The following is a 60,948-nucleotide window of genomic DNA, read 5'->3' as shown; positions in this document are numbered from 1 at the left end:
ATCATACAGCTATTGAACCGCATCGTACAGCTATCGAACCGTTATCAAACTGCATCATACATCTGTGGCAGCCCTTGCGATTTATTCCCCATTTTTAGTTATTTTCTAGTTTCTTTATTTATTTGTTATCAAACTAATTTCAAGCAATTTATGTTTCTTAGATACTTAAAAAAAGGAATGTTGTTTATTAAAAAAAGAAATTAATTATTCTTTTGTAAGCTTGATATTAGTAAACACGTATAACTTTACAAAGTCTATTTATTTCTTAAGTATAAGATAGAATAGGGAATCATTCCCATAACTGGTGACCCCGACGTGATTGAAAAGACAAGCCTGTCAAAGAATCGTGTTTACGTTTTGGCTCTCCTGACGATTATCGTGCACAAAATTTGAAATCTTTCTTCGTGATGCCTGTTGAACGTTCTCCTGTGTCTTCCCCCGGGACTTCGGCTGCTCAACCTCAAGAACATCTACTTCTGGAAACGAAGGATCAACATGATGTTAACCGGACTCTCTTTTCTGATCAACATTCATCAGTTATACGAGGTGATACCCAAGAAATTCACTCGAATGAATTCCGTCTTTTGAAATTGCCATCTTTTTGGCATAAACAACCGAAACTTTGGTTTGCTCAATTAGAGAGTGAATTTTTAATATATAGAATTCGTTCGGATGATATTAAATATAATTCAGTTATACGTCACCTTGATGAACAAGCTTTAGTAGCAGTTGCTGAGATTGTTGAAAATCCTCCAGAGCGGGATAAATATATTTATTTAAAAAATGTACTTATAAATCGGTTTTCTGATTCTGAGGAGAAAAGGCTACGTCAATTATTAGCTGGAATTGAATTAAATGATAAAAAGCCGACGGAATTGCTTCGAGAACTTAAACAATTAGCTGGAAATGCTATTTCTGAGAATATTCTCCATTCGATCTGGCTTCAAAGATTACCTCTTAGAGTTCAAGCTACTTTAGCTGTTGTTGATGAAGCTCCTTTAATCAAGCTTGCTGAATTAGCTGATAAAATTTTGGAGAGAGATTCGGGCTTACAAATTGCCGCTGTAACTTCTACACCTGAATCTGGTTCCTCTAGTTTAGCTGATTTGGAGCGTAGAATTTCCGCTTTGGAAGTTAAACGCTATAGAAGCAGATCGAGATCTAGATTTAATAATAACAAGAGATTTAGATCAAATTCTCGGAATAAGTATTTCAAGAATGATAAATCTGATAAATCTGAAAAAACTGACAAAGTGCCTACTTGCTTTTATCATAAAAAATTTGGTGATAAAGCTCAAAAATGTACTATACCTTGTGCTATGTCAAAAGCTTTTACTGCAAATCCGGAAAACTGATTTTGCCGTTGAGTCATGAGGCAGATTGTGACGGTTTACCTTGTAGTCGCCTCATTGTCACTGATAAAACTTCTTTACTCAATTTTCTTGTTGATACCGGAGCTGACATTTCATTGATTCCTAGAAGATTAGCTCAATTTTCTCAATCTTCTTCATCTTTTAAACTTTTTGCTGCAAATGGATCCAGGATTAATACCTATGGAGTTAAAACCTTAGTTTTAAATCTTGGACTGCGTAGAAATTTTAAATGGAAATTTTGTGTCGCGGATATTCAACGTCCTATTTTAGGAGCTGACTTTTTGAGTCATTACGGGATTTTAATTGACATCAAGAATAAAAAACTTTTAGACAGTGTTACCGGATTGTCATTTAAAGGGAAACTGTCTAATGTTAATCACTTGTCGATTTGCACTACTTCTCCTGACTCTCCTTACCATAAAATCCTTGCAAGATTTCCTGAATTAACGCATTTTGCACCCTTGACTTCCAACAAGTTACATCAAGTTGAACATCACATTGTTACAAGAGGACCTCCTATTTCTGTTACTCCACGAAGACTTTCTCCTGAGAAGCTTAAATTTGCTTGTGAAGAATTTAACCTTATGATTGAGCAAGGTATTTGTAGGCCTTCTAGTAGCTGTTGGTCTTCTCCTCTGCACATGGTTCCTAAAAATGATAATTCCTGGAGACTTTGTGGAGATTACCGTGCTCTTAATGCTATCACTGTTCCTGACCGTTACCCTCTCCCACATATTCAAGATTTAACTATGGGATTACATGGTAAGAATATATTTTCTAAAATTGACTTGGTCAAGGCTTATTATCAAGTTCCTGTTGCTGCTGAAGATATACCTAAGACTGCTGTAACCACTCCTTTCGGTCTTTTTGAATTTCTTGTCATGCCTTTCGGACTATGTAATGCTGCTCAGACCTTTCAACGTCTTATGAATATTATTCTTGCTGGCTTAGACTTCTGTTTTTGCTATTTAGATGACATTTTAATAGCCTATAATAATGTTGAAGAACACTTTGAACATCTTAAAATTCTTTTCTCTCGTCTTAAACAGTTTGGTATGACTATTAATTTATCAAAAAGTCTTTTTGGCCAGTCTGAAATTTCTTTTCTTGGCTTTTTAATTTCTAATCAAGGAATCAAGCCTACAACAGAGAAAATTAAAGCTATTATTGATTTTAAAAGGCCTAAAACATTTCTAGACTTACGAAGATTTTTAGGAGTCATCAATTTCTATCGCCGATGTTTAAAAGATGCTGCTAAACATCAAGCTATTTTGACAGATTATTTAAAGGACAGTAAGAAGCGTGATAGAAGACTAATTATTTGGACACCTGAAGCGGAAGAAGCTTTTCGTTTTTGTAAAGAAGAACTTACCAAGATTACTTCTTTGGCTCATCCTGTTCCTGCAGTTCCTCTTATTCTTTCTTGTGACGCTTCTGATTTTGCTATTGGAGCGGCCTTGGAACAAATTATTGATGGGATTTTCAAACCGATTGCCTTTTTCTCTAAAAAATTAAATGACACTCAACGTAATTATAGCACTTATGATAGAGAGCTTCTTAGTATTTATTCTTCCATTAAACATTTCAGATATCTTCTTGAAGGACGTGAATTTATTATTCAAACAGATCATAAACCTTTAATATTTGCCTTTCATCAGAAGATGGATAAAGCTTCTCCTCGGCAAATTCGTCAACTGGATTTTATTGCACAATTTTCCACTGACATCAGACATATTTCTGGAAGAGATAATATTGTTGCTGATTTATTTTCAAGAATTAATGCTATTTCTTTGCCTGTCATTGTTTCTCTTGAAGATCTTGCTAACTTTCAAAAGGAAGATGAAGAACTTAAATCTCTTTTTAACAACTCTTCTCTTAAGTTACAAAAATTAATACTTACTGGTTCAATTTCACCTATATTTTGTGATTGTTCCACTGAGAATATTCGTCCTTATGTTCCTTTATGTTTACGGAGAAGAATTTTTGATATTGTTCATGGTTTGGCTCATCCTAGTGGTAGAGCGACTTTAAAACAAATTCAACAAAAATTTGTTTGGCCTTCAATTAAAAAGGACATTAAAGAATGGTCAAGATCTTGTCTTTCTTGTCAGCGTTCCAAGATTTCAAGACATAACAAAAATTTACCTGTCAAGATTTCTGTTCCAGATCAACGCTTTCAACATATACATCTTGATTTAATTGGACCTCTTTCTGTCTGTCAAGGTTTTCGGTATTGTCTTACTATGATTGATCGGTTCTCCAGATGGCCTGAAGCTGTTCCTTTATCTGAAGTCACTGCTGATATTGTTTCTACGGCCTTTTATTCACACTGGGTTGCAAGATACGGTGCTCCATTTACAGTCACTACGGACCAAGGTCCTCAATTTGAGGCTGCTTTATTTAAAGCTCTTACTAATCTTATTGGCTGTGAGCGTGTCAGAACTTCTGCTTATCATCCTGCTTCTAATGGAATTCTTGAAAGATGGCATCGTACCTTGAAGAGTGCTATCATGTGTCATGCTAAGAATAATTGGATTGAAGTTTTACCCTCCGTTTTACTTGGACTTCGGACTTGTTTTAAAGAAGATTTACAAGCTTCTCCTGCCGAAATGCTTTATGGATCTACTCTTTGTTTACCTGGAGAATTTTTCATTGATGAAGATTTGCCTGCGGATCCTGAAATTTTTATTGAAAAACATAGAGAACATATGAGATTGATTAAATCCAGACCTACTGCTCATCATTGTAAAACTACTCCTTTTCATCATCCTGCTTTGTCTGATGTTCTCATGTTTGGCTCAGAGAAGATTGTTTGAAGAAATCACTTCAACCACCTTATTCTGGCCCTTTTCGTGTTGTTAAACGTGTTAATGAATACCTTTTTACTATTGATATTGCAGGTAAAATTGTTAACGTCTCCACGGAACGTCTCAAACCAGCCTTTTTACCCAAGGAAATTCCTCTGGATCATCCTGCTGTTTCTTCTCCTGCCACTTTATCCATTCCTTCAGTTTTGCCTTCTCGACCTTTAAGAACATACTGTGGTCCCAAGAAGAAAGTTCGTTTCGCAACGTAGAACGTCGCTGGGGAGGGAGTACTGTGGCAGCCCTTGCGATTTATTCCCCATTTTTAGTTATTTTCTAGTTTCTTTATTTATTTGTTATCAAACTAATTTCAAGCAATTTATGTTTCTTAGATACTTAAAAAAAGGAATGTTGTTTATTAAAAAAAGAAATTAATTATTCTTTTGTAAGCTTGATATTAGTAAACACGTATAACTTTACAAAGTCTATTTATTTCTTAAGTATAAGATAGAATAGGGAATCATTCCCATACATCTATATATCTTATATGTACAGGAAAAGATAGAAATAAACATTTTATTGCGTTTTATTTTTCTTTATTTTAAAAAAATTTCGCAATTATTTTGGTGTTGCGACCACCAGTTATATATTTTAAATACATTTTGTAAAGCACAATTCTTAACATGTTTTTTACATCGTATAGTATTACTAACATCTAGATTATTTAAAGATTCAATGCCTTCGTAATCCACATCCAATGTTTTGATATATATCCCATCATCGGTATCGAGTATGTTTATCAACCATTCTCGTTTCTGAAGTCCCTTAACGTATACGATAGTTTTTCTGTCATCATCTTCCGTATTACACACAGCAGATGTAATCAGACGTTTCGCCATGCTGTACGGTATCATCCCGTCTTTCCATTGCAATCCATGATGATATGCAATCAACCAAGAAGCGCAAGACTTGTCGGATTTTGTAAGAACACGCCATGGCATGGAGCTAGCAAAAATGTAATGCGTGAGAACGAATCCTTTTCTCAGTACTGCCACTTCCTTTACGATAAATTTTTTATCGACAATGAATCCTTGCAGATCCACAAATGTCGGTACGATCATTATGAGTAACTCTTCAAGACTGTACTTTAATACCAAATATCTCAGTTTTTATCAGTTTGATGTTACATGATTTTGCGCACTACGTTGGACAACGGACAATATTCAATTACATGATCATGTAAAATGAGACAATAAGCGGTAGTATTCGCGGGAACATTTTCTTTGCAATCAAATTCTATGCGCACATCTACGGTAGCACTCTTGACGGATTCGTTTTGTCGCGAACAGTCAATGACCGCAAAAGGCCCTTTTTCTAGGAATGTGATTACGTTGAGCAGCGTTTCACACTTATATCCATAATAAAATTTACCAAAACGTCGATACATGTCATACAGAATTGCATATCTAGATTTACGAAAGTCTAAATTCATATCGTCATACGGATAAAATTCGGAGTTTAGATAAAGTTTTACGTTGGTCAAATTACAGTCGTCAAAGATTGTAACATCTTGTGACATGATATTTTTTCGACCAGTCTGCAATGCAAAGATAACGAAGCGCGGTTTCTCGAGCTGAATTGCAGTTTTAACAGCCCATGAATGTTTTGTCGTACTCTGCAGCAAAGGGTACTCATACAGATCCCAGGAGCGAAAACTCATACTTAGACATTGTCCACTCTCCAAAGCTCGCAGCAATGATAATTTGTTGACTTCGTTTAACGTAACATGCGGCATTCGCCACTGCACTTTAAATAATTCAATTTCCGGTTGAGCCGTAGAATTTCCGACGATAAAATTGTTATCGTTGCGCGCTCGTATCAAGATCAATTCGTGACGAGCGTTAACAATCACGCGTTTGTAATCTTCGCAAAAACCCAATAATACACTAAGCGGTACACAAAAGTTGAAGTATCCTTCTGGTAGGTTATATGAAAATTCCCATCCTGCATTCTGCATAATTACTGCTTTGTCATATGTTAACGATACATAGTTCTTGAGAGTGCTGGTTATTCCAACGTTTCTGTTGCGATCAATTTCCACGCCGTTGAGTTCATATCGAATTTCATCAAACATGAACGCCACACAATTATTTCCGAGATTTATCTCATCTTTATCCTTATCGTCTTTCTTCTTCACCACCAATCTTCCTTCGACGTAGAGAAAACTTTCACATGGTAACGTGTATAAATCTTGCTGTTGTATGGGTATCCTTATTTCATCTAAAAGTGGTGTTGGCGTACGGATTGTACGTATGAGTCTCAATCTTGACGATGCTATCGTCAAAGATCGGCTCGCCTCCAATGTTCAAGATGTTAGACATCTTAGATATTTCGTACGACGAATCCCAATGATTTTAAAAATTCAACGTTTGACGCTGAGAGTTTCTTTTTATCAGACGATCGAATATTTTTAACTGCCGTACAGTTTATGTCACACGGCCGAATATTCTTGATTGGTGTAAAAATTGTGTCCCTCACCTGCTCATTCAACACGAGCATCTCACGTTATCGTCTTCGTACGTGTAATCTAACGGTAATCTCCTCTCCGCGAAAATCGAGTAATTGACCGTTTTGATCCACAATGCGAATCGTCAAATCAGTAATGCTCCGTGCGACGATTGGAAGGTAAATGATCTGTGCAGGCGTTTCCGATATCTTATATCCTGGTGGCACCCTCGGTGAAAATTCATGTATCGTGTGTACGCACTTGTCGTTGCTGTACGCACCTGCAGTCACGTTACATTCTATGCGAATAATATTTACGTTTATGATATTTATAGGTGCATCCGATTCATGCCACAATCGCGATTCAAGAATATGACGCGATGAAAATCCCAACAGCGATCCGATGTTGTTAGGTTTTAATGAAATTTATCCGATAAGCACACATAATCTCGCTCTTCATTGTATTATTGTTAGCACGAATCACCAGCGGATATTCGCTTTCGTCTTCATTTTCTTTGCGAAACGTCCTTTTTCCCGCAACATCGGGATGAGATTGTAAAATTGCGCGTTTCAAATATCTATCTATATCACGCAATTCATATGATCCTTCTGGAATCATAATTTCCTTGTCGTCTTTGTCATAGTAAAATTTGTTATTCGATGAATTTACATTAGGTATGGTATAATATGTTTCGAAATCTGTGAGGCCGAGCTCGTAATTGCCATCGCTCAAATCTACGGCTGGAAAATAGCTTACTGCGAGGATGCTACTCTTGCCGGTTAGCGTAAACGTCAGTGACATGTTGAAACGAATACTGAGTTAAATTGCACAATGTTAGCCTTTAAATTGATTACTAACTGATTGAAGAAAACGCAGACATAGTTGGCCGCAGTTGCTTTGATCATAACGTTGATAAGGCGTGTGATTGTACTCGATCCGCGTTACATCTAAATATTGCACCAGTTCTTTCGGTGGTCTAAGATTGCCGAAACTATCAAAGTATGTAGCGCGATTTCCTCTCTTTGCGTATGCCACTCAGTGTGTACCTGATCCTTCAGCGTTATCTAAATTTACAATACCGCTCTCGTTTCGATATGCTCCAGCCGTTGGTAATGCTGTACGCATAAAAATTCCTCTAAAGTATGGAATGCGCATACGTTTCGCTAACTGCAATAATTGTGTTGGTAGTTGCACCTTTTGGCATTTTTAACGTCTTTTTGACTTTTTTTTTTGTCGACACTCCTTGTCCACGCTTATATGAAGCAAGATAAACTCAATGACCTTCCATGACATGATTATGACGTTTCAATTCGTTCAGCTGACGCTGCGCTGCCTTGTTATCATTCACAACCTTCGCAACTCCCGCCGCTCCACCGACCAACGACCCGAGAACGCCCAACAGCGGTAGAATGGATAAAACACCGCCGCGTTTCGCTACCGGAAGTATTCGTTTACTTGCTCTCTTCTTTTTATCACTTTTTTTCTTTTTCAAACCCATGTTTTGGTTTGATGGAGTACGTTTTGAGAATGTGTATGTGTACTCGAAATTATTACAACAACCGAAATATCAATATTTGGAAAATTTATTGACACCAATTGAAGAAGTTAGTTATTTTGCATTCTCCAATAACTGTGATGTCATTCAGCCGAGTGAAGCGCTTCCGAATTCCATTTTTATCTTTGATGACGTGGCGTGTGATAAGCAAGATACGATAAGAGACTACTTTGCAATGGGGCGACACGTGGATGTCGACTGCTTCTATCTCTGTCAGACGTATGCAAAGATACCGAAAAATCTTATACGCAACAATGCGAATTTGCTAATTTTATTCAAGCAGGATGGTACCAATCTAAAACATGCGTACAACGATCATGTAAATACCGACATGTCTTATGAGGATTTTAGCAATTTATGTCATACTTGTTGGCAACAAAAGCGGTATGGATTTTTAGTGATAGATAAGGATAGCGCACTCGTCGATGGACGATATCGAAAAGGATTTAATGACTTCGCAATATCATAAAGCAGTTAGTTGTTTTCGATACGTTGACCAAGTAGCGTTTCTCAACATGGATAACACAGATAACAGTATGAATCGTGAGAAGATTGTGAAAGAGATTGCGAAAACGAGTGATTCAATTCGCAAAAAATATCGCGCTTTGAAAGCGGGTAAAGTGCAAGAAGAGATGGCGTTGTAGAGACACTTTGAACCCATTGTCGAACCATTAAAACAGATTGTTGAAAACACCGTTGGTGATGTATCAGATCCGATTAAGAATGAATCGTTCTTTTCGGAAGACGAATACTCAGAACCAAAACCGAAACGAAAGCGATTAAACGCTTCGCTTAACAATTCTATAATGACCTCTACTCCTGTTAAAAAAATGAGACGATCAAAAACTGTACCATCTAATTTGAATGAAACATCGCAAATATTACATGATAGCGATTTATCATACAGTCATGTGCCTTCTGTCGAAGACGTTTTTGAAGTCGCAGCCAATGAATCGTTTGTGACGTCTATTCGACAACAGTTGGAAACGCGAGAAGGACGTGAAAAGTTGCACGCACACTATGGTCCATTAGGTCAAAAATATATGGGAGCTGTTCTGAGTGTTAAAAAACCAGTCATAATAGATACTGTTTATGGAGTTTATTTCACCGACTTTGGAACGATGCTCGGCGATAAACGCATCGACATACATAAGAATGACAGCATAGTCATAGATGGTAAAATATATGTGGGAACACCTGGTCTGTATGAATTAATTTTCATGAAAATGCCCAACATGTACACGAATAATGATCTGCAGAATTATAAAAACATTCTATTGGCAACAAATGCATAGGCGCGGGCATATTGCACTTAATCAAGTAATGGGCAACAAAGGGTCTAAATATAAAAATATAATTGCGCCCTTAGTAACAGACGTAAAAGTTGGACAAGGTATACCGAGCGCTATTACATTAAATGATAACAAAATCGATTATGTTCATTGGGATGATCCCAACGAGCTTGTGGATCACCTTCGATTGCTCGAGGCCTCACACCAGGCAGGGCACAATGCTCACGACAACGAGATTCTATCAATTATTGAAGAACTTCGCGAGGTTGGTCTTATTATAAATTAAAACTGCATGAAACAAACCATTTAGTCAACATCGAAATGTCAATCAACAAGTTTGGAACATCGCTTGGAAGAGGTGGTGCGGAACCATACTACCAATGGAGTGGATTAGTCAGAAATTACGTGCGCGATAACGCTTTTTGCATGGCTGCCACTGATTTTGATGCTAAGTCGCGCAAAATTCGACGTGTAGCGCTGCCTGTAGACGATACTGATGCAGCCAATAAACGATACGTGCAGCAGATCGTAAAAATTTTAAAGGATCGACAGAATGAAATCGAGAGGAAGATTGAGGCACTTCAAAGTAGAGTGGAAATTACAGCTCATATGTTAAACGAGTTTCAAAGACAGCTTGACGCGGTGACTCATCGTGCAGAATAAAAAAGTCGATATATCGAATATATGTGTCATTTACATATTATACTCCAAACATGTCTGAGAAACAATTGCTGGTTGAGGAGTTGCATGCTCCGGCGAGAAGAAATTTTCCTCGAAGACATGTCATAGTTTGTGGATATGATGACCTGTGGCAGGCGGATGTGGTTGAGATGCGTCCTTACACGCGATTTAACCGAGGTTATCACTACATACTCACCGTTATCGACGTGCTGAGCAAGCATGCATGGGCTGTGCCGCTCAAGGCCAAGAGTGGTAGCGAAGTTGCTATTGCGATTGCAAAGATAATTCGGAAAGATGAAAGATGTCCGAAAAATTTGCAAACAGACAAAGGAAAGGAATTTTATAACGCAAACGTGCAGAAACTATTAAAAAAACATGATATTAATCATTATTCTACGTACTCCATAATGAAAGCATCAGTTGTCGAACGCTTTAACCGCACATTAAAGAACGTTATGTGGAAACAATTTACACTCAATGGAAATTATAGATGGCTCGATCTGCTGCCACGTCTCGTGTCAGATTACAATGTACGAAAGCATCGAACTATCGGCATGCGACCCATCGATGTTACGCCTGCAATCGCTAAAAAACTCTTAACCACTGTGTACAGTCACATAAAAATTGCAGCACCCGCGCGATTTAAAGTAGGTGACTCGGTGCGCGTCAGCAAATTCAAAACTGTTTTTGAGAAGGGCTATACACCAAATTGGACTACGGAAATATTTAAAATTATGAAAGTACAGCGTACCAATCCTGCGACATATGTACTGGAAGATTCCTGTGGAAAAGTTGTCGCTGGAGGATTCTACGAATATGAGCTGCAGCGTCCTGCAAATCCTGACGTGTATCTTGTTGAAAAAATATTACGCAGAAAAGGAGATGAGGTTTATGTCAAGTGGTTGGGATTCGATGGAGCGCATAATTCATGAATGCATAAAAGCAATGTTATTTAATCCATATAAAAATTGTTTTTATTATATTTACATAAAAGTAAAATGTAACCGTATAAACATAAAATACATTATTAATTTTATATTATGCGAGATTTCTTTATCATCCTTCCATTAATACATTCTTATTATTAATACTTGTACTTTATTAATACTTTTACATAAAAATATGAATGAAATTTTAATGTAAAATTATAAAATGTGTATATAAAATATAAAATATTATAGCGGTATTCGATAATGCCCCCACGGTAACGTTTCAACTGAATCGGGTATAAGGTATCTCTTATCGTCGTACGGACTCAAAGCAATTTTCGTTTCGGACACCGTATATACTTCATGCATCTTGGATCTTATGCATGATTGGCGGCGCGTCTTCTCAATCTCATCTCTCAAACACTGGGTGTAATCATCAAACGTTATGGTTCGCGCTACTACACTATTCTTGACACCTTTCGCCTTTTTCGTATCCTTCTTTCCATCCACCTTCAACGCATACATCTTTGCTCTAAGTCCAACGAACTCGGTCATTATTATACCATTGTTCTCATCTTTCATTAGACCCGGAACTTTTTTATTCTCAAGAGGCATACCGTACGCGTTGTCGACTGGATAATCGCTCGTGTCAAACCCAGCGATATCGCGTTTCATCGTCTCGTAAATATCCTCACACTCGACGAGGTATATGAGACTGTCAGTGTCGGTGTACATGACTCTACATTTGTCACGATATAAAGGTAGCATGTAATTGTGGTGAAATTCATATAGACACGTCTTAGAAATATCTAGGATACACATACCTACGTAAATCGGCTTATATAATTTTACCTCGAGTTTTTTAAGTTCAACGGCGATTAAATTTTCCGCAAAAATACTTCGACTATGAAAATTTGGTTTCGTGATCATTGTCTCCACACCATACCGCCCCGCCCATGTCGTCAACAATTTAACGTCAACATGATTGCGCACATTCTCCATGGTTTTACCAAACACCGCTTTATTCATTAATTTATACAAATTTTTTTCGAAATCATTTTTAGCGATGGTTCGGAATTGTGTGTTTAACTCTATGTACTTACAGAGCCATGGAGATTGTGCGAATTTTAACACACGGTGTATCTTCGCGATATGAAGACCGTGACGCGTGCACTGCTGCAGGTTGCGGTAGTGGATGACATAACGTTTCTTATCATACAAGGTCGCTAAAAGTTTATATTCACGCTTGCCTGGCGGTTTATCGCGTTTCGGGCAGAAAGGTAGGTCAGTGTACTCATCGTGAAGGTCTCGGGGATACTCGAGATCAACTTCGAAAATGTATCCCGTTGGTGAATCAGGAGCGATCGCACACACGTCAAAATTTGAGACATCTTTGACCCATTGAAATTCTCCATAGGGCAACGGTTGACACATTGCCCATCCGTACAAATTATTGACGTCAAAGTACATAAGATATGAGGATGGTTTCAATGGGTCGTACGTCTGCATGTACTTGTTATTGGCTCGCGCATGTCTGCCTGAACATTGACTGAGGCCACCGCGTATACCGCGTTCGATGAACATTACCATGTCAATGTCAGTAAGCAGTTCGAAAGTGATGTTGGTGTATTTTAACATAGCATCCCACGTGTATCCGGGGAGAGTGTAATAATGTGCGGGATCGAGGCCATAACTTTCTAAGCATTTATCGCGGAAATTTTCAAAAATATCAGCTAATCATAAAACATCTGTTTTCAAATATAGATCACTATATTCATCTAATGTTCGAATGGAGAATCGCTTCCAGACATTCTCGGCGTGCGCGTAATCGCTTTCGGATACAATATCACCGGTCAGGGAACTGAAAAATAATTCGCGCGGCGGTAAACATATGTCCTGCAGCTTGTCCACGCAATCCACGTACTCGTACGGAAATACACCTTTTTGTGTCAATAAATCGAAATTTTCGTCAGACAAGTGTAAAAATTTGGAACCTACAATTTTTAATTTTTTTTTATCTAGAAACGATGCCAATTTTTCGAGACTAGTATTTAAAAATTTATATGAATCTATAAACCGTAGTTTTATGTAATTGTGTGGATTTAATTTATCGGCTGTGTCTATGACATGTTTTGTGAAAGAAATGTACTTTTCTTTCGTAATGGAGAGTATGTCGGTCTTCCCTTTGAACGCAGTGGCTATTTTTTTAATAATGAAATGTGAATCGTATCCAGATAAATAATGAAAAATAATTGGTATATATGATACATTTCGATAATTTAGGTTACAAAGAGAATGTGCTGGACCGCGGTAACGACCGGTCAGGTGACAATGATCGCGCACCCGCGTATCGTCTGGTGCAAACGGCTTATCGCAGATATGACACCGCGTCGCGCTACGGTATGCCTCCAGTTGTTCTTTTGATAACGTTTTCATGGGGACATTAGTGGATAAATTAATTTTAACATTATGCGCTAATTCTTCGATTTATTTCGTGAACCACGCGATGCAATTTTTATCGCGACGAAACCTATACGTAGATAATGCGTCGTCGTACGAGCATCGCACGTAGTATCCGATGCTGAATACTTCGTGTTGTTGATATGTGTACGACGCTTGCTCTGTATCATGTTGCGTCTTCCGTAGCATACACTCAAGGTCCGCGTAGACGATAAAGGGCACTCGTTCCTTGTGGTTTACGTTCTGAAAATTTAACCACTTGTCGTCTTCAGCGGGCAGTGTGATGGCGCAGTCGTTCATCGTTTGGCAGTCCATATCATGTGATTGCAGCCTCTCCCAAGACGAAAAATAGTTCAAGCACCTGTAAAAAATAATGGAAACATTTACTTTTTTGCTAGATCATGAAAGTTTTTTGCATGAGAATATAGTATACATACCGATCACAAATGTATTTTTTGTGCTCCTTTTTACTCAGTTGGGAGCTGACGAGGCGGGACAGATTTCTTATCCAAGCAAAATGACCCACGCTATCTTCGCGCAGATTTTGCAAGTATAATAAATTGACATGCCTCTCTTTTTTGTCGTTGGAGAGTCGGAGCGGAAGAATCTTTAGCAGCGCCATTTCCTTTTTAATCCCGTAGACGTTGATCGATACATTGTTAAGACTCTCAAATTTCCCAATGTCCTTTAGTGTAACGGGAAACGCAATGTCGTCAAACTTTAGAACTGTTGTATAATGCGGATATGATGACTTCCTTTCTGAATTTCTTTTGGCAGGGTGTAGCGCAGCGACCACTGACCACGCGAAGCATGCATTGTCCTTTGAATTAACGTTCACTACCGCACGTTTCATTATTATTTCTCGCGGTAATGTCACGTGACACCCCGCATGTAAAGGATTGTACTTATTTATATTTAGAGTCAAATTGAGAATTCGCGACAGCGCCCACCCGCTATCACGTTCTTAAAACTCTTCGAGTGATGCTAATGTGGGCTCGATAACGCGTCGCTCATACCACTCGTCCAAATCTGACATTTGAAATAATTCACAATTTTTAGTGTTTATACTTTTGTTTGCACGTTTATCACCCATTACAAACACACCATTAAACGCAGTGTTTACTTTCACACTATTGTGTTTTTCTAGAGTGTCCCGCACTCGCTCAAGCACTATACCACCTGCATCTTCTAAAAACGTTCGCAGTTCGATATAATTGGAATTTATCACCACACCTGTCTGAATGCGATTCTCAAACGCTCCATCTATTTCCCGCCACACGAGTTTATTCGCGTTATTACTAGTGCTCGCGTAATTACCGCCTACATGTACAAAACGTTTTTGTAATAATGTTTTTTCACTCTCGAGTCGCGCGATTCTCGCAACCAACGATTGTCTCTGTCCGACGGCAAGCCGAGGATGCTTGATGCGGCTATGTTCCTCAAGCTGTTGTATAAATTCGTCGCATCGCTGCAACCACATAAAACACTCGCCCAAAGTAGTGACTCCGTTTGCTTGCTCCGTTTGCTTGCTCCAACAGCTCGCGTTCCACTTGCTCGAAATTATTCTCCATTTTTATATCTTTTTATCACTGTTTTAAAACAACCATACAATCTTCAACAGGACACTCGCATGTAGTTTCGTAGCACCTAATGCAGAATCGAAATTTGTCTTGAATTTCAAACTGCATTAGCTTGCTTTGTCTTTCACACCGAATATAAAAACATATCTCCTTCTCTTGCTCAGACAGAACGTATTTATCCTCATCATTGTTCAAAAGATTTGAAAATTCGTGGTAAGTACGCAGCATTTTCTCTACATAGGGATTTTCAGTATCATAACCAAAGTGGGACGTTATTGCTATCACTTCGATATACCTTCCAACACCTGCTGGTATCTCAATGAGATGGTAACAGCATTCCTGAGTCTTTTCTACGATTTGTTTTGCTATATCATATTCATTATCATCGGTGTCAACCGAATTGAGTATCTCTCTATATAATTTGTGCTTCATATGATGAGGCCAGTTATGAACAAATTGGTCGTGTATGTAAACTTCCTGTATTATGGTGCGTTCATGCGTTCTGCGTATACCGAGTTCTCGATCACGTAGAAATTGCACTGGTGATATTCTCTGCACATCCTTTCGTTTTTCGGAATCATCATCATTGTTAAGAACATAAATGGCATTTTCTACGATATCGTCATTCATGTTGTAATAATGTAGTTTTTATACTAAAAGTCTTTAATGTGTGCACACTGGACACATATTACACGGAATCAACACAAACATAGGCTGTCTGCAATTCGAGCAGTATTTACCGTCTAACCTACCAAATGCGTCAGTTATATGTTTGCGGAAGGCATGCATTATGTTGAAATCTGTGTCCGCTATTTGCATGATACATTCGGCACAGGCTGAATAAGTACCACCTGTAGTATAATAAAAATATATTGCACAATGTCTCGTACGTGCAGTTATCACGCTCACTTCCGCATGTGTCAAATGTTTCTCGATGGTATCATTAAACTCTTCACTGCAATCACTTGTATAATTACTGTCCTCAGATACTACACTCTCTTCATCCTCATTATCTATCACATCTTCAAAGTTAACATCTATAACGTCCATCACGTTGCCGTCATCCATTTGGAACACCTCATTCACAAAATTTTCATTATTTACATCATTTACAAAGTTTTCCAGATCATTAAACTGATCATTCATTTTTCATGTCGCGCTAATTCACTTTTGCGTCGCGTTCGGATCATCAAATGTTATACCATGCGCTTTCCGACCAGTTATATATATTTTCTTCATTTCTTTGTTTTAATCAAAGCATTGTCATATGAGCATTAGTACATCCGCGCTTCACTTTTGCAAGATTTGCATTCTTGGAATGCATGATTTTAAATGATCTCATCAGAAGATATAACAAATGATTTATGTACGTGCCTAAAACATATTTTTATATCACAGCTGCCATACATCGGCGCTTTTGCAAAATTTGCATTCTCCGAATTTTAATGATCTCATCAGAAAATATGTATCAAATAATTTGTGTACGTGCCTAAAGCATATTTTTACATCACAGCTGCCATACATCGGCGCTTTTGTAAAATTTGCATTCTCCGAATTTTAATGATCTCATCAGAAAATATATATCAAATAAGGGATTTGTTCCCACTACTCTTATTGAAGTATGTAAAGGGGTACAGTATAAAAAGAGTTTAGACATCGGTACTCGTTTATTACCGGACAGCAAAGGTTTCTGAAACGTTACTACAATCGACGAACTTCTCAAGGATGAACTATTACGTTCCGATCCAGCAAAATGATGTGTGTGATAAACCGTAAGTATTTTTAATTAAAAAATTTTTTTCTTCTATATTTTCTTCTATATTTCCTTCTACATTTATTTGCACTTTTATTTCTAATTCCCTGTATTCTTTTTACAGAACATTATCGCAACCGCGTTATACTCCACGCATCTTGGGAAGGAGATATGCTTTGACTGCTACAGCATATAAATATTTGGACATTGGAATCAGGGTGGAATCTATGCCCTGTGTAGAATTATTGATTGGTGACAACCGAAGTCGCATAGGTCACCTGACTTATGCGGATATGGAAAACGTTCATCGAGAGACGTGCGGATATTGTGCAACTCATGCAGGCAGCTGTACCTTCTTCAAGAATTTCGATTTACGATTTAGTTATAGATCTCGTAAATATACGTAAAGAAAATATTGTAAAGTTAACATTATATAATACTAGTATGTATATGAAACCATCAACCATACAATTCTTATTAGAACTGGAAGATTGTGTTGAACAAGTATGCTATCAATTGCATCAAAATATTTATATTGTTAACGAAAAATATAAACAATTTGTTACTATTTTACGTCAAAATCATGTCACTAATAAAAGTGATGTTGTAAAGATATTACATGAAAAATATGATAAGACGTGTCTCGTAGATTGTGAGTTATTGGCTTATGCATCCGACAATATTATATATGATGCTTTACAAAACGAATAAATGAAAAAATCTCGTAGATTGTGAACTTATACATCAGGCAAATATTGTATATGATACGTTATGAAATAAATAAATTGTTCGCGCGGGAACGCTCGATCACGGTGTTTTCGGGTGTCGCGCGCGGACGAGGATTCGAGCGGTTCGGTCGCTCGTGGAGTCCGCGTGGTCTCGCTTTCTAAGTCCGCCCTGAGACGCTCGTGTACGCCGGGTGTCCTGGACCGAGCAGGAGCATGATGCTCCCGTTCGCGTTCAGGATGCCGCGTCGCGATAGTCAGTCGGCCTACGATATCTGTGGTGTACAGATCGCCGTCTCCGCGCCCTGCAAGTTAAGGCGGAAGCGCGTATTCTCAAGTTTTCGAGTGCATTTCTCGCTTAATCGAATCGATAAAAATTCCGCGGTGTGTGACTGCGGACGACTATCATAACTGTTCTTGAATTAGTTAATTGAAAGGCGAAGTGGTTGAATGATCGACTTAATCCAGTGAGACTATCATTCGGAACCGACGGAAACCCGTCATTGTGTGCTGTGACTGAAATAAAGTGGAATTTCAGTGAAAACATCAGTCGCTTAATTCATTACATGCCTAACCCGCTTGTGATTATCAGGCTCACGAGATCCACGCACTCCGGACTCAGCGCTGAGTCGTTCCGGCGAATCAGATCGCATGCGCGATTGAATTTGAATCGCCGCGTGCGCGCTTGCACATAGAAGCTGGTCCTTCGAGCCGGATCGTGAGTGCGTGCGAAGGACGGAATCATTATCAAGATCTATCTCACAATGGCGGAGTTGATCGACACTCAATTAATGCTGCAACGCTCGATAGAACGAGCGCTTGAAAACTTTAAGAAGATCGGACGAGCTAATCTAACGCCGGCTAAGATCCGTTCAAGGATCTCCTCTCTCAAGGACCTGTGGACTCCCTACCAAGGAAATCACGTAACTCTGACGAGCTCGATTCCCGCAGCGGCCAAGGCGATGTCGGATTACTTTGTCAAGGCGCAGTTCGAAAAAACCGAAAAGATCTACAATGCTACGCTGGATCACATGCGAGACTGTCTAGCCGACTTGGAGCCTCCTGTGAGTCCGAACCAATCAATTGAAAGTGGACATGCGACTCCATTCGCGTCCGCGTATTCGCTGTCTCATCTCCCGCCTATGAGTTTGCCTCCTTTCGACGGATCTTATTTGGAGTGGAAGACATTTCGCGATAGATTCACTTCGCTTATCATTAACAATGTAGATTTAACTGACTTCACGCGAATGCATTACCTTTCATCCTCGTTGAAAGACCGCGCGCTTCGAGTCATCGCGAACCTTCCGATTACAGCGGATAACTTTCAAGTTGCCTGGAGCGCGCATTGAAAGTTCGTTTTGAGAGTAAACGCCGGCTCATCAATAATCATATGTCAACGCTGCTCGGCCTGTCGACACTCAGTCGCGAATCCGCTTCAGAATTGCAAGGCTTGTACGATAGCATTCACATGGCGATCTCATCGCTAAGAAAATTAGAAAGATCTCCGGAAGATCTGTGGAACGATTTTCTCGTTCATCTTTTAATTCATAAGGTAGATCCCGCAACCCGTAAAGCGTGGAATCTCCAAACAAGCCAAGTTGACTTGCCGCCAGCGTTCGCAGATCTTAAAAAATTTGTACTTAATCGAATCCGTGTGCTTGAGGAGTGTTCGTCCGCTTCATCTCCGAAGCCCGCGCCGAAGTCTGCGAATTCCTCGCGTGTGAATGTCGCGACGGCTTCCACGACTCTCCCGTCGGCGTGTCCGCTTTGCAAAGCGCGTCATTAACTTAAATTTATGTCCAGACTTCGTCGCGAAAAATCCGACTCAGCGACAGGAAATCGTTAAACGTTTTAAACGTTGCTTCAATTGTATGAGTAGCCAGCATACTTTGCGAGATTGTACAAGTAAGTACACGTGTCGTTCGTGTAATCAGAAGCATCATTCGATGCTTCACGTTGATTCGGAAGCGAGCACTCCTTCCGCGAGAACTACGCCGTCGGTAACGTCAACGGCTCAATCTAGTACATCGAAGGTCGAGGTCGTTTCGCTATGTGCCTCCGCTCAATCAACTCGCGACTCGCAAGTTCTTTTGGCGACCGCATGGGTTACAGTAAAGGTTCCTTCCGGTCGCTCGATGACGGTGCGAGCCTTGCTCGATCAAGGCTCCGAAGCCACCTTTATATCAGAGCATCTAGCTCAATCTCTATACGCAAAACGCCTCCGGATGCCGATCTCAATTTCGGCCGTCGGCGGTACTCGCGTGGGTAAAGTACATCACGCTTCTTCAATCATAATCTCGCCGCGAGACTCAGACAATCCATCGCTTTGTACCACCGCGTACATTCTCAATTCGTTAACAGCTTACGCGCCGCGCCGCGTAACAATATCTTCGCACTTCGCGCATCTTTCTAATTTATCGTGGGCGGACGCTGATCCGAGCAGCTCCGATCCCATTGACATTTTGATCGGTGCAGATGTTTATTGTGACGTTATTCAAGAGGGCGTCCGAAAGGGCAACGCGGGGCAACCTATCGCTCAACAAACGATATTCGGGTGGGTTATCTCCGGGCCGGTCGCGACGAGCTCCGATTTATCACGCGCGTCACGCGCTTCGACGGTCGAGCAATCCTCCGCCAATATCACCGTTCTCCACTGCACAAATCTTCAGCCGCTCTCCGAGGAGATTCAACGTTTTTGGGAGGTGGAGGAAGTCCCTCCCCCTCATCAACTCGCGCTTCTCGATGAGCAATGCGAGACTCACTTTTGTGACACTCATTCGCGTCAGCCCGACGGTCGATATATTGTCCGTTTGCCGTTTAAAAGATCTCCTCCAATAAATATCGGGCGCTCGCGATTGACCGACTCCGACATATTCAACCCTGAGAAAATTCTTGAACAATACGCAATGAGTGATCACGAACAAGCTCAACCGTCGGAAGCACAACAATTTATCGCTGAAGCCGAGCAAGAAATATAACAAATCCAACAGGAACTGAACGGTAATCCGCCCCCGCAAGCCGCTCAACCGAACGAAGCGCGGGGAAGGGACGACGAGGTACGAGATACTCTACGCGCAGTAATCCACGAGATACGCCGGTTATAAACCGACATAGATGCGGTGCGCGAAACACAGTTATACACACAGTGCATCCATGACCACCGATTGTCACGACCCGGCCGACGAGAAACGACATTCGTAGATCTCGATGATGATGTCCGACATTGAAGAGGCCGCGGATATTTATCGCTAAAAAAGGCACGCTGCATGATCCCGGAATTTGATGGGAATGCAGGAAAATTGCAAGAATTTCTAAGTTTAATGATGTACGCGGTTGAAAATATCGACCCGCATGACGAAGTAACCCTGTTAAGAGCTATCTTGTGCACAAAATTGAAAGACCGCGCAATGTTAGATTTTCAAATGCGAAAAATCCGCGATTTTGAACAACTAAAACAAGAATTGGAAGCGTGCTACGCGAGTAAAAAGAGCACCATCCATTTGCAAATAGAATTCAAATTCCCTAAAACAAAAGGCCGGAGAAAGTGCGCGGACCTACGGACTTCGAGCCGACAAATTAACAATGGACTTATACGAGTCAATGATAGAAGGCCGACAGCACTACACGACAGAAAACAAACGTACGATCCTCGACACCCTATAACAATAGGCTTTAGAGAATTATCAAATCGGGTTAAGTGACGACACGAAAGCCGTGGTCAGGTCGCGAGGATATGCAACGCTGCAAAAGATAGCCGCCGCGAGCGCGGAAAAGCGAATAAAAGGAACGGCCGCTAACAGACCGAAGCCGAAATACAATACGCCCGCAGTAGATAATTATAGAAACAAAGTGCAATGCCGGTGCGGAAAATTAGGGCACTACGGTAAAGACTGTCGTAGCAGTCGATACGCGAATTGTTGTGCGTTACCGCAACCGGATAAATCGCGCGTTAACGCCGTAAAGAAATTCTGCAAACACTAAAAAGCGTGGCCACACCCAGGCCGAGTGCTGGCACCTGAACGGGAGACCTTGCAATAAAACGCCAAATAATCCATAACGTCTACGAAACAATAATATCAAAAATAATAATCCTAGAAAAGCGATCGAACCACGAAAGAAGAAGAATTCCGAGTCTGAATCTAGTAGTGAGGAAGAAAGAGAATCAGCCGGAAAGAAAGATAAGCGCGCGCGGTTGTATCAAGTCGCGCAAGTAACTCGAGCCGCCCAGCCAAGCAGCGGCTTCGACCAAATCACACTTCCGATACAGGAGACGCGATCGGGGGAAATTAACATGCTCTTCGATTTGGGCGCAACCCTCTCACTTAAAGGTAAAAAATTTAAGAGAGAAAACTAGAATTTCCCCCGAAAAAATTACCGTGGCGGGAATAACGGGGCACAAGATGCACACAATCGGAAACATGCAGGCCCACATTAATTTAGGCGAGCGAGTATTAAAACTATGTACGTGGTCAAAGACGATTTCCCCATGGAGTACGACGAAATACTGGGACTCGACTTCATGAAAAAACACCGCGTAGTCTATGATTACGATAAGCAACAATTGAAAATAGCCGGCGTCACTTTTAAACTAAGACCCTATAGTAAAATTATTCTACAGCCGCGCAGTGAAACTATCGTTCGAGCAACCACTAATCGAAATCAATCCGGAGTAATCCAAGCAAAGGAAACTAGCCCGGAGTATATATCGGCCGCTGTATGGTCGAACCAAAAGATTTTGCATGCGCACTTAGCGTAATAAATACAACCGATAAGCCGGTACGCACTCCGTACGTGATCATAGAGGACTACAAAAACGATCATCAGATATACGCTGTTATTGACGAAGCGGAATGTGCAGATAAATGCCCACAAAGCGAACGGATCTGACAAACACTATGCACCCGGCATCTTAACTCGGAAGAACGACAAGGCCCTCACACGGATATGCGAAGAGTATCAGGATATATTCCACCTAAGTCGAGAGTCACTGACATGCACCGCAGCAGTGAAACACGAGATGCGTACATAAGCCGACTCATCGCCCGTCAACGTACGGCCGTATTGCCTCTCCGCAAAGCATAAGGAAGAGGTGAATATGCAGATAAAACAAATGCTACACGATGGCATTATCAGAGCCAGCACGAGTCAATAAAATGCGCTATTAGTGGTACCGAAGATAACAGACTCGTCGGAAAACCGAAGCTTCGAATCGTAATCGATTTCCGAAAGCTCAACGATTGGCGATTCATTCCCCCTACCCAACATTAAAGAAATCCTAGATCAATTGGGGAACGCCAAATATTTTTCGACATTGGATTTAGCGTCGGGGTATCATCAGATACCGATGGCTGAGCAAGATAAACAGAAAACAGCATTTTCAACACCGTACGGACATTACGAATATAATTGAATTCCCTTCGGATTAAAAAATGTGCTAGCTACCTTCCAGAGACTGACGAACTCAGTACTCCTGGGAATACAAGGACTCCGATGCTTGGTATATCTCGATGACATTGTAATATACGGATCGTCTAGAAGAACATAATAAGCGTTTAACGGAAGTAATGCAACGCTTACGAGAAGCAAATTTAAAGCTTCAGCCCGACAAATGCGAATTTCTACGCAAAGAAGTAAATTATCTGGGACATGTGATCTCCGAAGATGGAATATTACCCGATCCAGCCAAGCTGCAATCCATAAAAGATTTTCCGGAGCCACGAAAAGGAAAAGATATTCAATCGTTTATAGTCCTTGCTGGATATTATAGAAAATTTATTAGCAATTTCTCTAAAATTGCAAAACCATTAACGAAATTAACAAAAAAGACGGAGAAATTTTCATGGGCCGCCGAACAACAAACAGCATTCGACACATTAAAGAAAAAATTAATGACGGCACCAGTACTCCAATATCCAGATTTTACAAAGGAATTTAATGTGACTACAGACGCTTCGGATTAGGAGTCATACTGTCACAGGGACCGATAGGGAAAGACCGTCCCATTGCCTACGCGAGCAGAATATTAAACCACGCAGAGCAAAACTACAGCACCACAGAGAAAGAACTACTTGCAATAGTGTGGGCCGTAAAACACTTTTGACCATATGTTTATAGAACAAGATTCAAGATCGTAACCGATCATAAACCCCTTATATGGCTATTTAATGTGAATGATCCCGGATCACGATTGATCCGATGGCGATTGAAGCTGGAGGAGTATGATTATGAAATCATTTATAAGGCTGGTCGAGCGAACGCGAACGCCGATGCGCTAAGTCACAACGTGAAGCGGGAAGATCACGTTACAGAAGCAGCTGATAAAGTCCTCACGTTAGATGAAGACGGCAAACACGCACACGCATCTACTGAAGATAAACAGGAAGAGGACAACAAATGCGAACCAGCATACACAGAAGAAAAAAAAAACAAATTCTATACAAATATCATGATGCACCTACGGGAGGGCATCAAGGAATTGAAAGAACAATAAAAAGAATACGATTGACACATAATTGGCCTGGATTAACAGCCGATGTAGAGCGGTATATTAAAAAATGCGAGCTCTGTCAGAAGAATAAACTTTCTCGGAGAATAAAAGCACCTCTTGTCGTCACGGACACGCCTAGCCGACCCTTCGAGGAATGTGCATTTCATATAGTAGGGCCACTACCATTAACGAAAAATGAAAATCGGTACCTATTAACATTTCAAGATCAACTTACAAAATTTAGTAAGGCGATACCTATACTGAACCAGGAAGCAAATACCGTGAGCAAAGAGTTCGTCACAAAAATCCTCCTGGAATACGGAACGCCAGAATACGTATTGACAGACCATGGCACCAATTTCATGAGCGAAATATTCAAAAACACGTGCAAATTATTGAAAATAAATAAAATTCAAACAACCGCTTATTACCCCGAGAGCAATGGAATTCTCGAACGAGATCGGACTTTAGCCGAATATTTGCGCCATTATATAAATGAAAACCAAACTGATTGGGACGAATGGATTCCGTACGCAATGCACACATATAATACGACGCCGCACACGGCAACAGGGTATACATCGTTCAAATTACTCTACGGACGACAGGTAGAACTGCCGACAGCCCTGACAACGGTAACCTCGAGCGATCACATCGGACCCTAGCCGAATATCTACGCCATTATATAAACAACGATCAAACGGATTGAGATGAATGGATCCCGTACGCGATGTAAACGTATAATATAACGCCGCACACGGCTACAGGGTACACACCGTTCGAATTACTTTACGGACGACAAGCAGAACTGCCGACAGCCCTGACAAGACAGCCTAAACCTACCTATAATTACGACGATTACGCACAAGAACTATGAGAAAAATTAAAGGCCGCAAATCGTGTCGCACGCGAAAATTTAAAGGAAGAAAAGGCCAAGGCCAAAAATCAATATGATAAACGGGCAAAAGAGGCAAAATTGAAGGATCCATGGTCAAAGATAGGTCAAAAAATAGGTAATTTTTGTGAATTTTTTGTAGAAAAAATAAACAATGTAGAAACGCAAATATTTTATATTGTATTTATTACACTTTAAAGTATATTGTAAAAAAATTTCAATTTTATTAATTTACTGCAGCGGAATATGGAGCAGCCAGAATTTCTGCGCGCCAACCATGGCGTCCTGGCGGAAGTTCTCCAAGTCTTAAAATTTGTCTGAAACAACCAACCAAAAGATTTTTCTGTTAAGAATAAATGTAATTCTGGAATAGACTAAAGAAAATAAAGGGCATAGCGGAATAAGCAAGTGAAATCTGCCCCCGCACTAATCGAGCTCAAATTGATATCATTAGTTGGCACCCTTGAGATGTAAAACTTCCCCAAATATTAATTACAAAATTGCATTTTTGGGGGAGTTATGGAGGGGGAAAGAAAAATAAAGAAAGTGGTTTTTTTCGAAAATGGTTGGACCGATTTTAATGAAAAAAATATATGTTGTAAACATCATTTAGACAAGTTTGAGAAAATTTTAAGTAATTTTTGTGGTAAAAAAAACCCGATAAAAAAATTTTTGAATTTTTTATGAATTTTTTGGGGGGTGATAGTTCTGAGATACCACTTTTATATTTTCACAAAAACATCTCTAGATCTTCTTCTTTAACACATTTTTTTTTTAAATTAATCGGAGTGGTAGAACATGGTTAAAAATAATAATTTACACCGCGCCGCCGTGTCGCGCCGCGCTGGCTGGGCGACCGGGCCGCGGCACACGGCGATTGTTGTCACGTTGAACTTACATACTAGTTGCAGTGTTGCAATGTTTAGTTGCCAAGAAAAATTATGATACAATAATATAAAATATAATAACACATAATATTTCCAGGACGTCTGCAATTAGCCTATAAAACTTATCGTTTCGGCAGTTTACCACGAGGAAATCGCCTCTCACATTATCTATCATCGAGGTGCTTTTTTAATGTGAGTTCCCTTGCCTCTCACATTATCTATTATCGGGGTGCTTTTTTAAAATGAGTCCCCTCGCCTCCTACATTATCTATTACCGAGGTCCTTTTTTAAAGTGAGTCCCCTCGCCTCTCACATTATCTATTATCGTGGTGCTTTTTTAAAGTGAGTCCTCTTGTCTCTCACATTATCTATCATCGGGGTGCTTTTTTAATGTGAGTCCCTTTGCCTCTCACATTATCTTTTTGGCGAATGGACTCACATTAAAAAAGCACCTCGATGATAGATAATGTGAGAGGCGAGAAAACTCACATTAAAAAAGCACCCCGATAATAAATAATGTAAGAGGCGAGGGGACTCACTTTTAAAAAGCACGCCGATAATAGATAATGTGAGAGGCGAGAAAACTCACATTAAAAAAGCACCCCGATAATAAATAATGTAAGAGGCGAGGGGACTCACTTTAAAAAAGCACGCCGATAATAAATAATGTGAGAGGCGAGAAAACTCACATTAAAAAAGCACCCCGATAATAAATAATGTAAGAGGCGAGGGGACTCACTTTAAAAAAGCACGCCGATAATAGATAATGTGAGAGGCAAAAGAACTCACATTAAAAAAGCACACCGATGATAAATAATGTAAGAGGCAAGGGGACTCACATTAAAAAAGCACCCCGAACATATGGAATTTAAAAACGTACTGCAATCTCTTCGTGATGAACTTCCGAAACGATAAGTTTTATAGCCTAATTGCAGAGACTGAGTCCCAGATGCGCACAGTAATAAACGGACACAGCAGGCTGAGTGAAACGGACACAGACCAAATGTGCACAGACCAAATGCACACGGACCAGATGCACACGGGCCAAATGCGCACGGACCAAATGCGCACAGTTGCAAACCTATGTGGTGCAGAGAATACTTTACACACACACACACACACACACACACACACATGTGGGGTGCAAATGGGGGCTTCGCCCTCTTCCCGCACCCACCCCGTCGATAGAGATGCCCGAAAAGTCGCAACCCATGTAATAAGTTTGTAGGTTACTGTGTTCGTTTGGTCTGTGTGCATTTGGTCCGTGCGTATTTGTTCCGTATGCATCTGGTCCGTGCGCATTTGGTCTGTGCGCATTTGTTCTGTGTGCATTTGGTCTGTGTCCGTTTCACTCAGCCTGTTGTGTCCATTTATTACTGTGCGCATCTAGGACGCTCTTATTGCAGACGTCCTGGAAATATTATATGTGTTATTTTATATTATTATATTATAATTTTTCTTGGCAACTAAACATTGCAACACTGCAACTAGTATGTAAGTTCAACATGACAACAATCGCCGTGCGCCGCGGCCCGGTCGCTCAGCCAGCGCGGCGCAGCACGGCGGCGCGGTGTGAATTATTATTTTTAACCATGTTCCACCACTCCGATTAATTTAAAAAAAAAATGTGTTAAAGAAGAAGATCTAGAGATGTTTTTGTGAAAATATAAAAGTGGTATCTCAGAACTATCACCCCCAAAAAAATTCATAAAAAATTCAAAAATTTTTTTATCGGGTTTTTTTTTACCACAAAAATTACTTAAAATTTTCTCAAACTTGTCTAAATGATGTTTACAACATATATTTTTTTCATTAAAATCGGTCCAACCATTTTCGAAAAAAACCACTTTCTTTATTTTTCTTTCCCCCTCCATAACTCCCCCAAAAATGCAATTTTGTAACTAATATTTGGGGATGTTTTGTATCTCAAGGGTGTCAACTAATGATATCAATTTAAGCTCGATTAGTGCGGGGGCAGATTTCACCTGCTTATTCCGCTATGCCCTTTCTGTTACAGCAGTTATATAAAATGACAAACAGTTTTCTCGAACAGTGATAACGTTTTCATGCCCTTGCATCATTAATTCGTTAAGGTAATCGTCACACTTTGATCCTAAAGTAATTTCATTAAGTTCTTTCTGATTCTCTTTTAAAGAAAATACTATATTAATATTGAACGGTTTTAAGTGTTCATTTTTTACAAAATTTTGGCAAATTTTAAAAAGAAAATTAAGTGCTTTTGGTTGCAATAAATGAATTAATGTTTCGACTCCTTGAAAATAAGCATTAAATGCGTTAAAATCATTAAAAATATTTTTAAAAAAAAGAAAGTATGTCTTTGTATCTACTCTGTCCATTATAAGCAAAAGCTCTTCTGCTGGCTTACTTTTTTCACTAACAACTTGTTCATTAAAAAATAGTTGTATTGTATTCCAATGTTGCAGAAGTCTGTCTACATATTGAAAGTGAGAAAGCCAGCGTGTATCACATAGTTTTTTTAATTTTAGATTTTTTGGTCGTAACTAATACAAAAATCTCGAAAAATAGCCGTACGTTTTGGACTGCTGTTAACGAATTTAGCAATCTTTTTAAGAAAATCAGTGCAAAAATCGGGCATTGTTTAACATGCTGCGTGCCCTGCTAATGCGGCGGAATGGTAAGGGTATGAAAATGTTAATACATTTGGACATACCTCTTCCAATTTTTTTTTAAATGATTTATATTTTCCTGTCATGACAGATGCATTCACATGACAAGGAAATAATGTTTGCAAATGGTATTAATAATTTTTGCATTTCAAATTTAAATGCATCAAATAACTTTTCTGCGCTGGAATCTTTGGCATCTATATCAATTAATTTTACTAACTGTGTGCGAAGATCTAATGTTTCTGCGTCTACATATCGGACGAGAAAAGTCATCCATTTCTCATTCGTTATGTCAAACGTCTCATCTATAAATATAGAAAATTTAGTGTTTTGAATATTCTCAACAACACGGTTGTGCTCAACTGGATACAAAACATTTTTAATCATATTTGTACATATTGTACGACCCATAGTCATATTTTTCAACACCTTAGGATCATCTGCTAGATGTTGAAAAAAATTTAAAATATTTTGTGCAACTTGATAAGAAATATTTTTCATTGCTATTAATGCGGCATATCTTATCTCCGCTTCTTTTTTACGCTTATCAAATGGCGCAAGCAATTCTTCAACTTCCATATTTAATTCTTTATTTGATTTGTTTAATTCAATATTTTTATACAAACTTAAGTGTTCTTTGGATTCCGCATTCCGACGTTCTATTTGTGATAAACCACATCCAATATCTGTAGTTTTATCACAAATTGAACAAAAAAATAAACTAGAATCTTGTGGCACCTTGCGCAACCAACATTTATATTTCTCAATCTCTAACCATTTTAATAGAAATACTTTTGATGAATTTTCATCATCATTTTTACATATTGAATTTTTTCTTTTATTTTTTTGGTGCCTCTTTGACATTACATGTCTCAAAACATGTGTTGAAGTAATAGAAATATTTTTTGGCATATAGTGCAATAATAAAAATTATCATCCGATGCTCTACGTAACCATGATTTATATCGATCATCTATAAGCCAAGCTTCTAAAAAGCTTCGCTTACATCTTTTCGGTAATTTGTCCGACATTTTCGTATCTTTTGCAAAGAAATGGATGACGTGTATCACAAAAAGATCAGAGTCTCGTTCGTCACTCCCACAATGTTAAAAAAAATCTCTCTTTCTATATGTACGTGCGCGCGCGCGGGTGTGTGTGTGTGTGTGTGTGTGTGTGTGTGTGTGTGTGTGTGTGTGTGTGTGTGTGTGTGCGAAAAGTCCACTCTATCTTTTTCGTGAGCATTGCAAACTGAAGAACAATCAACGAGAAGACCCAAAGGTAACAGTGGACATAATAATTTATTAGGGAAACAATTGAAAGACAAACTTTAGTGCATTTCAGAACGGTGCTGCCTTATTCGTGACGCGGCTCTCCGTCAGATGGCTTAAGATATATGTGCATCTTGTTATCTGGTGAGCCGCGTCTTAGCGCTTATTTGTTTCTTAACAACAACGGAGCAAGAAGCATCATGGCAGGTTAGAAAAAATTTATTATTATTTAAAAAAAGGATTAAGTAATATTTATTTAAAGTAATCATATTATTTAAACAATATTTTAATATTATATATGTATTTTTTAAAAAGAAAAGTTTAAAAAAAAAAGCGACATGAAGCTGCAGCAAGAGCAGATGTTGCAACAGCAACATCGGATTAATCAGCTCTTGCAGCAGCAACAGCAAATGTTACAGCTGTTGTTACAACAACAGCCGCAACAACAGCCGCAGCAACAACTGCAACCATTGCAGCAGCAGGAGCAGCAGCAGCAGCAAGAAATTAACGATATAATTTACTGGTGTTATGAGTGACACACTCATAACGATAAGGTGTCAGTAACACGATGACGTAAGTCGGTCAGCTGCAGTCAGCATCGAGCGCATCGCGCGAGGTTTCGCGCAATCTGCTCGACAATTAGCGCAATGCTCCTTAGACAGCACTTGCTGTCTAAGCAATAATTTGGAATACTGACCGATTTACGCCCTCATGCAATCCTTCCCTTCTTTCGATCCAACTACCGAATTATCGGATATATAAACCGGCGAAAGAAGGTGATAAACGGATCAATCCGAAGTAGACAAACTAAGACTACACACGACACTCTGCTTTGCGGGGTCGTGTATCGCCGAGATAACTTATTGTAAATACGCAACCACGACACTCTGCTTTGCGGGGTCGTGGACAACAAGCTCATAGACGCGACACTCTGCCTTGCGAGGTCGCGATCTATTCACTGTAACTGAATACAAAAATAAAAGTGTTCAATACAAATAACGGTGTAAGTGACGAAATACCTTCCTCGCGAGATCTCTGGCAGCGATCCCAAAATCGTACTCACAACGAGGGGTACAACACTGGTATATTTATAAATATTATATATTACACGGAAAAAAATTACTCTTAAATTGAAACTTATGTATTCAAATTAACGCGATCCTCGTTTTAAATATAAGCAACAATATATAATCTTTTTAAAAGAATTTGAAAATCTTAAATTTCAAGATATTATAATCTTATTTCAATACTATAAGTATTATTTTAAAAATATGATATAATTGTTTTGATAATTTTATTCTAAGAAAATTATAATCTTTGATTTAAACATGTAGTATTTTCTATCCAATATTTTTTTTTTCTATTCAGGAAAATTATTCTTAAAAAGAATATTATTTTCTTGATTAAACTATATAAAATTTTGAAATAAATCTTCATTCAAGTAAATCTTTTTCATTTAACGTGATATAATCTCATTTCAAGATTTCCATTTTGAAACTGGAGATATTATCAAAACAAGAATATTCTTTTTTTCTGTGTAGTATTTCTCAAAATAGTATTGATCCTATTTTATTATAACAGATAGATCATTATTCCTTACATCTACATACATACTCTCCAAATTTTATAGAGTGAAAAATACTGTCACTATAATTTTACAATTTTACTTATTACTTACTTTTTGCTCTATAAAATTTGGAGAGAAGATTTACATACTTGTACGTATGTGTGTGTGTGTGCGTGCGTGCGTGCGTAATATATAAAAATTTTGTAAATAATTTTTTACATTATTTTATTAATTTTGTTTTTAGAACGTCGAATACACGGAAAATCTCGTGCACGGTGGTATCGCCAACGGGCGGATTTGACCCGCTATAATTGGAGAGGAGGCATAAAAAGAGGTAGAGGAAATGAGAGAGGCAGAGGACAAGAGAAAGGAAGAGGACGAAGGGGACGAGGAAAGATCTCCCCAAATTTATTAATATTAATATGTTGTTGTACCCTTTGGTGCAACAAGGATATTTTCGGGATCGTGTCTGCCCAAGGAGTTGGAACTCGCGGAGGAAGTACTGCGAGGGCCAAGTCCACCAGTAACGAGACTCTCGTCTTTATATAAAAAGCGTCGTTTATTCTGTATTGTACAGATTAGCTCTCAACACGTGCGGTCGTCGGTGATGTCGCGCCGTGTTGAATTACATGTGATGATAAGACTCGGCGAGAACTTGATAGCTCGTTTGACGCTTCGTCACTATGTAGTATTAAGTCTTACGTACTGAAGTCTATGTGACCCGAAGTAGTAAGCACACACGTGACACGCATATTAGCGTGAATGATTGATAACTGGTCCCGCTGCCCATCAATCGGCAGTCGTTTATATAGTTCACGGAAAGTGTCAGTTGGAGGGGCGAATAAGCCCTCGATATGATTATGGCCGCGCGCATCCAGCGCGCGAGAAATATTCGCGGACTTAGCAACAGACCGCCAAATTGCAATTTTAGCATTTCCACCGGAAATGTGGCGTGATCGTTGCTAAGCTGAGATCGGTGGAATTCCGAGTCTTGACCGGTGCGTTGACCGGTGTGATGGCCGGTCAGCCTTGCGCGAGGTGTCACTTAATACCTCGCGTGTTAATATGAGATGACACTTCCTCTGAGAGTGTTCAAGACACTCTTTTATTAATCTCAATTATTTTAATATTCTAATATAATAATATATGGTTGGAGTGATTCTGTCTCACTCAATAATATTAAGTATGTCGTATTAATATGATATTTAACCCAAAAAGGACCACCCTGAGAAACAAAATTTTTATGTTTTTTAGGGGTAATTCGATGTGCTGAATACAGGAAAAATAGTGAAAAAAAGAGATCCGGCCCGCGTAGTAAGAGAGGGGGAAATTGCGAAGCGCTCGCGTCCCACCGCGTCAGCCACACATTCCGTCGTCGTCCGCATCGGCGTCTGCTGCACTCGACGCGAGAGTTCCTTTGTTGGAATATATATTGAATATACAGTTTTTTTATACGAATCGCATCGTTTCTGACCTTCTATCCGCCCTTTTCCTGACAATATATATATACATATTTGGCGGATTTTCACCTCAGGTGTGGTGATTATATCTTGGACGGTTCTTTTCAGGATAGTCCAAGCGCGTTCTCATTTGGTGGTGGTTGGACGCATCTAGGATTTTTTAAACTATTTTTTTCGTATTTAGCGCAAAAAATTACGTTGAAAAACACCCAAAAATCATTGCATCAATTTTTTTGCATTGACCTTTCCCTTGCGGACGGGACTGGTCCCTTTAGGGACCACTTACTTGATCGGAAATTTGTCCTAAGTTATACATTCGATTTAAATATAAATTACACGTTTTAAAAGAGGTTGATTTGCAATGAAAATTTCCCGTCCTCTAAAGGTTAATAATAAATAAAAAAATGTTATTATTTAATATGTTAGAGATCATTTATTTAATATTCCAGGAAAATATTTTGTATATGTATAAAAACATGTATAAAAATATATGGAAGTAGTTAATACTAGGCCGGTTCTAACTACGGGGCTCCGAGGGTGGTGCGGATGTGCGGGGGGGGGTACCCATAGGCGTGGGGGTATGACGCGGGGAGGGGGATCTCGCGGTGCGGAAATTGCTGACGCGGGATTTTCGGGTCTGCGGCCGCGGTGCGGAATTGCTGACGCAGTATTTTCGGGTCCCGGGAGCGGGAGAGGGGGAATCGGGGTCCGCGACCGCCGCCGCCCGCCACCGCCGCCCGCTGCTGCTGTAGCAGCCATCGCTGCGGTGCTCGCTCTCTCCCTTTATTCCGAATCTGTCTCTCTCTCTCTCTCTCTCATCCGTACGCGATATTTCCAGCCATACAGTTTTATCATTCTCTCGCTCTTTCTCTTTCATTCGTTGCGTTCTTTCATATGCGGTTACATACATGCGTTCCCACCCATCTTATCTATGTACCTCCTACTCGGTTCTGCGCACGCCATTATACCGCAAAGGAATAGGGAAGAGAGAAAATAAATTAGAATAATTATTTATAATTTTTTTCATTTATTCCTTTTGTAACGCGTCGTATACAATATTGTCTGATGCATAAACCATCAGTTTAATCTACGAGCGAAGTTTTTACACACATTTCATTTAACAATTTGACTGCATCGCACTTGTTATGAATATTATTTCGCCGCAAACAATTTACAAATTGATTATATCGTTCTTTTACTATATGCATACCATCTTATAACTTAAAATATGCATTATTGATAACATCTTCAAGATTTAGTAAAAATTGTACAGTCGATGGTTTCATGTACATAATTTTGTTATTTAAAGTGAATTTTATGATACTCTCGTTACGTATTTTAACGACTTCGATGAAAAGATCATTAATCCACAACGATGTAGCGGTTGCCGACTGCAGGAGTTGCTCGATATCTGTCCGTTTCTCAATTATTATTACCCAGGTATCACGTGACAGCGGTATCTCATTGCCCTTGTTGTCACCAAGAATCATCTCTACAAAAGGCTCAAGTCCCACACTGATTCCTATATCCAAATATTTGTAGAATGTAGCCGTCAAAGCAAATCTCCTCCCCAGAATGCGCGGAGTATGACGCGGCTGCGACATTGTTCTGTAAAGAAAAAAATGTTGCAAGATATAAAAAATAAAATCCAACTAAATATGTAACAAAATTTGATTTAATTAATTTAAAAAATACTTACGGTTTATCACACGTTTCATTTTGCTGAATCGGAACGTAATAGTTCATTTTCAGGGGAAACTCCGACTTCTTTCAATTAACTAATGCAAGATTGGAACTTTACCGTCCGTATTCCGCTGATTAACTGATGTGATACCGTTGTCAGAACTCTTCTTATATTGCACGCCCTTCACACATCTCAGTAGAGGGGACAATCACATATTTCTTCACACATCTCAATAGAGGGGACAATCACATATTTCAAACTTTACACATTCAAGGATGACCAACGTTTCAGAGGTCAAGCGCCGATGTACGGCTGCTGCGGCAAAATATGTTTTAGGCACATACGTTTGATACTTACTGATGAGATCATACGAAAATCACACATTCAAATAATGTGAATCTTTGAGAGGTCAAGCGCCGATATACAGCTGCTGTGACAAAATATGTTTTAGGCATGTACATTTGATACTTACTGATGGGATCATACGAAAATCGCACATTCAAATAATGCAAATCTTGCAGAGGTCAAGCGCCGATGTACGGCTGCTGTAACAAAATATGTTTTAGGCACATACATAAATCATTTGATACTTACTTGATGAGATGATTCAGAATCGCACATTCAAATAATGCAAATCTTGCAGAGGTCAAGCACCGATGTTAAGACAAAGAAAATGAAGAGTTATAAAAAATATATAAGCGGTCGGGAAGCGCATAATATCGCATTTGATGCGAAGTTTAAGATCCGAGTGCAAGTTGAAACCGTCATCAATCCGGAGTAATAATTCAGTGCAATATGTGTTCAGTGTGCGCACAGTAGTCACTTCTTAGTATAAAAACTACATTATTACAACATGAATGACGATATCGTAGAAGATGCCATTTATGTTCTTGACAATAATGATGATTCCGAAAAACGAAAGCATGTGCAGAGAATATCACCAGTGCAATTTCTATGTGATCGAGAACTCGGTATACGCGGAACGCATGAACGCACCGTAATACAGGAAGTTTACATACACGACCATTTTGTTCATAACTGGCCTCATCATATGAGGCAAAAATTATATAGAGAGATACTCAATTGGGTTGACACCGATGAAAATGAATATGATATAGCAAAACAAATCGTAGAAAAGACTCAGGAATGCTGTTACCATCTCATTGAGATACCAGCAGGTGTTGGAAGGTATATCGAAGTGATAGCAATAATAACCCACTTTGGTTATAATACTGAGAATCCCTATGTAGAGAAAATGCTGCGTACCACGAATTTTCAAATCTTTTGAACAATGATGAGGATGAATACGTTCTGTCTGAGCAAGAGATGGAGATATGTTTTTTTATTCGGTGTGAAAGACAAAGCAAGCTAATGCAGTTTGAAATTCAAGAAAAATTTCGATTCTGCATTAGGTGCTACGAAACTACATGTGAGTGTCCTGTTGAAGATTGTACAGTGTTGTTTTAAAACAGTGATAAAAAGACATAAAAATGGAGAATAATTTTGAGCAAGTGGAACGCGAGCTGTTGGAGCAAGCAAATGGAGTCACTACTTTGGGCGAGTGTTTTATGTGGTTGCAGCGATGCGACGAGATTATACAACAGCTTGAAGAACATAGCCGCATAAAGCGTCCTCTGCTTGCCGTCGGACAAAGACAATCATTGGTGGCGAGGATCGCGCGACTCGAAGGTGAAAAGACACAATTACAAAGACGTTTCGTGCATGTAGGTGGTAATTACGCGAGCACTAGTAATAACGCGAACAAACTTATGTGGCGAGAGATAGATACAGCGTTCGAGAATCGCATTCAGACAGGTGCAGTGATAAATACAAACTATATTGAACCGCAAACGTTTTTAGAAGACGCAGGCGGTATAGTGCTCGAGCGAGTGCGGGACGCTCTAGAGAAACACAACAGTGTAAAAGTGAATACAGCATTTAACGGCGTGTTTGTAACGGGTGATAAACGTGCCAACAAAAGTATAAAAATTGTGAACTATTTCAAACGTCGGACATGGACGAGTGGTACGAGCGACGCGTTATCGAGCCCACATTAGCATCACTCGAAGAGTTTCAAGAACGAGATAGCGGGTGGGCGCTATCGCGAATTCTCAATTGACTCTAAATATAAATAAGTATAATCCTCTACACGCGGGGTGTTACGTGACATTACCGCGAGAAATAATGATGAAGCGTGCAGTAGTGAACGTTAATTCAAAGGACAATGCATGCTTCGCGTGGTCAGTGGTCGCCGCTCTACATCCTGCTGAAAGAAACACAGGATTGGAATCGTCATATCCGCATTATGCAACAGTCCTAAAGTTTGATGATATTGCGTTTCCCGTTACAGTAAAGGATATTGGAAAATTTGAGAGTCTTAACAATATATCGATCAACGTCTACGGGATGAAAAGGGAAATGGCAGTGCTAAAGATTCTTCCGCTGCGGCTCTCCAATGACAAGAAAAAGAAGCATGTCAATTTATTATACGTACAAAATCCGCACGAAGACAGCGTGGCCACTTTGTCTGGATAAAAAATCTGCCCCGACTCATCAGCTCCCAACTGAGTAAAAAGGAGCACAAGAAATACATTTGCGATCGGTATGTATACTATATTCTCATGTAAAAAAATAGTTTTATGATCTAGCAAAATAAATAATTAAAATATTTTAAAATTATTTTTACAGGTGCTTGCACTATTTTTCATCATGCGAGAGGTTGCAATCATACGCTGTAGACTGTCAGAGGATGAACGGCTGCGCTATCACATTGCCTGCCGAAGACGACAAGTGGTTGAATTTCCGGAATATAAACCACAAGGAACGAGTGCCCTTTATCGTCTACGCGGACCTCGAGTGTGTGCTGCGGAAGACGCAACATGATACAGAGCAAGCGTCGTACACATATCAACAACATGAGGTATTCAGCATCGGGTATTACGTGTGATGCTCATACGACGACACGTTATCCACATATCGGTTTCGTCGCGATAAAGATTGCATCGCATGGTTCACTAAACAACTTGAAGAATTAGCGTATAATGTTAAGACTCGTTTATCAACTAATATCCCCATGGAAACGTTATCGGAGGAACAATTGGAGGCATATCGTAGCGCGACGCGGTGTCATATCTGCGATAAGCCATTCGCGTCGGATGATACATGGGTGCGCGATCATTGTCATTTGACTGGTCGTTACCGCGGTCCTGCACATTCTCTCTGTAATTTAAATTATCGAAATGCATCATACATGCCAATTATTTTTCATAACTTATCTGGATACGATTCGCATTTCATTATTAAGGAAATAGCCACAGCGTTCAAAGGGAAGACCGACGTACTTCCCATCACGAAAGAAAAGTACATTTCTTTTACAAAACATGTCGTAGATACAGCCGATAAATTAGATCCACACAATTACATAAAACTATGGTTCATAGATTCATATAAATTTTTAAATACTAGTCTCGAAAAATTGGCATCATTTCTAGGCAAAGAAAAATTAAAAATTGTACGTTCCGAATTTACACTTATCTGACGAGGATTTTGATTTATTGACACGAAAAGGTGTATTTCCGTATGAGTACGTTGACTGCGTGAACAAGCTGCAGGACACGTGTTTACCGCCGCGCGAATCATTTTTCAGTTCCCTGACCTCTGATACTGTATCCGAGAGCGATTACATGCACGCCGAGAATGTCTGGAAGCGATTCTCCGTTTGAACGTTGGGTGAATACAGCGATCTATATTTGAAAACGGATGTGTTATTGTTAGCTGACATTTTTTAAATTTTTCGCGATAAATGCTTAGAAAGTTACAGTTTCGATCCAGCACATTATTACACTCTCCCCGGATACACGTGGGACGCTATGTTAAAATATACAAAAATTACTTTCGAACTGCTTACTGACATTGACATGGTAATGTTCATCGAACGCGGTATACGCGGTCTCAGTCAATGTTCAGACAGATATGCACAGGCTAACAACAAATACATGCAGACGTACAACCCATCGAAACCATCCTCATATCTTATGTATTTTGACGTTAATAATTTGTATGGTTGGGCGATGTGTCAGCCGCTGCCATATGGGGAATTTCAATGGATCGAAGTCTCGAATTTTGACATAAGTGCGATCGCTGCTGATTCACCAACGGGATACATTCTCGAAGTTGATCTCGAGTATCCCCGAGACCTTCACGACGAGCACGCTGACCTATCTTTTTGCCCAACACGCGATAAACCACCAGGCAAGCGTGAGTGTAAACTTCTCGCTACGCTGTATGATAAGGAACGTTACGTCATACATTACCGTAACCTGCAGCAGTGCACGCGTCACGGTCTTCGTTCGCGAAGATACACCGTATATTACAATTCGCACAATCTCCATGGCTCTGTAAATACATAGAGTTAAATACACGATTCCGGACCCTCGCCAAAAATGATTTCGAAAAAAACTTGTATAAATTAATGAATAATGCGGTGTTTGGTAAAACCATGGAGAATGTGCGCAATCATGTTGTCGTTAAGTGGTTGACAAAATGGGCGGAGACAATGATCGCGAAACCAAATTTTCATAGTCGAAGTATTTTTGCAGAAAATTTAATCGCCGTTGAACTTAGAAAACTCGAGGTGAAATTATATAAGCCGATTTACGTAGGCATGTATATCCTAGATATTTCTAAGACGTGTCTGTATGAATTTCACCACGAGTACATGCTACCTCTGTATCGTGACAAATGTAGAGTCATGTATACCGACACCGACAGTCTCATATACCTCGTCGAGTGCGAGGATATTTACGAGACGATGAAACGTGATATCGCTAGGTTCGACACGAGCGATTATCCGGTCGACAACGCGTACGGTATGCTTCTCAAGAATAAAAAAGTTCCGGGCTTGATGAAAGATGAGAATAATGGTGTGATAATGACTGAGTTCGTTGGACTTAGAGTAAAGATGTATGCGTTAAAGGTAGATGGAAAGAAAGACACTAAAAAGGCGAAAGGTGTCAAAAATAATGTAGTAGCGCGAACCATAACATTTGATGATTATACCCAGTGTTTGAGAGATGAGATCGAGATGACGCGTCGCCAATCATGCATAAGATCCAAGCTACATGAAGTATATACGGTGTCCGAAACGAAAATCGCTCTAAGTCCATATGATGACAAGAGATACCTTATACCCGATTCAGTTGAAACGTTACCGTGGGGACATTATCGAATACCACTATAATATCTTTAACATTATATAGTTTTTAAATTTCACGTTTTACATTAAAAATAATTTTATATATTTTTATGTTAAAAACAAGTATTAATAAAAATGTATTAAGGAAGGATGATAAAGAAATCTCACATAATATAAAATTAATATAATAATGTATTTGGTTACATTGTACTTTTATGTGAATATAATAAAAACAATTTTTATTGGATTAAATAACAGTGTCTTTATGTATCCATGAATTATGCAATCCATCGAATTCCAGCCACTTGACATAAATTTCATCTCCTTTTCTGCGCAATATTTGCGATGTTTCATTCAAATTAGTTGGTACAGGTTTTGATCATCTCATTTTTTTAACAGGAGTAGAGGTCATTATAGAATTGTTAAACGAAGCGTTTGATCGCTTTCGTTTGGGTTTTGGTTCTGCGTATTCGTCTTCCCCCGAGAAGAACATTTCATTCTTAATCGGATCTGATACATCATCAACGGTGTTTTCAACAATCTGTTTTAATGGTTCGACAATGGGCTTAAAGTGTCTCTCCAAGGCTATTTCTTCTTGCACTTTACCCGCTTTCAAAGCGGTAGAGTTTTTGCAATCTCTTTCACAATCTTCTCACGATCCATATTGTTATCTGTGTTATCCATGTTGAGAAACGCTACTTGGTCAACGTATCAAAAACAACTAACTGCTTTATGGTATTGCGAAGTCATTAAATCCTTTTCGATATCGTCCATCGACGAGTGCGCTATCCTTATCTATCACTAAAAATCCATACTTTTGTTGCCAACAAGTATGACATAAATTGCTAAAATCCTCATAAGACATGTCGGTATTTATATGATCGTTGTACGCATGTTTTAGATTGGTACCATCCTGCTTGAATAAAATTAGCAAATTCGCATTGTTGCGTATAAGATGTTTCGGTATCTTTGCATACGTCTAACAAAGATAGAAGCAGTCGACATCCACGTGTCGCCCCATTGCAAAGTAGTCTCTTATCGTATCTTGCTTATCACACGCCACGTCATCAAAGATAAAAATGGAATTCGGAAGCGCTTCACTCGGCTGAATGACATCACAGTTATTGGAGAATGCAAAATAACTAACTTCTTCAATTGGTGTCAATAAATTTTCCAAATATTGATATTTCGGTTGTTGTAATGATTTCGAGTACACATATACATTCTCAAAACGTACTCCATCAAACCAAAACATGGGTTTGAAAAAGAAAAAAAGTGATAAAAAGAAGAGAGCGAGTAAACGAATACTTCCGGTAGCGAAACGCGGCGGTGTTTTACCCATTCTACCGCTGTTGGGCGTTCTCGGGTCGTTGGTCGGTGGAGCGGCGGGAGTTGCGAAGGTTGTGAATGATAACAAGGCAGCGCAGCGTCAGCTGAACGAATTGAAACGTCATAATCATGTCATGGAGTTTATCTCGCTCCATATAAGCGTGGACAAGGAGTGTTGACGAAAAAAAAAAAGTCAAAAAGACGTTAAAAATGCCAAAAGGTGCAACTACCAACACACAATTATTACAGTTAGCGAAACGTATGCGCATTCCACACTTTAGAGAAATTTTTATGCGTACAGCATTACCAACGGCTGGAGCATATCGAAACGAGAGCGGTATTGTAAATTTAGATAACGCTGAAGGATCAGGTACACACTGAGTGGCATACACAAAGAGAGGAAATCGCGCTATATACTTTGATAGTTTCGGCAATCTTAGACCACCGAAAGAACTGGTGCAATATTTAGATGTAACGCGGATCGAGTACAATCACACGCCTTATCAACGTTATGATCAAAGCAACTGCGGCCAACTATGTCTGCGTTTTCTTCAAACAGTTAGTAATCAATTTAAAGGCTAACATTGTGCAATTTAACTCAGTATTCGTTTCAACATGTCATTGACGTTTACGCTAACTGGCAAGAGTAGCATCCTCGCGGTAAGCTATTTTCCAGCCGTAGATTTGAGCGATGGCGATTACGAGCTCGTTCTCACAGATTTTGAAACATACTTACCATACCTAATGTAAATTCATCGAATAACAAATTTTATTATGACAAAGACGACAAGGAAATTACAATTCCCGAAGGATCGTATGAATTGCGTGATATAGATAGATATTTGAAACGCACAATTTTACAATCTCATCCCGATTTTGCGGAAAAGAGAACGTTTCACAAAGAAGATGAAGAAGAGAGCGAATATCCGGTGGTGATTCGTGCTAACAATAATACAATGAAGAGTGAAATTATGTGTGCTTATCAGATAAATTTCTTTAAACCTAACAACGTTGGATCGCTGTTGGGATTTTCATCGCGATGTATTCTTGAATTGCGAATGTGGTATGAATCGGATGCACCTATAAATATCATAAACGTAAACATTCGCATAGAATGTAACGTGACTGCGGGTGCGTACAGCAACGACAAGTGCGTACACACAATACACGAATTTTCGCCGAGGATACCACCAGGATATAAGAAACGCCTGCACAGATCATTTACCTTCCAATCGTCGCACGGAGCATTACTGATTTGATGATTCGCATTGTGGATCAGGACGGTCAGTTACTCGATTTTCGTGGAGAGGAAATTATTGTTAGATTACACGTACGAAGACGATAACGTGAGATGCTCGTGTTGAATGAGCAAGTGAAGGATACAATTTTTACACCAATCAAGAATATTCGACCGTGTGAAATAAATTGTAAGACAGTTAAAAATATTCGCTCATCTGATAAAAAGAATCTCACCGCATCAAACGTTGAATTTTTAAAATCATTGGGATTTATCGTACGAAATATCTAAGATGTCTAAGATTGAACATTGGAGGCGAGCCGATCTTTGACGACAGCAACGTCAAGATTGAGACTTATACGTACAATCCGTACGCCAACACCACTTTTGGATACTGTTGTATCCCTGGTTTCGGGATACAGTGCGGGACCGCTGCCGATGACTCCTCGGGATCAGGTTTCCAAAAGATAACGCCGAGAGTTAATAACAAGAGATATATATTTGTTCTTCTTTTACAGTTTTCGTTAGCGAACCCGAAAGATGTGTTACTACGTCTAGTTTGTAGTTTCGACGAGCGACATATACTCGTCGCTATTATTATTGATTATGAGCCCACTCGTTCTCTTTCCGCGGTCTTTATATACTCAGCCTTTCGGCTTGTTACCAAGGGATGTCACTCGCGGTCACGGACCTTTGGCCCGTGCACTAGCTTAGCCAGCAATTGCTAGCTAGGCGCATTCCACCGGAAATCAGGAGATTTTGGGTGGCAAAATGAGTAACCAGATATGTAGTTCGGTGTGATGTCCGGTGTGAAGGCCGGTGCGATGCCCGGTAGTAAGGCCGGACGGTGTCGTCGCGCGAGGTGTCACTCGACACCCTTATCGTTATTACAAGTAAAGTTTGTGTGAGTGTCGCGCACTCACAACATCCCTCCCCCTTATTGAAAAGAAAACGAGGGGCTGAGTTTTCGCAACTAATAGTTTACGCTATCTTATCGCTTTTCCGTAGTGAAAAAACTATATACTAATCGCTATTTCTTTATTGTTTTACACTAATAATTACATACCATTGGTAGCTGGTATTGCTCGTTCTCAGATTCGCGTACACACGGGTTTTAAAATCTTTCAAAACTGAACATCTTCATGTCCAGGGTCTCGTTTACGGCCTCTTCTTCGTCGAGGAATATCTCGATGCACTTTCGGCAGTCTCTGGCAGGGTGCACGTTCATTTGCACTTTTCCGCACTTGAAGCACTGGGTGATCGTTTCCCAATGTTCGTCAGGTGAGAGTTGCGTCCGGTATTCGTGTGCCGATGGATCTCGTATGGTGCAATAAAGCCGGTATCGTTGGCGATAACAGCTTCGGCACCATCTTCTCCAAGGAAACTCTGTTTCCACTAGACATCTCTCTGTTGATTGGAGGCAGATGCTTCGTAGAAGTCTCTCGTACCTTTCTGGGTGGTCCAATGGGCGCACTCCATCGATGAGCTGACTGAGTTCAAATTCCACAGGAATTTTCATCCTGTCCTTGGAGTTGGTGTGTATGCTGGAAACTCTATGTCACCGGGGTAATTTGCGGGCTGGTTCCGCCTGGCTGCTGTTGTTCTTGTTCTTGAGCTTGAACTTTGTTTATCGTAACGACAGTATCGAGTCTTTGGGGCTCGATTGGGTCGTCTGTTTTTATAATTCCGTAAGAAACGGAAGTGGTGGGGTGTAACTCCCTAAATCGGGCCATATATGGTCATAGTCAATTCAGCTGTGCACATCCGGTGTGTGAACGAAATTTGCAAAAAGAAGTTTTTTGATTCTTTGGTTCCGGTGTAACGCGATATCGTGTGGTCTGATTTTGTTAATCCGAGACGTAGAGCTGTGCAAACTAATGCCACGTTTTTTCCCGCAGGAAATAATGGATCAAATTGTATATGATATATATAGTAATTACTATTACATATAGTTATTAATTACTATTACATATATATATATATATGTTTTTTGTGTTAGAAACGTGTGCTGTTGCTTCGTTTTAGGATAGATCTCGGTATCGTATATTCTGTATCTATATCTAGTGTAATTCGCTTATTGTTATTCCGCTTTTTCTTTTTTATTATAATAAATCCTATTACTACGGCTATTATTATTATTATTATAATTGTTGTTCCGCTTGTTGCCATTGGAAAAATAAAGTGTGGCGACTGAAAGATCGAACTTGAATCTTTATCTAGTTCGTTGTCTATCTCCTCTAATTTATCTTTGGAATTTTTTAATTCCGTCGGATTTGGTATAATATTTTTTAATTTTATTTCTTTGAGGCCTGTATCGTTTTCTAAGCCAGGCTTCTGTAGTAGTGAAATATTATACTGAGGTAGATATGATTCTACTCTTGTCTCATATGACATCTTGGGTGATCTTATAATTGTATTTTCTGTCACTAACTTACAGTTATTTTTTAATGTAATTTTACCTACTTTTTCAATTGTTTCCTTTATTTTTCCGTGGTCTTTACAATGTAGAGTAATTACTTGTTTTCGTGGTGACGAGTATAGCCACGAGTGTGAATTACTTAGCGCTATCCAAAGGCTGTGGTTCGACGTCGCATTTTTTATGTTACAATTTTTATAATGATCTTTAGTTTCTAGGTACATTTTTATTTCGCAGATAGAATCTTGGTTTATTCGATATACGGGGTGATTTTCCGCGCATAGGTATTCGGTATTTATCTCTATGCATTTCTGCAGGTCGTTCTTTGCGAGGATTATGTAAGTACGTTGTTCTGCGTCTATTGCAATCAGGGGATTGTTAATTTCTACGAACGAGAAAATGTTGTTCTGACTTGGGATAGGTAGCGGAATTACACTTAGTATTTCGTATTTTGGCATCGAAATTAGAGGGAATCGTAAAATAGTATATATATTTATTTGATCGCAGTATGCGCCTACTGTCGCAAATTTCTCTATTGTCGACCATTCATTCTCTTTTATTCTGAATGGGAAGTAGAGTCCTTCGGGTAATTGCGAGCTAGCGTCTTTAAGTGATTCTATTATTATTGAAATGGGTGTTAACCGAGGATGCAGAATTCCTTCTTTTAAAAACGTTAAATATTCTAGTACGTCTTCTGCGTCGCGTGTTAGATCAGACAGTACCGCGTTAATTATTATAAAATTTTCGTGTAGGTTACTTTGGCGTTCATCTTCTAATAATTTTGTTCTTAGTTTGTCTGTCGCGTCCGCGAGAGTATTTTCGTTTTGTCGAATAGTTCTTTCACTGTTATCAATGTGAGCGATAGTGGCTTGCATTATTTTTATTTGGTTTTTTATTGCGTGTTTGTTTAATTCCTGTGAGTCGTGTAATACCGTTAGTTGTTCGTTAATTAATTTTTCATCGTTTGCGTCCATCGTACCAAACAATGATTTTGCGACTGATCCTATCCCGTCGATTAATCCTCTTCTGTGTATTCTTGTATTGTATGTTGAGTTTATGCGTTTTATTAATTTATTAGTTCTTTCACACCCTTTTGCAATAACGCTGTGTAAATTTTCGCATGTTTCTTTCCCTATGACTGCTATCATTTTGCATAGATTATCCGTTTTGCGTACGTATTTTTCTACCTGTGCGAGTCGTTTTGATAGTGACGTTACGTCTATCTTGATGACCACTTTCCAGAAGGATTCAACCTGATGTAATCCTCCTAGCTTTTCAAAATATATCCCTGGATGGTGCGTAAATTTTTCTATTTCATACGGTGCCTTCATGTCCGGGTCTTCTGCGGAACTTAGCGTCACCCAGATTATAAATCTGTAATTATTTCGTTTTATTAAAAATTTTTTTTTTTTGTATATATTATTTTTAATTGCTACAAAAGTATTTTTATAATGTGATCGCTGTGGGACCGTGGGAGCGGAAAAGGATTCTCAAGTTCAGATGGGAGCGGAAAAGAATTCTCCAGTTTGTATCGTTTATCATTTCGCGCTTCGAAATGTGTCATATTTTCGTTTCCGTTGCCTGTGTATCTCGTTGATTCCTCAGTTTTTTCGTATGCTTAGCGTTGCATCCTGTTATCTATTTACACCTTCTTTCGTATGTCTTTTCTTCTCTGGACGATCCGGCCCTTTAGTCTCTTGTCGGCTATCTGTTCGTGCGTTTGCTCTGAAGTTTTAATAATCATGTCTCGTCGTGAATTTTCGTTTGCTTCTTCCAGTGAGGAGAGTGCCGAAGAAAGCGAAAGTAGTTTTGACGACTTCAGCGATTTAGACACTGTGGCCCTTTTGGGCGAAAGTTTTTCTTCTGTTGAAGAGGAGTGCACAGATGCCGCGGAGCCGTTGCTCGTCAGTGGGTTTGAACATTTATCAAACCCTGATAGTGCTCCTTATGGTGATTTAGATTTATTCATGGACCTTTCTCAGGAGTCCGAAATGTTTGTTCCCGCCGGTGCGGAGGGCGAGGTGTTCTCCGAGAGTTTTCCGACCGACGAGCTTGGGGAAATTGTGATACCCAGCCCTTTGCTTGCTTTTTTTTAACTCATGATTATAGTGAAGAATTCGGTGGTGACCTTGATCTGGAGTTCGAGTTTGCTGTGGATCAATATTTACGCGGGGGGAACTTGCCGCATCTGGATCTTCCGCCGGAGGATCCAGATATGGACGCGGTTGATTAACTATGTGTATAAATACTTTGTAGTGGTAGTGTAGTAGTTTGTAGTGTGTAGCTTAGTGTGTAGTTTAGTTTTAGTGTATAGTGTATCCTCTTTTGCTGACTGCTGTTATGGATTATGTTCCTGGTTGGCGGTCTTCGTTTTGGTGAGTCTAATTCTTTTTTATTTATTATATTTCTCTTTTTTTTTCTTTTTATTGTGTATGTGCGTGCATGTGAGCATGTTTTTTATCCTCTCTTTTGACCGCGGGTTAGGCTTCAATAAACGGTTTCAGACGGTTTACGTGTACGCGCGTCGTTGTTCTCCCTCGCCTTATTGTATAGTTTATATTAGAATGTTTTTCGGTTATCGTATACGGTCCGGTCCATTGCGCGTCGAGTTTCTTCGATCTTCCGCGTCGGAGCGTTTCGTCGTATAGTAATACTTTTTCGCCGACTTTAAATTTTATTTCTTTCGTCTTTTTATCGTACTGCGTCTTGGCCTTGGCCTTTTCGTCTTTTATTTTTTCGCGTGCGACACGATTAGTAGCCCTTAACCTTTCCCGTAATTCCTGCGCGTAATCGTCGTAATTGTAGGTAGGTTTAGGCGGTTTTGTCAGGGCCGTCGGCAGTTCTGCCTGTCGACCGTAGATTAATTCAAACGGTGTATACCCTGTCGCCGTATGAGGCGTTGTATTATACGTGTGCATCGCGTACGGGATCCATTCGTCCCAATCGGTTTGGTCCTTATTTATGTAATGTCGCAGGTATTCTGCTAAGGTCCGATGTGATCGCTCGAGGATACCATTGCTCTCGGGATGGTAGGCGGTAGTCTGAATTTTATTTATCTTCAGTAGCTTGCACGTATTCTTGAAAATTTCGCTCAGGAAGTTAGTGCCTTGGTCTGTCAGTACGTATTCTGGCGTTCCGTATTCCAGGACGATCTTCGTGACAAATTCTTTGCTCACGGTATTTGCTTCCTGGTTCGGTATAGGTATTGCCTTACTAAATTTTGTAAGATGGTCTTGGAATGTCAGTAGGTACCGATTTTCATTTTTCGTTATTGTTAGTGGTCCCATTATATCCAGTGCACATTTCTCGAAGGGTCGGCTAGGCGTGTCCGTGACGACAAGAGGGGCTTTTATTCTCCGAGAAAGTTTATTCTTCTGACAAAGCTCACATTTTTTAATGTATCGCTCTACATCGGCCGTTAATCCGGGCCAATTATGTGTCAATCGTATTCTTTTTATTGTTCTCTCAATTCCTTGGTGCCCTCCCGTAGGTGCATCATGATATTCGTATAGAATTTGTTTTTTCTTTTCTTCTGTGTATGCTGGTTCGCATACGTTGTCCTCTTCCTTTTCATCTTTTGTAGATGCACGTGCGTATTCGCCGTCTTCGTCTAGTGTGAGGATTTTATCAGCTGCTTCGGTAACGCGAGCTTCCCGCTTCACGTTGCGACTTAGCGCGTCGGCGTTCGCGTTCGCTCGACCGGCCTTATGAATAATTTCATAGTCATATTCCTCCAGTTTTAATCGCCATCGGATCAATCTTGATCCGGGGTCATTTACGTTAAATAACCATATGAGGGGTTTGTGGTCAGTTACGATTTTGAATTTTGTCCCATAGACATATGGCCGGAAGTGTTTTACAGCCCATACTATTGCAAGTAATTCTTTCTCTGTCGTGCTGTAGTTTTGCTCGGCGCGGTTTAATATTCTGCTCGCGTAAGCAATGGGACGGTCTTTTCCTATCGGTCCCTGTGACAGTACGGCTCCTATTGCATAATCTGAGGCGTCGGTAGTCACATTGAATTCTTTTGTAAAATCTGGATATTGAAGTACGGGCGCCGTAGTTAATTTTTCTTTTAATGTGTTGAAAGCTATTTGCGAACAGGCAGTCCACGAGAATGTTTCCGTCTTTTTTGTTAGTTTCGTTAATGGTTTCGCGATCTTGGAAAAATTGCTGATAAATTTTCTGTAATATCCGGCCAGGCATATAAATGATTGGATATCTTTGACCTTTTTGGGCTCCGGAAAATCTTCTATGGCTTGCAATTTTGCCGGGTCGGACGATATTCCATCTTTGGAAATTACGTGTCCTAGGTAATTTACTTCCTTGCGCAGGAACTCGCACTTGTCCGGTTGCAATTTTAAGTTCGCTTTTCGTAGGCGTTGCAATACTTCCGTTAGGCGTTTATTATGGTCGTCTAGACTTGATCCGTATATCACTATGTCATCGAGATATACTAGGCATCTGAGTCCTTGAATTCCCATGAGTACCGAGTTCATCAGCCTCTGGAATGTGGCTGGCGCATTTTTTAATCCAAAGGGCATCCGATTATATTCATAATGTCCGTGGTGTCGAGAACGCTGTCTTTTGTTTATCTGGCTCAGCCATCGGTATCTGATGATACCCCGACGCTAAGTCTAGCGTCGAAAAATATTTGGCGTTTCCCAGTTGATCTAATATTTCCTCAATATTGGGTAGGGGGAAAGAATCGCCAATTATTAGATCATTTAGCTTTCGGAAGTCGATCACGATTCGGAGCTTCGGTTTTCCAGATGAGTCGGCCCTTTTGGGTACCACTAGTAGTGGCGCATTCCATTGGCTCGTGCTGGCTCTGATAATGCCATCATGCAGCATTTGTTTTATCTGTGTATTCACCTCTTCCTTATGCCTTGCGGGGAGGCGATACGGCCGTACGTTGACCGGCGATGAGTCGGCTTGTATACGTATCTCGTGTTTCACTGCTGCAGTGCATGTCAGTGGTTCTCCACTTAGGTGGAAAGTATCTTAGTATTCTTCGCATATCCGTGTGAGTGCCTGTCGTTCCTCCGAGTTGAGATGCTGGGTACGCAATGTTTGTCAGATCCGTTTGCTTCGTGGGAGCTTATCCGCACGTTCCGCCTTGTTGACCGCGTATATTTGATAATCACTTTCGTCTGGATCTTCTATGGTCATGTGTGGCGTGCGTATCTACCGGTTTTTCTGTGGTATTTATGATGCTGACCACGCATGCAAAATCCTTCGGCTCGACCATGCATTGACCGATATATACGCCGGGCTTAGTTTCCTTCGCTTGGATTACTCCGGGCTGATTTCGGTTAGTGGTTGCTCGGACAATAGTCTCACTGCGCGGTTGTAGAATTATCTTACTGTAAGGTTTTATTTTGAAAGTGACGCCGGCGATGTTCAATTGTTGCTTGTCGTAATCGCAGATCACGCGGTGATTTTTCATGAAGTCTAGTCCCAGTATTCCATCGTACTCCATGGGGAAGCCATCCTTGACCACGTACATGGTATGTCTTAATACCTGTTCGCCTAGATTAATGTGGGCTTGCATGCTTCCGATTGTATACATTTTGTGCCCCGTTATTCCCGCAAGGGTGATTTTTTCGGGGGAAATTCTAGTTTTTCCTTTTAAGTTTTTTACCTTGATGAGTGAAAGGGTTGCGCCCGAATCGAAAAGCATGTTTATTTCTCCTGAGCGCGTTTCTTGTATCGGAAGCGTGATTTGATCTAGGCCGCTGCTCGGCTGGGCAGCTCGAGTTACTTGCGCGACCTGATACGTCTGAGCGCGCTTATCTTTCTTTCCGGCTGTTTTCCTTTCGTCTTCGCTACTAGACTCGGATTCGGAATTCTTCTTTTTACGCGGTTCGATCGCTTTTCTAGGATTGTTACTTTTATTCCCATTATTTTGTGGTCGAGGAGGGTGATAAGACGTTTTGTTGCGAGATCTCCCGTTCAAGTGCCAACACTCGGCTTGTGTGTGGCCACGTTTTTTGCAATGCTTGCAGAATTTCTCTACGGCATTTATACGTGTTTTATCAGGTTGTGGTAGTGCGAACCGGTTCGAGTAGCGACAGTCTTTTCCGTGGTGTCCTAATTTTCCGCACTTTCGACATTGTAGCTTATTTTTGTAGCTATCTGTGGTCGGCATATAATATTTTGGTTTCGGGCGGGAAACTATCGTTCCCTTTATTCGTTCTTCTGCGGTCGCGGCAGCTATCGCATCCTGCAATGTTGCATATCCTCGTGATCTGACTACGGCTTTTGTGTCGTCGTTTAGCCCTATCTGATAATTCTCAAGCGCCTGTTGTTGTAAGATATCTAATATCGCGCGTTTATTTTCCGTTGTGTAATGTCGTCGACCCTCTATCATGGACTCATACAGATCCATTGTTAATTTGTCGGCTCTAAGTCCGTAGGTCCGTGCATTTTCTCCGGTTCTTTGTTTGAGAGTATTAAATTCAATTTGTAAATGGGTGGTGCTCTTTTTACTCACGTAGCACGCTTCTAATTCCTGTCTTAGTTGTTCAAAATTGCGAATTTTTCGCGTTTGGAAGTCTAACATTGCGCGCCCTTTCAACTTGGTGCATAGGATAGCTCCTAACAGAGTTACCTCATCGTTCGGATCGATGTTTTCGACCGCATACGTCATCGCGCTTAGAAACTCTTGTAGTTTACTTGCATTCCCGTCGAATTCAGGGATCATGCAGCGCGCTTCTTTTAAGGGTAGGGACCCGCGGCCTCGCTGGTGGCGAACATCATCGTGATCTACGTAGGTTGTGTCTCTCCTGCTGGGTTGCGATGGTCGATAGTCGTGTATGCGCTGTGTGTGTACTTGCGTTTCTCGCACGGCGTCTATGTCTGTTTGTAATCGACGTAATTCTTGGATCACCGCGCGCAGAGTGTCTCGGACGTCATTATCTCTTTCTTGCGCTGCGTTGAGCGGTGCGGCTCGTGCAACTGGGTTTTCGCGGATTTCGTGGTGTATTTCTTGAAGTTCCCGCTCTGCGTCGGCTATGAAATGTTGATTGTTGAGTTCCCGAGGGTTGGGCTTGTTCGTTGGTACTCATTTCGAATCTCTCGAAAATTTCTTCAGGGTTAAAGATATCGGAATCGTACGAGGTCAATGAAAATTCACCTCGTGAGGATACGCGGCTCGGAGTGCGACTAACGTACGGTCTCGTCCGTCTGTCCATACGGTCCCGTAGTGTTACGTCAACTGCGTTGTTGGAAAATAAACTGGCGTCGAGGGCCCCGAAAGGAAATTCTCGCTCACGTAGGACGTGCTCGGGTAGCTCGCTATCGCCGTCTAGGAGACGCCCTAAGGCCCTGCGATCGTTATCTCGATCCTCACGGAGGGCCTGTGCCGCTCGCCACGCTAGTTCTAACTCGCGATAGTGTATGGATCGCGCCGCCGCTCTACTGAATAGCCACGATTCGTTTCTTATCGGTGTGCTATTGTCGTCGGACATTCGCTACCGTTAGTACGCGTTTCGGTAATAGTGTTACCGGGGGTCTAATCAATTCGGGTGCGCGTGTCGTTTTTATTACAAAAGTTTTTTGGTATACAGAATAGTTTCGTGGACTTACATTACCGCGATGTATCGCCGCATGTTGTCCGTCGCTCAGCTGCTTGTGGCTGGTGCGTCACGTTGCGGTAGGTCGGTGTCGTCTTAGATAACACTGCTATCGCTGTTGTCCGGTGCTATCTTCCTTCCTTGTCTCGGAGAATCAGCAGGTCGGCTTCGTTGCGCCTCGGGTGAATTGTCGCCCTGGCTTTAATGTTTCTCTTCGGCGGTTTTTCCTCTGTGCGCTGAGTCCGTTAGGGAGCGTTTTTTTCTTTTCGGTATTTTTTTTTTCGGCAGTGAATCCCACCGCTGCCAGCAATTTGTTGTATCCCTGGTCTCGGGATACAGTGCGGGACCGCTGCCGATGACTCCTCGGGATCAGGTTTCCAAAAGATAACGCCGAGAGTTAATAACAAGAGATATATATTTGTTCTTCTTTTACAGTTTTCGTTAGCGAACCCGAAAGATGTGTTACTACGTCTAGTTTGTAGTTTCGACGAGCGACATATACTCGTCGCTATTATTATTGATTATGAGCCCACTCGTTCTCTTTCCGCGGTCTTTATATACTCAGCCTTTCGGCTTGTTACCAAGGGATGTCACTCGCGGTCACGGGCCTTTGGCCCGTGCACTAGCTTAGCCAGCAATTGCTAGCTAGGCGCATTCCACCGGAAATCAGGAGATTTCGGGTGGCAAAATGAGTAACCGGATATGTAGCTCGGTGTGATGTCCGGTGTGAAGGCCGGTGCGATGCCCGGTAGCAAGGCCGGACGGTGTCGTCGCGCGAGGTGTCACTCGACACCCTTATCGTTATTACAAGTAAAGTTTGTGTGAGTGTCGCGCACTCACAACAATACAGTGATGAAATAAGGATACCCATACAACAGCAGGATTTATACACGTTACCATGTGAAAGTTTTCTCTACGTCGAAGGAAGATTGGTGGTGAAGAAGAAAGATTATACGGATAAAGATGAGATAAATCTCGGAAATAATTGCGTGGCGTTCATGTTTGATGAAATTCGATATGAACTCAACGGTGTGGAAATTGATTGCAACAGAAACGTTGGAATAACCAGCACTCTCAAGAACTATGTATCGTTGTCATATGACAAAGCAGTAATTATGCAGAATGCAGGATGGGAATTTTCTTATTATAACCTACCGGAAGGATACTTCAACTTTTGCGTACCGCTTAGTATTATTAGGCTTTTGCGAAGATTACAAACGCGTGATTGTTAACGCTCGTCATAAATTGATTTTGATACAAGCGCGCAACGATAACAATTCTATCGTTGGAAATTCTACGGCTCAACCGGAAATTGAATTATTTAAAGTGCAGTAGCGAATGCCGCATGTTACGTTAAACGAAGTCAACAAATTATCTTTGCTGCGAGCTTTGGAGAGTGGACAATGTCTAAATATGAGTTTTCGCTCCTGGGATCTGTACGAGTATCCTTTGCTGCAGAGTACGACGAAACATTCATGGGCTGTTAAAACTGCAATTCAACTCGAGAAACCGCGCTTCGTTATCTTCGCACTGCAGACTGGTCGAAAAAATATCAATGTCTCAAGATGTTACAATTTTTGACGACTGTAATTTGACCAATGTAAAACTTTATCTAAACTCTGAATTTTATCCGTATGACGATATGAATTTAGACTTTCGTAAATCTAGATATGCCATTCTGTATGACATATATCGACGTTTTGGTAAATCTTGTTATGGATATGAGTGTGAAATACTGCTCCATGTAATCACATTCCTGGGGACAGGCCCTTTTGCAGTCATTGACTGTTCGCGACAAAACGAATCCGTCAAGAGTGCTACCGTAGATGTGCGCATAGAATTTGATTGCAAGGAAAATGTTCCTGCGAATACTACCGCTTATTGTCTCATTTTACATGATCGTGTAATTGAATATTGTCCGTTGTCCAACGTAGTGCGCAAAATCATGTAACATCAAACTGATAAAAACTGTGATATTTGGTATTAAAGTACAGTCTTGAAAAGTCACTTATAATGATCGTACCGACATTTGTGGATCTGCAAGGATTCATTGTCGATAAAAAATTTATCGTAAAGGAAGCAGCGGTACTGAGAAAAGGAACTGTTCTCGCACATTATATTTTTGCTAGCCCCATGCCATGGCGAGTTCTTACAAAATCCGACAAGTCTTGCGCTTCATGGTTGATTGCATATCATCATGGATTGCAATGGAAAGACGGGATGATACCGTACAGCATGGCGAAACATCTGATTACATCTACTGTGTGTAATACGGATGACAGCAATACTATCATATACGTTAAGGGACTTCAGAAACGAGAATGGTTGACGGACATGCTCGATACTGATGATGGGATATATATCAAGACATTGGATGCAGATTATGAAGACATTGAATCTTTAAATAATCTAGATGTTAGTAATACGATGTGAAAAACATATTACGAATTGTGCATTACAAAATGTATTTAAAATATATAACTGGTGGTCACAACATCAAAATAATTGTGGAATTTTTTCAAAATAAAGAAAAATAAAATGCAATAAAATGTTTTCTACCCTTTCCCCATATAAGATATAAGATATAAGATATATAGATGTATGAAATGGATATAAGATATATAGATGTATGAAATGGAATATGATATGTTTAATATGCTCTTTGACTGAGACGTTGACCGAGATAACTCATATAAGACGATCTCGTTGATAAATCACGTACGATAGAAAAAAATTATATGAAGCTAACACAACTTTTTTTCAATTTATTTCACAAGTGATAGTTCAATATCGGTTCGATAGCTGTATGATATAGTTTGATAGCTGTACGATGCAGTTCAATATCGGTTCGATAGCTGTATGATGCAGTTTGATAGCTGTACGATGCAGTTCAATATCGGTTCGATAGCTGTATGATACTGTTTGATAGCTGTACGATGCAGTTCAATATCGGTTCGATAGCTGTATGATGCAGTTTGATAGCTGTACGATGCAGTTCAATATCGGTTCGATAGCTGTATGATGCAGTTTGACAACGGTTCTATAGCTGTATGATGCAGTTTGATAGCTGTATGATGCAGTTCGATAGTTGTATGATGTAGTTTGATAGTAGTTCAATGGCGGTTCAATAGATGTGTGATGCCGTTTGATAGCGGTTTGATAGCTGTACAATGCAGTTTGATAATGTATGGTATAGATGTAAGATATAGATGTAAGTTTGGAATGTTTAATGTGGTTTTTATTTCGAACGAAATGTTAACTGAGACGTTAACCGAGACAGCATTATAAAGCTTTGAAATGAGAATGCGTGCAGATAAAAAAATTCCACAAAGCTGACACGACTTTTTCAAATTCATCTCTCAAGTGAGAGTAACGCACATCTTTAGTTTACTGCTTCTCGACGGTGCAGTCAGTTCGTGAAGAGTGAGCTTGTGAAGAAACTTTTTGTGAACATGCAGAGCATTCAAATCAAGTATCCCGACACCGGTGTAAGTGATAGTACAAGTTTATGTGCATGTGAAGTGTAAAAAATTAAATAATATTATATTCTGTTTTTTAGTATGTATGCATTGATGGGATGCCTGTTCAACGGGTTGTTATAAGCAATGAGCTACGCGTGGAGGTACCACTTCCAGGTCCTCCAATCAACATCCCTTTAGGAGGGTTATTATCGGTGCGCGAGTCAATAAGTAATCAAGTAAGTTTTTAGACATTTATATTTTAAAAAGTTGTTAAATTATAAAATTTAAAAAAATGTTAATTTTTTTCTAGCCATGGTTGTACCAAGAAGACATCCAAATTAGGGGCTTTATTAATATTAACAAAAAATTTTGGAATGTTTTGGAACGTTCATGCGGTCAATTTGGCGAAGCCGACGTGTGGGACTTGCGCCGTCTATTTGGCATGCGTCTTTTAATAGATGATATCGAAGTTTGGATATAAATATATAAATATATAAATACATAAATAAATGATAATAATGAATTTTTTGGATATAAATATATAAATATATAAATATATAATATGCGTTCTCGTTCTCACTCCCATCTCTCGCGCGCTTTCACTTGCACTCATCTCACTCACACGCTCTCGCTCTCACCCATTAAATACACACATATTTTCACTCTCTCACACTCATCACACGTTCTCACACATCGCATACTACTCATCACATACTACCCATCACGTTCTCTCGCTCCCACCAATCGCACGCTCTCGCTCACACATATCGCATGCTACACATTGCATACTATTCATCACGTTCTCTCCTTCCCACCCGTTACATCCATATTCCTGCATGCTCTCTCACTCATACTCATCACATGTTCTCACTCATACACATCGCATACTATCCATCACGTTCTCTCGCTCCCACTCATCACGTAGTACATTCTTGTTCGCTTGGCAGCAGGCGGCGGTGGCGGGCGGCGGCGGCGGCGGCGGCGGTCGCGGTCGCGGACCCCGATTTCCTCTCTCCCGCTCCCGGGTCGCGGACCCGAAAATACTGCGTCAGCAATTTCGCACCGCGGCCGCGGACCCGAAAATCCCGCGTTAGCAATTTCCGCACCGCGAGATCCCCCTCCCCGCGTGACGTCATACCCTCGCGCCTACGGGTACCCCCCCCCCCCCGCACACCCGCACCCCCCTCGGAGCCCCGTAGTTAGAACCGGCCTAGTATTAACTACTTATGGACACATATAAAATATGTCCATATAAGTTTATACTAGTTTCTTTTTTTTGTAAAATTTTTGTTTGGTATAAAAAAATAAGTCATACTGAAAAGACAAAAATTATTTTTAAAAATCAGTTTTGCATTGCTTTTTTTACAAAAAATTATATATAAAAAATGGAAAAGATTATCCATGTATAATTATATATATTGTATGAATGAGAAATATACACGGTTATATGTATATCATCCTTCCTTTCCTTTCCTCGCACTTTCACTCCGCGCTTTTATCACTGAAACTCGCGCGCGCTTCACAGGATCCGACGAGCGGATCCCGAACGAGCCCCCAAAAATGTAACGTGCGCGCCGCGGAAATGAAAGACACTTCTATTCAAAGAACAGGCAACTTTATTAATACAATTACAAACACGTTTTTACGAGAGCGGGGCCGAGATTCAACTCGTTGTTTACGAGCGTTGTCAAGCTCTTGACAACTGACAACGCTCCGTCTCGAAAAATCAATACTATCGATCGACTTTCGGACAGCTGAACCGCGGTCGCGGAGTATACCGGGCGACGCACGTAACAATATGTATAATATGTACGTAGTAATATTAAAAAAGTATATATTTTACTAAAAATTATCTTAATTTAGATTATTCATTTGGAAGATGTACAAGCTCGAAGTCTCAAAGTAGCTTCGTTTAACAATGGAAACACACCATTCTAGTTATTAATTCGAAAAAACACTGTAGTGTCAAATTTTGGAAAGTACAACCCAATTTCAAATTGTGAAAAAGATCCAATAGCAATTAAACTAATTGTTAGTCGTATTTCAGGTGTGATTAAGCACATTCACGGACTTAGATTATTTTGAGTGAAAGGTGATTCCACGTTTTCAAACTTAGTCGTATTTCAAGTGTAATTACGCACATTCGCGGACTTAGATAATTTAGAACGATTCTGAACAAATTGTCCCGCGTGAATCGAGGTGGCAATTACCGCACCTAATCACTTTAATTTTTGTATTTTCTCTAGATTTAGTTGCGAGCGAACGCGATATTTTGTGGGTGCGAGTTCGAGACTAATTCGGTTTTCTTTAATATAAAAGGTGAGCATATTGTACTCATCACCGAGCAGGATATTTTATTTATTTTTTCATTCCCTTTTCTCTTTTTCCTCCCTTCGTCCTCTTCCTCTTTCCTTCTTCCATACTGCTATTCATTCCTCCAGAGATTCACTTGGAGGAGAGGTCTTTCTTGCGCTTTGGGGAACGCACGACCCCCGCGTTTCTTTTCCCCGACAGCGCAGTCACACCGGTTAACACTGCGGGAGCGCTTCTTCAGAGAGACTAGACATGAGCTAGCTCTCTCTCTCTCTCTCTCTCTCCCCTCCCCCCTTCCCCCTCCCTCCCTCCCTCCCTCCCTCTCTCTCTCTCTCCCTCCTTCCCTCCCTTCCTCCCTCCTTCCCTCATCTTTATTACACACGCTACATTAAAATTTCTGATTCGGACGCACCGTTATACTTTGGAGAACTTCTTCTGTCCTGTCATCTCCATCGGCTATCTCTTTTCTGCGCACGCGCCACCTCCGCCTGCTGCCTCTCTCTGTGCCTCATCGGGCTACCGGGTCTCTGCCGTGCCTCAGCGGCGTGTGCTCTGCGTGATCTCTGTGTCTACTGGGTGTTCAGTTTGAATCTTTATGGTTAAAATAATAACAGCGTAGTGTTAACCGTGACTGACAGCTTTCGTTTTCTACCTGTGATTGATACGCTCATCATTCTGAGTGTTAGCTGTGTAATTACTGAGTGGCTCATGCATTTTTGTAAATATACCGGGCGCTTTATATCTGCGTGATTTCTCAGTGTTTCTTCGCCTTTTTGTGTGGTTTTCGGGTTTAGCTTTACACACTGTGACCGCTATCTTTCACATTGTCTAGTACAAAGAGTTTTGGGGTCATATTCAGTGCTTATCGAATTTAACTTATGTCACCCGTGTGCGCCAAGTGTAAGAAGGCGATTGCGACCGCGTTAGTTGAGTGTGTATGTAAGAGAACGTTTCATCCTGGTTGTGTTAAATCCTACTCTGTTAATAAGTATGCCGATGCGTGTTGCAAGTCGCTCTCTTCATCTCTAAGCCTTCCTCTTACTCCTGTGGCTGACAACAACACATCTTTCATTTTTAATACTGCCGGTATGTCTGCGTCCGTGAGTGATGACACTCGATCGCTCCCGCGGTCGCAAGCGGTGGCGGAAACTCCCATGTCTCATGCTTCCATCGGAGAGCTATTGCTTAAATTGAGTGATCAGCTAAGGGAGTCAGAGGCCAGGTTCACTGTTTTTGCGGACGAGCAGCGACGCACTAATTGCGAACTAAACGATAAATTAAATCAGCTTAACAGCATAGCGAGTAATGTAGAGCGCAACAGTCAGCGGATTGCTGCGTTAGAGCATCAATGTACTGCTCTTGCAAACGAGGTGCGTAGCCTGAAATCTGAACATAGGCCTGTATCCGATCAATCTGATAATTCGCTTATTCTTTCCGGCGTCCCAGCTACAATGCCCATCACTCCAATGGCTTGTGCTCGCAACATGTTCACGGCTCTCGAAATCCCTGAACTGTCGTGCCACAATTTGGATGCAAGAATTATTCGCAAGACTCAATCTGTGATAGCTAGCGATCGACCGTTGCCTGTATCTGAAACTGGCTCGATCATTGTTACTTTGACCTCGCGTGCGGCTCGTGATACTGTCATAACTAAAAAGTGTGTGCGACGTGTGCTTCTTCAGAGGGACATTTGTGGTAACGACTTCGTTCGTGGTGTTTACGTCAATGAGCTGCTCCCTAAAAATACATATGAGTTACTTAAGACTACTAAAAGCATTGCCAAGGAAAAATCTTATAAATATGTTTGAGTTAGGGACGGCCATATTCGCGTTAGGCGCTCCGACGGTGAGCCGATTGTTCATATCGACTCTGAAACGGATTTGGATAGGCTCATTTGACGTGCACATCCTGTTCGCTCTTTGGCACCTGTCTCGTGTGGCGATATGGATCCCAAGCATCAGTTACGCATTGCTCAATTTAATGCAAACTCCCTTCGAAGCCATATCGATTTTATTCGATTGCATTTCAGTAGTGACTTATATCATCTCATCTCAGTCTCTGAAACTTGGCTCAACGCGAGCATTTCCGACGATCTTGTTGCCATTGATGGTTACTTCCTTATTCGCAATGATCGTATTGGCCGAATGGGTGGTGGTGTTGCTTGCTACGTCCATAAATCGCTTGGAGCTTCCATTGTTGCCATGTCTGACAGCGGTCATGTAAACGATCCGGAGTATCTAATTATTGACATTCGCTTACCGCATAATGATTACGTCTTGTTCGCATCCATTTACAGGAGACCCAAAGGCTGCTTCCTTCATGACTTTGTTACATCGCTTATTAGCTTCTCTCATTTGTATAAAAATATAATTATTGGAGGCGACCTTAATTGTAATCTGTTGACCAACCAAGTAGAAGCATCTTATCTACGCGATCTTATGTATAGCCTGTCTCTTCATATTGTTCACTCTGATGCCACTTTTCACACGGCCACTTTCGACTCGTGGCTTGATGTCTTGATTGTTAATGACCGAGATAAAATATTATCTTTTTCTAAATCATCATGTCCTTTTATTGCGGGCCATGACCTTCTTTCTCTCTCGTTCTCTATTAAGACTTTTATCAGCACCGAGCGCTCCATTCTGCGGCGCTGTTATAGACGCATTGATAATTCTGAGTTCCTCGAGCTCCTTAATGTTAATGTCGAGAATGTTTCTGCCACACGTAATATTTTGTCCGACAATGCTATTGTTAACGAATCATGCGCAACGCTTTCTAACGTACTTTGTAATGCGCTTGATGTCTGTGCACCCGCCCGCGCTTTCGTGATCAGAAGGCCGCCGGCACGATGGCTGACTGATGATTTG

At 40.4% G+C, this 60,948-nt stretch overlaps 5 protein-coding genes and 1 long non-coding RNA gene across 10 annotated transcripts; 4 read left to right on the top strand and 2 right to left on the bottom strand.

Annotated features, from left to right (window-relative positions):
* Positions 1-3,008: 3,008 nt before the first annotated feature.
* LOC118647339 lies at positions 3,009-6,775 on the bottom strand. Of its 5 annotated transcripts, none has more exons than XM_036292092.1 (5): positions 4,252-6,775; positions 3,921-4,049; positions 3,519-3,847; positions 3,274-3,431; positions 3,009-3,198 (listed from the first exon to the last, which is right to left on the bottom strand). In XM_036292092.1, the coding sequence occupies exon 1, from the start codon at positions 6,309-6,311 to the stop codon at positions 5,361-5,363; it is 951 nt and encodes a 316-aa protein (XP_036147985.1). In that variant the 5' UTR covers positions 6,312-6,775; the 3' UTR covers positions 3,009-3,198; positions 3,274-3,431; positions 3,519-3,847; positions 3,921-4,049; positions 4,252-5,360. The 5 variants fall into 5 exon arrangements, with proteins under 5 accessions (XP_036147985.1, XP_036147986.1, XP_036147987.1 ...); XM_036292093.1 differs by having other exon boundaries at positions 3,009-3,110; XM_036292094.1 differs by having other exon boundaries at positions 3,288-3,431.
* Positions 6,776-10,243: 3,468 nt separating this feature from the next.
* LOC118647471 lies at positions 10,244-11,143 on the top strand. The gene is made up of 2 exons (XM_036292493.1): positions 10,244-10,527; positions 10,702-11,143. Exons 1-2 carry the CDS (start codon positions 10,244-10,246, stop codon positions 11,141-11,143), a joined length of 726 nt encoding a protein of 241 aa, XP_036148386.1.
* Positions 11,144-11,386: 243 nt separating this feature from the next.
* On the bottom strand, positions 11,387-13,576 carry LOC118647470. The gene is made up of 4 exons (XM_036292492.1): positions 13,429-13,576; positions 12,991-13,134; positions 11,796-12,873; positions 11,387-11,672 (listed from the first exon to the last, which is right to left on the bottom strand). Exons 1-4 carry the CDS (start codon positions 13,574-13,576, stop codon positions 11,387-11,389), a joined length of 1,656 nt encoding a protein of 551 aa, XP_036148385.1.
* A 16,378-nt stretch (positions 13,577-29,954) lies between these two features.
* Positions 29,955-30,434, top strand: LOC118647316 (uncharacterized protein DDB_G0274935-like). The gene is made up of 2 exons (XM_036291971.1): positions 29,955-30,050; positions 30,159-30,434. The coding sequence occupies exons 1-2, from the start codon at positions 29,969-29,971 to the stop codon at positions 30,377-30,379; spliced, it is 303 nt and encodes a 100-aa protein (XP_036147864.1). The 5' UTR covers positions 29,955-29,968; the 3' UTR covers positions 30,380-30,434.
* An 852-nt stretch (positions 30,435-31,286) lies between these two features.
* On the top strand, positions 31,287-33,138 carry LOC118647315. Its single transcript, XR_004964629.1, has 2 exons — positions 31,287-31,744; positions 32,665-33,138. It is a non-coding gene; the product is annotated as an uncharacterized LOC118647315 (long non-coding RNA).
* Positions 33,139-38,997: 5,859 nt separating this feature from the next.
* LOC118647314 lies at positions 38,998-39,806 on the top strand. The gene has a single exon (XM_036291970.1). It carries the CDS (start codon positions 39,026-39,028, stop codon positions 39,791-39,793), a length of 768 nt encoding a protein of 255 aa, XP_036147863.1. The 5' UTR covers positions 38,998-39,025; the 3' UTR covers positions 39,794-39,806.
* Positions 39,807-60,948: the final 21,142 nt, after the last annotated feature.

The sequence above is a fragment of the Monomorium pharaonis genome, chromosome 9, assembly GCF_013373865.1.
Source record: "Monomorium pharaonis isolate MP-MQ-018 chromosome 9, ASM1337386v2, whole genome shotgun sequence".
Taxonomy (NCBI): domain Eukaryota; kingdom Metazoa; phylum Arthropoda; class Insecta; order Hymenoptera; family Formicidae; genus Monomorium; species Monomorium pharaonis.
This window is presented reverse-complemented; position numbering and strand designations above follow the sequence as displayed.

Bases quoted from the DNA above. Each gene is read 5' to 3' on its own strand.
- LOC118647314 (XM_036291970.1), top strand. From the start codon at position 39,026: ATGAATAATGCGGTGTTTGGTAAAACCATGGAGAATGTGCGCAATCAT.
- LOC118647339 (XM_036292092.1), bottom strand. From the start codon at position 6,311: ATGTTTGATGAAATTCGATATGAACTCAACGGCGTGGAAATTGATCGC.
- LOC118647471 (XM_036292493.1), top strand. From the start codon at position 10,244: ATGTCTGAGAAACAATTGCTGGTTGAGGAGTTGCATGCTCCGGCGAGA. The intron at 10,528-10,701 runs GCAAACAGACAA...TGGAAATTATAG, and splicing joins GAAAGATGTCCGAAAAATTT to ATGGCTCGATCTGCTGCCAC.
- LOC118647470 (XM_036292492.1), bottom strand. From the start codon at position 13,576: ATGAAAACGTTATCAAAAGAACAACTGGAGGCATACCGTAGCGCGACG. The intron at 12,874-12,990 runs GTGATATTGTAT...TTTTATGATTAG, and splicing joins ATTTTTCAGTTCCCTGACCG to CTGATATTTTTGAAAATTTC. The intron at 11,673-11,795 runs GTTTGACACGAG...CGTTGGACTTAG, and splicing joins ATGAAACGCGATATCGCTGG to AGCAAAGATGTATGCGTTGA.
- LOC118647316 (XM_036291971.1), top strand. From the start codon at position 29,969: ATGTGCATCTTGTTATCTGGTGAGCCGCGTCTTAGCGCTTATTTGTTT. The intron at 30,051-30,158 runs GTTAGAAAAAAT...TTTTTTAAAAAG, and splicing joins AGCAAGAAGCATCATGGCAG to AAAAGTTTAAAAAAAAAAGC.